At 38.8% G+C, this 72089-nt stretch overlaps 1 protein-coding gene across 1 annotated transcript; it reads left to right on the plus strand.

Annotated features, from left to right (window-relative positions):
* The first annotated feature begins 20546 nt into the window (after positions 1-20546).
* Adgre3 (adhesion G protein-coupled receptor E3) lies at positions 20547-58844 on the plus strand. The gene is made up of 16 exons (XM_059251635.1): positions 20547-20577; positions 24093-24143; positions 24883-25005; positions 30327-30479; positions 33714-33754; positions 34253-34388; positions 35320-35426; positions 36073-36252; positions 40061-40228; positions 42367-42570; positions 45397-45632; positions 47846-47912; positions 48943-49034; positions 50843-51023; positions 53473-53568; positions 58074-58844. The coding sequence occupies exons 1-16, from the start codon at positions 20547-20549 to the stop codon at positions 58098-58100; spliced, it is 1893 nt and encodes a 630-aa protein (XP_059107618.1). The 3' UTR covers positions 58101-58844.
* Positions 58845-72089: the final 13245 nt, after the last annotated feature.

Below are 72089 nucleotides of genomic sequence, written 5' to 3' on the forward strand. Positions count from 1 at the left end.
CTGTCAGAAGCTACACAATACCTGTAGGTGTTACAGCTCCAAATGGAAAGCTACCCTGGCCATCAGAAGCCAGGTGACACATTCAACTCAGAAGGGAAAGATACCTTGGCTGTCAGAAGCCAAGCAATACCTACTGTTCCAGTAGGGGATGGTTTCCCTGCAGGAAGGTAGCAGTTCTGCTCCTCTCCCAGTGAGCTGTTACAGCTCTGCTAATGGAGTTTCTCCAGAGAAATGTAGAAGTGCTGCTCCTGCTCTGAAAAAAGTTGTTACTTCTCTGCCCTGCTCCACCATGATAAAAGAAGGTCACCACCCAAACCTCATTTAAGAGATTCATTTTGAGGGAGGAATTCAGGAGAGTGGCTGCCTCTGCCAGGGTAGAAAAAGGCAGCTCCATACTGAAGAGTCACAGGGCTTATATGAGGTTTCTTAGGGACAGAATTTTTCTGAGGTGAAGATTTTAAGGGTGGGAATTTGTCAGATTTCAACCCCTGTGCTTGGATAAGCTCAGAGAATGGCTGCATTTCATTCTCAGGGATTGGTTGGTTTCAGGCTCAGATATTGATTGGTTTTCATGCTGAGTTGGCTAGGGGTAGAGTGTATATCTTTGGCTCTAATTTTAGGGCCACATGTGTTTCATTCATTGGCCCTTTTTAATCTTTTGACTCTGGTTTCAGGGCCAGAATTGGCTCTGGGTTCAGTGTCAGGGTGTGTTTCTTTGGCTGGCCCTTTTACCCTAGATCATAAACATGACCATCTTCACCATTATTGCCACAAATGCTGTAATCATCAGTAACATCGGTAACATCCCCACTGATACCACCATCATCATTATCACCACACTCATCATAATACATTATTGTCACATCCTTCATCATTACCACCATAGAATTATAACCATCACTGTCACTGTTGTCATTTTTATCATCTTATCATTACCCAACACTTTCACATACATGGTCATTTTCACTATAGGCTTCATCACATTAACTATTCTTTCCCTTCTGACCAAAACCAACCACCACCACAACCATCATCATGACAATCAACATCATCATCACTTCTACTACCTAGTGCTATCACAAAGAATACAATCACTACTATTATAACTGGGATTATAGCAACCACCAATATAATTATATCACCATCTCAATCACCATCATCATTTCTATCATATCTACCACAATTACTTACCTTGGACACTATTCTGTGTCTTATTCAGTTAACTTATTCAGTCCTTACTCTGTGCCAAGCAGAAATTGTGAGCTGTGGAAGGCTGTATCACTAAATCATCATGATCTTAGCTACATTCCATGCTCCAGTAGAATATTAAATGTCCAAAATACATGGGAAGCACAAATTGGACGTGATAGATTTAAATAAAAGGACACCAAAATTGAGTGTAAGTGGATTGGAGTCAGATCTGGAAGAATTTGAGGTGGAGTGTAAATATCATCAAAATATGTTATACAAAAGACAAAAATCCTCCAAGAATTAAGAAAGAGGCAACAAAGGAATGCTGAAGGCAGAAGAAATAGTATTCTGCAGGGAAAAATGGTCATATTTTTTCCAGCATCAAGTATTCAGGCTTGGAATAAAATATATATAAGTAACATAATACAGACTGAGCAGGTTGAATTTATATATTTTTTTTTTCTTGGTTTTTCGAGACAGGGTTTCTCTGTGTAGCTTTGCGCCTTTCCTGGAACTCACTTGGTAGCCCAGGCTGGCCTCGAACTCACAGAGATCCGCCTGCCTCTGCCTCCCGAGTGCTGGGATTAAAGGCATGCGCCACCACCGCCCGGCGAATTTATATACTTCTAAACATATCTCTTCATATACTTATGAGTGTGTATGTGTGACAACAACTAAAGAAATACACTATGAATTTGAGAGAGCAAGGGATTATTACATGGGAAGAATTGGAGGGAGAAAAATGAAGAGAAAGAATGATGTTGTTATATTTTAATTCTAAACATTAAACATACATCAAAATAATTTTTTTTTTTTTAAATTTTTATTTTGCAATACAATTCAGTTCTACATATCAGCCACAGATTCCCTTGTTCTCCCCCCTCCCGCCCCCCTCACCTTCCCCCCAGCCCGCCCCCCATTCCAATCTCCTCCAGGGCAAAGCCTTCCCCACAGACTGAGATCAACCTGATGGACTCAGTCCAGGTAGGTCCAGTCCCCTCCTCCCATGCTGAGCCAAGGGACCCTGCATAGGCCCCAGGTTTCAAACAGCCAACTCATGCAATGAGCACAGGACCCGGTCCCACTGCCTGGATGCCTCCCAAACAGATCAGGCCAATCAACTGTCTCACCCACTCAGAGGGCCTGATCCAGTTGGTGACCCCTCAGCCATTGGTTCATATTTCATGTGTTTCCGTTTGTTTGGTTATTTGTCTCTGTGCTTTATCCGACCTTGGTCTCAACAATTCTCTCTCATATAAACCCTCCTCATTCTCGCTAATTGGACTCCCAGAGATCCACCTGGGGCCTAGTCATGGATCTCTGCCTCCAGGTCCATCAGTAGTTGGATGAGGTTTCTAGCACGACAATTAGGGTGTTTGGCCATCCCATCACCAGAGTAGGTCAGTTCGGATTGTCGCTCGACCATTGCCAGCAGTCTGTTGTGGGGGTATCTTTGTGGATTTCTGTGGGCCTCTCTAGCACTTTGTTTCTTCCTATTCTCATGTGGTCTTCATTTACCATGGTCTCCTATTCCTTGTTCTCCCTCTCTGTTTTTGATCCAGCTGGGATCTCCCACTCACCCAAGCTCTCTTTCCCTCGACCCTCGCCCTTCACTACCCCCACTCCTGTCCAGGCTGTTCATGTAGATCTCATTCCATTTCTCTGTCGTTGGGCGATCCCTGTGTCTTTCTTGGGGTCCTGTTTTCCAGGTAGCCTGCCTGGTGATGTGAGTAGCAGTCCAGTCATCCTTGTTCCACATCTAGTATCCTGTTATGAGTGAGTACATACCATGTTTGTCTTTCTGAGTCTGGGATACCTCACTCAGGATGATTTTTTCTAGATCCATCCATTTGTCTGCAAACCTCATGATGTCATTGTTTTTCTCTGCTGAGTAGTATTCCATTGTGTATATGTACCACATTTTGTTTATCCATTCTTCAGTTGAAGGGCATCTAGGTTGTTTCCATGTTCTGGCTATTACAAACAACGCTGATATGAACATAGCTGAACAAGTGCTCTTGTGGTGTGGTTGAGCATTCCTTGGGTATATGCCCAAGAGTGGTATAGCTGGATCTTGGGGGAGATGGATTCCCAATTTTCTAAGAAATCGCCATATTGATTTCCAAAGTGGTTGTACAAGCTTGCATTCCCACCAGCAGTGGAGGAGAGTTCCCCTAGCTCCACATCCTCTCCAGCATAAGGTGTCTTCAGTGTTTTTGATCTTAGCCATTCTGACAGGCGTAAGGTGGTATCTCAGAGTTGTTTTGATTTGCATTTCCCTGATGATTAGGGATGTTGAGCAATTCCTTAAATGTCTTTCAGCCATTTGAGTTTCCTCTGTTGAGAATTCTCTGTTTAGTTCTATAGCCCATTTCTTAATTGGACTGTTGGGCATTTTGATGTCTAATTTCTTGAGTTCCTTATATATTCTGGATATCAGTCCTCTGTCAGATGTGGGATTGGTGAAGATCTTTTCCCATTCTGTAGGCTGTCGCTTTGCTTTGTTGACCGTTTCCTTTGCCCTACAAAAGCTTCTCAGTTTCAAGAGGTCCCACTGATTGATTGTTTCTCTCAGTGTCTGTGCTACTGGTGTTCTATTTAGAAAGTGGTCTCCTATGCCAATGTGTTCAAGACTACTTCCTACTTTCTCTTCTAGCAGGTTCAGAGTAGCTGGATTTATGTTGAGGTCCTTGATCCACTTGGACTTAAGTTTTGTGCACGGTGATAGATATGGATCTATTTGCAGCCTTCTACATGTTGATATCCAGTTTTGCCAGCACCATTTGTTGAAGATGCTTTCTTTTTTCCATTGTGCACTTTTGGCTTCTTTGTCAAAAATTATTTGTTCATAGGTGTGCGGATTAATATCAGGGTCTTCAATTCGATTCCATTGGTCCACATGTCGGTTTTTATGCCAGTACCAAGCTGTTTTTATTACTGTAGCTCTATAGTACAGCTTGAAGTCAGGGATTGTGATGCCTCCAGAGGTTGTTTTATTGTACAGGATTCTTTTGGCTATCCTGGGTTTTTTGTTTTTCCATATGAAGTTGAGTATTATTCTTTCCAGGTCTGTGAAGAATTGTGTTGGTATTTTGATGGGGATTGCATTGAATCTGTAGATTGCTTTTGGTAAGATTGCCATTTTTACTATGTTAGTTCTGCCTATCCATGAGCATGGGAGATCTTTCCATTTTCTGACATCTTCTTCAATTTCTTTTTTCAGGGACTTAAAGTTCTTGTCATATAGGTCCTTCACTTGCTTGGTTAGTATTACCCCAAGGTATTTTATGTCATTTGTGGCTATAGTAAAGGGTGATGTATCTCTGATTTCCTTCTCCGCTTTTTTGTCCATTGTATATAGGAGGGCTACTGATTTTTTGGAGTTGATCTTGTATCCTGCTATGTTGCTGAAGGTGTTTATAAGCTGTATCAGTTCCTTGGTGGAATCTTTGGGGTTGCTCAAGTATACTATCATGTCATCTGCAAATAGGGAAAGCTTGACTTCTTCCTTTCCAATTTGTATCCCCTTAATCTCCTTATGTTGTCTTATTGCTCTGGCTAGAACTTCAAGTACTATATTGAATAAGTATGGGGAGAGCGGACAGCCTTGCCTCGTTCCTGATTTTAGTGGAATTGCTTTGAGTTTCTCTCCATTTAATTTGATGTTGGCTGTTGGCTTGCTGTAAATTGCCTTTATTATGTTTAGGTATGTTCCCTGTATTCCTGATCGCTCCAAGACCTTTATCATGAAGGGGTGTTGGATTTTGTCAAATGCCTTTTCAGCATCTAGTGAGATGATCATGTGGTTTTTTTCTTTGAGTTTGTTTATATGGTGTATCACATTGACAGACTTTCGTATGTTGAACCATCCTTGCATCCCTGGAATGAATCCTACTTGATCATGGTGGATAATTGTTTTGATGTGGTCTTGGAGTCTGTTTGCCAGTATTTTATTGAGTATTTTTGCATCAATGTTCATGAGGGAGATCGGTCTGTAGTTCTCTTTCTTTGTTGTATCCTTGTTTGGTTTGGGAATCAGGGTAATTGTAGCCTCATAGAAGGAGTTTGGTAATGTTCCTTCTGTTTCTATTGTATGGAACAATTTAGAGAGTATTGGTATTAACTCTTCTTTGAAGATCTGGTAGAATTCTGCACTGAAACCATCTGGTCCTGGGCTTTTTTTGGTTGGGAGACTTTTAATGACTGTTTCTATTTCGTTAGGGGTTATTGGACTATTTAAATAGTTTATCTGGTCTTGATTTAATTTAGGTATGTGGTACCTATCCAGAAAATTATCCATTTCTTTTAGGTTTTCCAGTTTTGTGGAATAGAGGTTTTTGAAGTATGACCTGATGATTCTCTGGATTTCCTCAATGTCTGTTGTTATGTCCCCCTTTTCATTTCTGATTTTGTTGATTTGGATGCTCTCTCTCTGTCTTTTGGTTAGTTTGGATAAGGGCTTGTCTATCTTGTTGATTTTCTCAAAGAACCAACTCTTTGTTTCATTAATTTTTTGTATTGTTCTCTTTGTTTCTATTTTATTGATTTCAGCTCTCACTTTGATAATTTCCTGGCATCTATTTTTCCTGGGAGACTTTGCTTCTTCCTGTTCTAGAACTTTCAGGTGTGCTGTTAAGTCACTAGTGTGAGATTTCTCCAGCTTATTTATGTGGGCGTTTAGTGCTATGAATTTCCCTCTTAGTACTGCTTTCATAGTGTCCCATAGGTTTGGATATGTGGTGTCTTCATTTTCGTTGATCTCTAGGAAGTCTTTAATTTCTTTCTTTATTTCTTCCTTAACCCATTGGTGATTCAGGTGGGTATTGTTCAGTTTCCATTAGATTGTAGGTTTTCTGTAGTTTTTGTTGTTGTTGAAATCCAACTTTAGACCATGGTGGTCTGATAGAACACAGGAGGTTATTCTAATTGTTTTGTATCTGTTTAGATTTGCTTTGTGACCAAGTATGTGGTCAATTTTAGAGAAGGTTCCATGGGGTGCTGAGAAGAAGGTGTATTCTTTTTTGTTAGGATGGAATGTTCTGTAGATGTCGATTAAGTCCATTTGAGTCATGACATCAATTAAGTCCTTTATTTCTCTGTTAAGTTTCGATTTGGGGGATCTGTCCAGTGGTGAAAGTGGGGTGTTGAGGTCTCCCACTATTAATGTGTGGGGTTTTATATGTGATTTAAGCTTTAATAATGTTTCTTTTACATATGTGGGTGCCCTTGTGTTTGGGGCATAAATGTTCAGAATTGAGACTTCATCTTGGTGGATCTTTCCTGTGATGAGTATGTAATGCCCTTCTTGATCTCTTTTGATTGATTTTAGTTTGAAGTCTATTTTGCTGGATATCAGGATGGCTACACCCGCTTGTTTCTTAAGACCGTTTGATTGGAAAGTCTTTTCCCAGCCTTTTATTTTTAGGTAGTGTCTATCTTTGAATTTGAGATGTGTTTCTTGTATGCAGCAGAAAGATGGGTCCTGCTTTCGTATCCATTCTGTAAGCCTATGTCTTTTTATAGGTGAATTAAGTCCATTGATATTGAGGGATATTAATGTCCAGTGATTGTTCATTCCTGTTATTTTTTGGTGGTGATGTGTGTGTACTTTTCTTCGTTGGGGTCTACTGCTGTGGCTTTATCTATTGCCTGTGTTTTCGAGGTTGTATCTGACTTCCTTAGGTTGGAATTTTCCTTCTAGTGCTTTCTGTAGGGCTGGGTTTGTGGATAAATATTGTTTAAATCTGGCTTTGTCATGGAATGTCTTGTTCACTCCATCTATGACGATTGAAAGTTTTGCTGGGTATATTAGTCTAGGCTGACATCCATGGTCTCTTAATGTCTGCATTACATCTGTCCAGGACCTTCTGGCTTTCAAAGTCTCCATTGAGAAATCGGGTGTTATTCTGATAGGTTTGCCTTTATATGTCACTTGGCCTTTTTCCTTTGCTGCTCTTAATATTCTTTCTTTATTCTGTACGTTTAATTGTTTAATTATTATGTGGCGAGGGGACTTTTTCTGGGGGTCTAGTCTGTTTGGTGTTCTATAGGCTTCCTGTATCTTCATAGGCATTTCCTTCTTTAAGTTGGGAAAGTTTTCTTCTATGATCTTGTTGAATATATTTTCTGTGCCCTTGAGTTGGTATTCTTCTCCTTCTTCTACCCCTATTATTCGTAGGTTTGGTCTTTTCATGGTGTCCCAAATTTCTTGGACATTTTGGTTCATGACTTTGTTGACTTTAGTGTTTTCTTTGACTGATGAATCTATTTCTTCTATTGTATCTTCAACGCTAGAGATCCTCTCTTCCATCTCTTGCATTCTGTTGATTATACTTGCATCTGAAGTTCCCAATCGTTTTCTCAGATTTTCTATTTCCAGCATTCCCTCTGTTTGTGTCTTCTTCATTTTTTCTATTTCCTTTTTCAGGTCTTGGACTGTTTCCTTCATTTGTTTCATTGATTTTTCTTGATTTTCTTTCAGTATTTTATTGTTCTCTTCCAGGACTTTATTGATTTCTTCTAATTTGTTTGTCCTTTCCTCTAGTTGTTTACAGCGTTCTTCACATTTTTTTTGTCTTTTCCTCTACACGAGCCTCTAGCTTCTTCATGATGACATTCATAAGGCTATTTTCTTCTGCTTCTTCCAATTTCTGATGTTCAGGTCTAGGTGTTGGAGGAGGGCTAGGGCCTGGTGATGGTGTATTACTATTCATTTTGTTGTATGTGTTTCTGCCTTGACGTCTGCCCATCTCCTTGTGGTTCGTTCCTGGCCTTATCCGCACACTTGGTTCAGAGCTGACAGATTCAGGAAGTCTCTCTCTCTTGTCCAGATGGGAGCTCTCTTGTCCAAATTGGAAGTCCGGGGCAGGATGGAAGCTCTTGTTCAGAAGGGAAGTCCGGGGGAGGATGGGTGCTCTCCTCTCTCTCTCTCTCTCTCTCTCTCTCTCTCTCTCTCTCTCTCTCTCTCCTCCAGATGGGAAATCCACGGCAAGATGGGAGCTGGGGGCCAGCCTCTAAGTCTCAAGAAGAGGCTTGGGGCTCAGGCGGATGGGCGTGGGGGCAGGGCGTGGAGACTGCAGGGTCTGCCAGGGGTCTTGGAGAAGGAGATCCTTCCCGGTGGGGCTAGAAGGGCACCTGCCCGGGGAGCAGAACCTGGGGCCAAGTTGGGCAGGTCTTCCCCGGAGTGGCTGGTGCCCAGGGATGGGGTAGGGGGCAAGCTAGGGCACTCACCTGTGCTTCAGAAGGGAAGTCCTGGGCAAGATGGGAGCTGGGGGGCCTGGCCTCTAAGTCTCAGGCAGAGGCTTGGGGCTCAGGCGGATGGGCGTGGGGGCAGGGCGTGGAGACTGCAGGGTCTGCCAGGGGTCTTGGAGAGGGGGATCCTTCCCGGTTGGGGTAGAAGGGCACCTGCCCGGGGTCCAGAACCTGGGCCCAAGTTGGGCAGGTCTTCCCCGGAGTGGCTGGTGCCCAGGGATGGGGTCGGGGGCAAGCTAGGGCACTCACCTGTGCTTCAGAAGGGAAGTCCTGGGCAAGATGGGAGCTGGGGGCTGGCCTCTAAGTCTCAGGAAGAGGCTTGGGGCTCAGGCAGATGGGCGTGGGGGCAGGGCGTGGAGACTGCAGGGTCTGCCAGGGGTCTTGGAGAAGGGGATCCTTCCCGGTTGGGGTAGAAGGGCACCTGCCCGGGGTCCAGAACCTGGGCCCAAGTTGGGCAGGTCTTCCCCGGAGTGGCTGGTGCCCAGGGATGGGGTCGGGGGCAAGCTAGGGCACTCACCTGTGCTTCAGAAGGGAAGTCCTGGGCAAGATGGGAGCTGGGGGCCGGCCTCTAAGTCTCAGGAAGAGGCTTGGGGCTCAGGCAGATGGGCGTGGGGGCAGGGCGTGGAGACTGCAGGGTCTGCCAAGGGTCTTGGAGAAGGGGATCCTTCCCGGTTGGGGTAGAAGGGCACCTGCCCGGGGTCCAGAACCTGGGCCCAAGTTGGGCAGGTCTTCCCCGGAGTGGCTGGTGCCCAGGGATGGGGTCGGGGGCAAGCTAGGGCACTCACCTGTGCTTCAGAAGGGAAGTCCTGGGCAAGATGGGAGCTGGGGGCCGGCCTCTAAGTCTCAGGAAGAGGCTTGGGGCTCAGGCAGGTGGGCATGGGGGCAGGGCGTGGAGACTGCAGGGTCTGCCAGGGGTCTTGGAGAAGGGGATCCTTCCCGGTTGGGGTAGAAGGGCACCTGCCCGGGGTCCAGAACCTGGGCCCAAGTTGGGCAGGTCACATCAAAATAATTTTAAAAAGATGAGACACTAAAAGTAAAGAGATAAAGTCACAACCTCAAGATCACTGATCATTTTTATAGACTTAACCAGATTTAATATTTATTGCATAAATGGTTTGTTTTCTAAAGTGTTATATGAGCTGGATAATCTGTAAAGTAAAATGCACATATAAAATTCCATATATATGTACACATGCATATATATATTATAAACATAAACAGATATGCAAAATATATGTTACATTAACACACAATCAATAGGTAAAATACTTAAACTAGTATCTGATAATAGTTTTTCCTCAGTAAGAAATGCCATAGCTTTTTGGGGAGGAACAGTTTTTCTCAGTTAGAAAAGGATCACTCATCTTATATTAAATGCTCTCAGTCTAAATGCAGGTTAGCCTGTGCACTACCTTAGGATGTCATTTAAGTGCTTGCTTGCAATTAGCACGTAACTGTGGTTGATGCTCTGAGAAAATTCTTAGTAAATGCTGAGGCAGGCCTGAGAGATTCCAGACTCAGCTATCCACTCACAGTGCAAGCATGAAAGCAGGAATGTGGAGATGGAACAACATCAGAAACAACCTAGTTTTTAAGTTGTATTTTTTCACTAACTATTAAAATACTTTGTGGTTGTTGTTTTTCTTTTTGCCTTTTTCCCATTACTTTCATTACTTCCTCATTTCAAATTTTTTGCTGGGTGAGGTAATCCAGCGTGGGGAACAGGTTCTCAAAAGCCAGATAAGGGCCAGGGACAGGTCCTGATCTCACTGAGAGGAGCCTTACAAACAGACCAAGCTACACAATTGTCACACACATGAAGAGGTCCTAGGTTGGTCTGGTGTAGACTAAAATAAATAAAAAATTGTTAATTTAATAAAATATATTGTATATCCAGGGCTTTATTCACTCTAAGCAAGGGCTCTACAGTTTAGCTTTATCCCCAGCCCCATTATTATTTACTGTCAAAACAATGTTTTTTTAAAAATATGTTTAATTGAAAGAAAATTACATCACTTCCACCTCCCTTTTCCCCCATTAAGCCCTTCCAGCTTACCCTCCCTTCAATCCATCCATGTTCCCCTACAGTCAACTTGAAAAAAAATTTTTTATTATGATTTTTATACCCCCTACACATGCACACACACACACACACACACACACACACACACACACACACACATCCTGCGGAGCATATTTTGAATGTTTGCACATAAGTGGTTTCAAGGCTTACCATTCTGCATTGCTTAACTAATAAGGGGCTCATCTCTGGAACAGGGTTATTCTCCTTCTCCTGTTGTCGGTCAGTCATTCATTGCTTGTAGTTTTTTGCATAGTGGTGAGACTCCATGACATTTTCCTTTTCCACATTAATGTGTCCACTGATGTTTCTAATCTTTTTTTTTTTTTTTTTTTTGTTTTGTTTTGTTTTTCGAGACAGGGTTTCTCTGTGTAGCTTTGCGCCTTTCGTGGAACTCACTTGGTAGCCCAGGCTGGCCTCGAACTCACAGAGATTTGCCTGGCTCTGCCTCCCGAGTGCTGGGATTAAAGGTGTGCGCCACCACCGCCCAGCGATGTTTCTAATCTTCTTGTCTTGTTTATGTGGCCATTTCTAGGACAGACTGTTTCATGGCTAACTTTGTGGTATTCTGGTGGAGCTAGAGTTTTCCTGCCTGGCCCACGGTCAGGGCAAATCTCTCTCACCTGCCAGTCCCACAGCCTCAGACCCAACCAAGTAAACACAGAAACTTATATTGGTTACAAACTGTATGGCCGTGGCAGGCTTCTTGCTAACTGTTCTTACAGCTTAAATTAATCCATTTCCATTAATCTATACCTTGCCACATGGCTCGTGGCTTACCGGCATCTTCACATGCTGTTTGTCATCATGGCGGCTGGCAGTGTCTCTCTGATTCAGCCTTCCACTTCCCAGCTTTATTCTCCTCCTTGTCCTGCCTACACTTCCTGACTAGCCAATGGCCAATCAGTGTTTTATTTATTGACTAATTAGCAACACATTTGCCATACAGAACATCCCACAGCACTCTGGCTCTTGCATGGTATTCTTCCCCCTCCTCTGTGATGTTCCCTGAAATATGGTTCACAGGAATATTTTATTTTTAATTTTCAAATATTTTATAATAGAGTTTACTTAAAATGCAATATACAAAATTCAGAGTAACAGTTAAAATAAATATAACATCATTCATATTATTCTCCTACAATTATCTATAACTTTTGCATATATTATTCTATACTGCCCTATAATCTTATTTTTATTATGATGTTGTATCAAAAATATTACCTAGGCTATTTTAATATAGTTATGAAATATTGTTTTATTTATGATATTAAATTATGAACATTAGGAATATTACCATGCTGTCTTTTCACTTATACACCCAGTGAGTTACATCTCCATTCAGGCCCTAGCATTTTTTTGAGGTTTTATTATTTCACAGATTTACAAAGAACAGTGCTTTTTTTTTATTATTAAGACATTTTCTATTCATTTTACATACCAACCACAGATCCTCCCTCCTCCCTCTTCTCACCCCCAAGTCTCCCCCTCCAAACCTCCTCCCCATAACCATCTCCTCCAAGTCAAGGTCTCACATGCAGAGTCAGCAGAGCCTGGTACATTCAGTTGAGGCAGGTCCAAGCCCCTCCCCCTTCACCAAGGCTACACAAGGTATCACACCTTAGGCACTGGGCTCCAAAAAGCCTGTTCATGCACCAGGGATGGATCCCGATCCCCCTGCCTGTGGGCCCCCCAAACAGAAAGAGCAGTGTTTTTGATGATACTATGCACAGGACATTCTATTTTAGATATCCAGACACCCACTGTCATTTTCCTTCAAGCAATTCGCTTCTCAATTGTAAGGTGATTGTGTCAATAATGCAAACCATTGCTACAGTGACTCATTTACAATGACATTAAGCACTTCCTGTATTTTGTCCTTTAGAAATGGATTTTTCACATAAGGAACCTGTATTTGGTTCACAATGTAAAATAACTGGTGCCATGGGAGTTTCATTTACATCAGTTTCCCAGCCACATATTCAAAAGCAGTTGATACTGTAAGTTTTGAAAGTGATTTCCAGGAATATTTTATGAAAATACAGACTCACAGTGTGTTTCCTAACATTTGACCTAAGAGAGACTGTTCCATGGATGACTTTATGGTATTCTTCATGGTTTTCTAGAGTCTTGAGCTCTATTCACATAAAAGTTACAAGTAGACAAAGAGAAATTCTGCCTGTATTGTGGGAGTCTGCTGGAGTCCAGCTCCAATCTGTTGAAGGGCTCTTGGGGGGAGGAGAGAGGAGGAATGAGGAAATGATAGGTAGAAAGATAGGAAGAGACTATTAGAAAGACAGAGACACAGGATAGCTTCAGAAGGGCCCTGGGTCAATACATAGTTGCCTCAAGGTTTATTTCAAAGGGCTCTTTGTACAATGCCATTCGGAGAGACAAAAGACTTCCCCCATCAAGATCAAAGCACAACATAAAGCCAAGTGTAGACCCTTTCAAAACACCTGGTGTCCATGCCTGTGGTCAGATCATCCCATTATGCAGCCTTGCTGGGTAAAGCAAGCTCAAATTCTCTGACCTTGAGTAATTTGGGCCCCCATACTATGTTGGTAGTCTAGAGCTGTGGAACACTTTAGGCCTATATGCTGGAATGGGAGATATGAAGGTTTACAGCATCAGGCCCAGGCTATTATTACATTGCTCCCCAGGGTTAAGAAGTCAGTAGAGTATGGCCCTAGGCACTCAGATGGTGGATTACTGTTCTGAATTTTAACCACCACCAATGGCTTGAACACAACATCACTAATAGACAGCCCACTACTTCCAACACCCATGAACTATAGCAACAGATAAAAGTGGACTACATCTGTGAGTCACACAACACTTGCTGGTCTGTTAGTGTTATGGTGCAGACTTTCTGATAAGGTTAGTTATCTGAACAGGAGTTAGTGTTAAAGACCTCCAGTCTAGGGTCTCCAGACACCTAGAGTTTGGCAAGTCTCTGAAGCTCATCTAGTGGCTAGGAACTGCAGCCACTTATCTTTATCTCTTTACAGATTTCATCAACTTTGTAGCCTCCTCTTTCTGCCTCTAACTATCTTTAGTTGTCCTTTCATCAGTTGCTGCCTCCACCCTCTCTTCTGTTCATTGCCACCTCAACCCATTCTAACAATGATAAAGAACAAAAGCAGGCAACCATGGGAAACTAAGCTTAATTGCCAGCATTTTCCCCCACAGGAATGTGCATCAGAAATGCACAACATTCATGTACACAGAAAAGCACATGTGTAAGTAGGAAAAGACCAGTTAAGAGAAGCCTTTGATGGATTTAATTTTGCAATACTAGGAGATGATCCAGGAGGTATCACCAGTCCTAGTCAGAAAGTTAATTGAAGAGCTCAGTTCATGGCCAAGGGAAGAGTGTGACAATAGTGTCTGTGCAAATCATGACACAGACTTTGATGCAACTGAAGGGTTCCACTGACACCAATCACAGGCCTTCTGGAGGACTACTGGGGGATTTTCTTACTATATAGACTTGGTGAAATGTCTTCAGAGTTATCTATTCCTCATAAAGGCTTATGTGGCATTCCCTGTAATCAATATTATATTACTAAATTGTTCTGTGATCCCTAACAATGTGGCTATAAAAGTATCCTTGCCATACATAATCCTGACTTTACACTCAAGCATGTTTGACTTAGAGTGCCCTCCAAGACCTCCTTGTCCAAGAATGAACTGGACTCCCTATCCTGGGGAAGGGGGAAATTAGAATAAAAACAACTCATGATTAAAAGTACCTCCTCGAGAGAAGAAAACATATCTTGAGTATGGCTGAGAGGTGAAGGAGTCCCAGGCAACATCTAAGACAAAAGACTCAGCTACTGTTTACCTTGTTATGTAAAGATATCTGTGGTGAAATTGGCCAATCTCACCCAGGAGAAGATGTTCCCCATGGAGGCCTCTGTTGTACAAGCCTCTTTTGGCCATTTCTGCTGGCATGTGACCTCATCTCAAGTATGTTTCTGTTCATCATGTTATTATTTTAAGTCTGCTTTCTTTGTCCTTAATATTCTGAGAGCACAGCAATAGTAGGTTGTTCTCCAAATAGAACACTTCTCAATGGTGGCTCAAGCTGCTGAAATAGTCAGAACTGGAACATACCATCAACCCTGGTGTCATGGGTTTTTAATGCTGTAAAGAGACACCATGACCATGGCAACTCTTATAAAGTAAACATTTAATTGAGGTAGGTTGCTTGCAGTTTCAGAGTTTCAGTTCATGATCATCATGACAAGGAGCATGGCAGTGTGCATGCAGATATGCACATATGGTGCTGGAGCTGGGGATGCTACATCTTGCAGGCAACAGAAAGTCAACTGAGACACTGAGAAGTATTTTGAGCATAGGAAAACTCAAAACTCAATCCCTCAGTGACACACTTCTTCCAACAAGGCTGTACCCAATCCAACAAAGCCATACCTCCTAATATTGCTACTACCTATGAAATTGTAGAGGCCATTTACATTCAAACTGCCACAGCATGGGTCCAGTGAACTGATGGAATATCCTTGGAGTGATCGTAAAGTATCTAAGAATTGAGGACAACCTAACCATTTGCCAACAAATTTCTCTCACAAGGCTACCAGTTATGAAGTAAGACCCTGTCAATTGTCTATAATGTTTACTCACAGAAATGTAATTGTGCACATGATGACAACTCATTTGTGAAATTGGTATGACAAATTTTCTGTTACATAAATATGTTTTGAATAAATGTGTGAATATTTCTGTTATGTTACAGATCCTCTAGCTGCCTGATTTTTTCATAGAAACCAAGCCATTCCCCTCAGTAGCTCTTCCTGTACAGTTGCTAAACACCCCTGATCTTGTTCTTGTAGTCTCCTTATCAACCAACCCTTAAAACTCTAAAGCGAGCCCAACCCCAATAGCCAGACCCCAAACAATTTTGAATCAGAAATTAATTTTCATCTAGGGCCTACTTACTTGGTTATTGCTGGTACATTGACTGGCTCATATAGTATGTGATCCCTTTCGTTCCCTAGCCTCCAGCCCCAAATCATGTAAGAACAACAACAACAAAAAAAAATCACTCAGAATTGAGAAGGCTGATTCCCTTCAGGATCCAGGCCATGCTGTGCATTAGAGCTATAATTCTAATAAAGCACTCATCTGAAATACAATTTGTCTTAGCTTCCTGTATACCAAACCACTCATAATACCTCTGATCCTATCTAACAGTTTCTGATATTGATAATTCCTGATTATTCTCCCTGCTTCATATAGATATTAGCATGCAAACTTCTGCCCCTTGCTATTGATTTGATTATTATTTACTTACTTATCAGTATGAATTTGTCATCTCACCTATATCCTCCCACACCCTTTTTGATCCTGTAAAATTTCAAATATGCATGTGTATAAATATGGTAGTATAATGTCTCTCCCTGATCCATTGCCAAGCTAGCTTCAAAAGTGACCAAGTCCTATACAATTTTGGTTCTTCTTTATTTCTTATTGCTTCAGAAACCACCACCCTACCTATTTGAGGCAAATCTTAGTAATGTCACCTAAAAAAACTAGTATTTATCATCAAAAGTATGAGGCACTTTTTTTTAAAATCACAGATATATACTAATAAATTGTTTAGAATGGTCAAATAAATCACCATATAAGAAATATCAATGAATTACCCTATGAATGAAAAATGAATGTAAGTATTTCTAACTCATTTTTGAAGAGGGCATGTGTAGTCAGAAGTTTTCCTGTGTTTCATCCATCCTGTAGCCGCTTGGACAAGTAAATACACAGAGGCTCATATTACTTACAAACTCTATAGCCTAACGGCTCAGGCTTCTCGCTAGCTATAAATTGCCATGTGGCTGTGGCTTACCAGTACTTTTACATCTTGCTTCTCCTGGCAGCAGCTGGCATCTCTTCTGCTTTCTTCTTGTCTCTCCACCTGGACTTCCTGCCTGCCTCTAAGCTGCCTCGCCATAGACCACATGACTTTATTTATCAATAAATCAGAGCAACACACATTCACAGCGTACAGAAAGACATCCCACAGCACTTCCCCTTTTCTGTCTAATCAAAAAGGAAGGTTTAACTTGAACATAGTAAAATTACATATAATAGAACAGTCATCAAGCAAAAATTACAGTTACAATATCTAGTCTACTTATATTTGGCAAAATTAGTAAATATTTTACTATCTATCCTATTTTATGAGTCTATAGTTTTATATCTAATTTATCTTTTATCATAACCAAGGAAAATTATAACTATTTAGTCTTCAACTACATCAAAGACCCCAGAAGGATATAATATTACCTAAGTAAACAGGAAGTACATTGTAAGCAACTTTCAAAAATCTAGAATGACAGAGACAGCTGGCTGCCTGGACAGTCACTCATAGTTCCTCTGCAATGTCAAGGCAACCATCTTCAGTCTATAGGCCTAGAGTTTCTCAGTTGCTTTTAACTCTGTCCTGTAGAATGTCTGTCAGTCTCCTCTGTGAAGCAGGAACCTGAAGGACCATTTCACCTTGTTTTGGCAAACTCAGTAGTTATTTTCCTCTGAGTCCTGTATGTCCAGTTTATACAATATATTATCAACAGTCCAGGCAAGAGCAGCTTCTTGCCTAAATGGCTATTTTTGCCAAGAAGAAGATAACCTCTATATAGAGTATCTTCAGTGCCCATCTTCCTCTTTGAAGTAAATTGGTGCTGCCACGAGCAGACATGTCTCACTGTCCAGAAAATCTAAATTTTAAAAACATTTTAAATGCCATATTCTGTAGGTCTTTGAAGTGTTTGAAAACTACCTACCTAATTGAAATATACCTATATACCTAGAAAACTTAACTAACATGACTATAAGTTTATCATGGGTGACTAATTATTAATCTGTATTTCTTAATTATACATTGCAATTTCAAATGAACTGTACAAACATAATACCTTAAACAAGAGTAGACATATATATATATATATACATATATATAAACAAAAGTAACTTTAAATTTGTATGAATAAACTAAAATCCATAGCAATGTAAAACATTTCAAATAAGTTGTTACTCTTTAAATGTAGATTCAGTAATCTATCCTTTTATCCTATCATATCTATATCCTATCCTCCAATAACAATTTGTAACCAACAACCTAAACAAAGACAAATATACATAATCCAGTTTTTGCAAATGTGGGCATAGTTTTCTAGGCTACTTCCTGATGATTGTGTGTGCTGGTAGTCTTATGGGGATCCTGAGAAAATTTGAAATAATGGTCAAGTCCTGGGAAGATTGTCTATAACCTTTGTTGATAGGTACCACCTGTTAAGGTTCAAGAGGTCTGGCTTGATCAAATCTGATCCATTTTAACCAAGAACAAATCCATAGCCTCTTGCTTCCTGTGGAAACAAAAACAGAGCCTCCTTTCCAAAGCAACATATCCTTAGATCCAAATTTTGAAGTCAAGATACCATATATATATATATAAAACTTAGCAGCCTTTACAGTCAAATGTGTCTCTGCAGTTAAAAATCGCAAAGACAATATAATCCAGACTCTGTGTGTGATTTCCATCTTTATGTGGCTATTTTTTATATTATTTTTACTATCTCTTTAATTTAAATCTACTTCTTTATATAACTGCATATATTCCCTTTTATCTCTTTTTTAAGCCTACATACATTTTTACACACATTATAAACTATTTAGAGGTTTATTTCATCTGAATCTGATTTATTGTGAATCTATAATCTTCTCTGACAGGAGAGATGTTAAATTGTTAAACTGAGTCGCTAAGATTGAATCAGTAGCCCTGTTTGCTGACTCTGCTCATTTCAGTTTCCCAATATGGTGGAGGTAATTCACTGCCAGCTCTGGGAGCCATGCTCTCTGCTGACACTGGGAAGCAGTGGGTCCATGCCTCCATCCAGAATCATGTAGCCCAGAAACCTCTTTTTTATTTTTTTCTTATTTTTTTTCCATACTAGCAAAAGCTAAATCCGCCATGCAGTTTGCTGCATGGCTTGGAGACGCCTGTGTGTGCTGCAGTAGGAATCTGCCATGCTGTGTTCAAGATCGCATGCCATGAACCTGCCATACTGTAGTTCATGGCTTGCCTGAGACAAAACTAGGAAGCTGTTTTTAGCTCCATTTTAGAATCTCTTATCAATTTCTCTGAGGTTTTAGGTGGAAACTTGAGCCAACACATTGGGCACCCAAATGTAGTCAGAAGTTTTTCTGCACCCACCCTGCAGCTGCTCCAACAAGTAAACACACAGAGGTTTATATTACTTACAAACTGTATGGTCTAATGGCTCAAGCTTCTCTCTAGCTAGTTCCTATAACTTAACCCATTTCTACTAATCTATAAGTTGTCACGTGGCCATGGCTTACCAGTACTTTTACATCTTGCTTCTCCTGGCAGCGGCTGGTGTCTCCTCTGCTTTCTTTCTGTCCCTCCGCCGGGATTTCCTGTCTGCCTCTAAGCTGCCTTGCCATAGGCCAAATGGCTTTATTTATCAATGAATCAGAGCAACATATATTCACAGCATACAGAAAAAAATCCCACAGCAGGCATGCTTTTTAATTTTTGAATCTATTCTTTCAGAATTTATTCATGTACACACAATATATTTTGACCACATCCACCTTCCAATCACCCCTTCCAGACCTTCCCTCTCATGTACCCCTCCAACTTTATATCTTACTCTTCTGTTTTTAATAATCCAGAGTCCAAAATTAGTTATACATAATTGTCTATGGATATAAAGCCATCTATTGAAACATATACAATCTACCAGTGGCAACATTCCTGAAGAAAAATGACTCTTCTTCACCCAGCAGCCATGAACTGCAAAGAACTCCCCAAATATCAGAAAGAGTACAGTACTGTGGGAGCTTATGGGACCCTGTTGTCTATTATTTATTTTTATTCCTTCCTTTCACTTGTGTCTGTGTGCCAGTGTCTGCATGTGTGTGTGGGTGCACATGTGTGTTACATGCTTTTGAGTGCATAAATGTATACTTATGCATGTCCACAGAGAAACCAGGAGAGGGTGTCAGCTGACTTCTCTCACTCTCCACTTTATTCCTTTGTGACAAGATCACTAGCCAAATTGGAAACTTGCCATTTTGTCTAGGATGACTGGCCAGAAAGATCTAATTTTCTCTACTCTCCACTTCTGGGGTTACAGGCATATGTAGCTGTTCCCATATTTTATACACATGTTAGTAACTCCAACTGAGCTCCTCATGCTTGCACAGAACACACTCTTGCACAGAGTGCCATGTCCTCAGGTCCAGACTGTACAGCTTTTGGAATAAAGAAAATGTGAACTTCAAAAGAATTGAATGTTGACTATGAAGGCTGAGGTGGTGCAAATCCATAAATAAGATAGTATTCAAAAGTTCTGATTTCAGATATTAAAACTGAAGTTGTAAGCTTTTACAGCATGATATGGAAACTACAGGTAATTATAATACATAGTATATTCCCAGCTACAAAATTAGGCTTTAAGTGAAATCATAGAAAATGATGCAACTGTGAAGCAATTATGTGAAGCAATAAATGATCTTTGTTTTAACATTATTTCACTATGCAGTGTCATATATAAATGTAATATTGCGCTCCACAAAATGAATGTAATTGTTAGTGAAAACTTGAAAAGCAATAGTAACAGCGAGTGTAAGAACAACCTTACTGTGGAGTCATCAATGTGTGAACTGGGTTTTAAACCCCAGCAGAACTGAGCTACACTGAATGCTGATTCTTGGCTATTGATTAAGGAGTAAGCATGCTTGCTGTAGTCAATGCTACTCTGGTCATCTTTGTCATATATTTTCCTCAAGATGGGTTGTCAGATGAAGTTACTGATGGAAAGAGATAAAAGTCAATGGGTTTGATGTGCATTGTTTATCTGTCTTCTAAGTTTTCTGGCCACCAAGAGATCATTGTTCACAGGTTCATTCATTTGAGGAACTCTCACCCAGCCCTGTTAGATAGATTCTCAGATCTTTGATGCTGGCAACTGGAGAAATGAGAATCAGGTGCCTGCTGCGTGCCACAGGTAAGTGGAAAAGAGTACTCTCATCTTCCTGTAGCTTTGCTGTTGTAGCATTTCTTACCCATAATTGTTAGTTTTTCTAGCAACAGTGTCATGTGACTGTGCTATTAACTCTTTGTGCTGCATTTCTTGGTTTCAGATTCCTCATGCAGTGCCTATAAGTACCAAAGAAAATGAAAACCCATAGTGAACAAAACCAAACTAAACTTTCAGCAAAAGCTGACATTTTACACAGAAAAGCAATCTACCAGAGAAGCTCACAGATTTGAATGAAAATAAAAATCTGTAAAATTTTCGTCATCATTGTCATCATCATCATAATAGTAATAATAATAAATATTCAGTGTCTAAAATTGTGCAATGTGTTCTTGGAATAGACACATCACAGTTTAAGAAATAGTTTTGTATTTTGTTTGTATCTCTTTTGGTTGCTCAATTTGGCTCACTTCCTTCTCTGTCATTGCCCCACTTCGGAGTTTTCTGTCTTATATGAAGGGCCAGAAAAGACCAGGAAGGTGAGTATGAATATTAAAATCATCATTAAGTGCCCTGTGATGATGGAGGCAAACTTCACCTGGAGATGAATGTGTATATCCTACTTTCTATGCAGTGCAAATTAGCGATCAAAAAATGCCTCATATTCTTGTCCTCAGGTAAATGTAATAAAGGCAATTCTTCAACTAAGGCCCTCTTTACCCATTTGATAACCAAGATCAGCCATCATATCATCCATTGGGTTTTGCTTAATCAGCTAACTCTCAATCTTGGCATGGCTCTTCATCAATTAAACTGCCTTCTCTTGTTTTCACACTGTGTGATTGGCTTTAGTTTTAATGAACTATTGTCTTGACTGAACAGGGGTTGCTACTTTTCATCAGAGATATCAAGAGTAGTTGTGGGTTTTCTTGTTTACCCAAGGTTTAGCTCCTTCTTTGTGAGGTTGGCTAGAGTGGTCTTAGAGTAGCTGGAGACATTTTAGAAGCTGTCTTTATCCAGAATTTAGTGTGTTGCAATTAGATGCAAACATAGATTAGATTGCCACAGTGTCTTGTATATGTTCCCGAGAAAGGATGGTGAGGCAGTGGATTCCACCGGAGTCAACTGGAGACTGCAGGGCTGGTTCTCCCCCCCCTCCAGGACTCTACTTCCTCTTATCTGGTCAGCTTGCTTATCTCATATTTACCTGTAATCCCTATAATTTATCTTCAGAGTTTTCAGTGTCACAGTCTTTTTTTTTTTTTTTTTTGGTTTTTTCGAGACAGGGTTTCTCTGTGTAGCTTTGCGCCTTTCCTGGAACTCACTTGGTAGCCCAGGCCGGCCTCGAACTCACAGAGATCCGCCTCACTCTGCCTTCCGAGTGCTGGGATTAAAGGCGTGCGCCACCACCGCCCGGCCAGTGTCACAGTCTTAACCCTAACTTTCCTTTTAACTCTAACATTTGCTTTCTATGAGCAGTAAAAATGTCTGTTCAAAAACATGTCAGCAGAATCAGATATCTACAAAGCATGGCTATTCAATCTCAATGTGACACTGTCCTTGTATTTTTAGGGTCCTCCTTGGTAGGATTTGGGGAGGGAGGAGAAGTGGAAATTGAGAGAGTCGGAGAAAGATCAACCTTTAGGCAAAGGGGTTGTTAGGGATCCAGATGAGTGATAATGTGAAATGGGTTTCACCCACCTCAGAGAGCACAGAATTAATTATTTTATGGTATCCTATATGAGAGTAGGGAGAAGAAAACTATTATGCCCAAGTAAATAGCCCCAGGAGCAGGACACTTGAGCTAGACTTAGAGGATAGTTTTTGTCTCATATTTTTGTTTGTGCAGGTGAAGGAAAGGTTCTGAGGACACTCCTGCATCAAGGGTATATGGAATAGCTATGGGCTTATATAGTGCACAGTGGAATGTTTCTGGCTTCAGTCATTCTCCATTTGGGGGTCTGTTACCTGGGAATTTCTGGTCCCAGGATGGAGGAGACTTAGTTCTCATGACATCTGTGAAATGGTGTGTGAAGCTTTTTGCATGAGCTAGAGGATATGAGGTCCAATACATATGGTCTGTGCTTTTCTACTTTTCACTCATCTTCCTGAGAACATCAACATTACTGCAGGCTAAATGTCCCCTATAAACACTATCTCCATCAGCCATGTGCATCACTTGGGCACAAGGAATATGTTCAATGTGAGTGAAGATGTACCACATTTCTGAAACTTGTACTAGATCAGAGACTCAATACACACAAAATGTAGAGTATTTTAAATAACATGTATAGCAATATATATTTTTCTAATTACACATGAGTACATGGTAGAATGCTAATGTCTAAACCCTCATATAAAATATAGCATTGAAATCAATTTCACCTTCTTGTGGAACCCAGTACTCTTTTCATGGCACACATGCCTGGAACATTTGAATCAGATCATACTGATACTGATACTGAAAGGATACTTTCACAATATTAGATTCACTAACATTTCCTTATGGAGATGGGGTTTCATAGAGCATGTTTGTTGCCTGTTTCCCAAAAGGCAACTAAGCAGTAATGATTGCTGTGTTGGGAAAGAAACTCTTTGGTGGCATACCTGTACTTCAGTTGACCATATTCTTCTAAGTAAGACCTCACACATGCTCCTGGAAGTAACCTCAATTAAACTAATTGGATCACCAAGGTAGACTTAGGTAGAATAATTCCTTTGGATTGTTATTAGATTCTTGTCCCAGTTGGCTTTCTGATCCTATGGTAAAAATAAAGAATTTAGGGAGGAAAGGATTTATGTTAGCTTACAATTACAATTCTCATAAAGAGAATTCAAGGCAAGAACACAAAGAATGAAATGAAGCAGAGACCAAAGAGGAATCTTGCTTATTGGCTTGCTTCCCATGGCTTACTCAGCTAGCTTTCTTATACAACTACAGGCCACCTGCCCAGGGGTGGCACTACCTGTGGTGCCTTGGGCCCTCCCACATCAATTACTAATCAAGAAAACACCTGCAGTTTTGTCTACAGGCCAATCGGAGCAAATAATACTTCAATAAAGATTCCCTCTTCCAAGCTATGACAGGTTTTTGTTGTTGACAAAATCAACCAGGGCATTTCTATTTCTGAGAATAATAAAAACAGATTCAACTAGAAAAGTCACCCAACATATGCATCCTTTTTGCATTGTGATTTTCTTCATATGGTGATTGGATTTAGTTCATACATAATGTGGGCTTAGAAGCCTGCACTGATAAGAAGGAGTCATAAATATAGAACAGAGCTTGTGGGTGTGGAATCTATGCACCAGCCTTGGAGGTACACATGGGTTCACTGGTGGGTTCACAGCTACAATAAGATGTATTTTCTCTTTTTCAGTAATGCAATACTCATCACAACTTACCATGACCACTGTAGTGAACTAATGTGGATGAGGTTAAGAGTCTTCTCTATGAGGCAAACAAAGACTGTAACACTTGCAAGCAGAGCTAGAGCCCCAAAGGAACCCAATTAGAATATTTCCTCATATTTCTTTTTTAGCTCTTGGTGTCCTGCTTGTCTGGTCAGTATTACAACTGAAGAATACTTCAGGTGAGTCTATTCATGGATTAAACTGGGGGAAAAGATAGTGAGGTATGGAATTTTCTACCCTGGAAGTGAAGTGATCACTGTTAAGTGTTGAACTTTTTATGATCTTTATATTAAGTACCATTGCCCTATCTCTAACATCTTCATTGTCACCATCATTGTTTACATCACTTATCTGAACAACAACATATGAGATTGCATTTGATGCTCATGATATCACTATGATAAGATACCATAATTATGAAGAAGACAAAATCCACATATGATAATTGATTCCCCAGAAGAGAACTGAAAGATGCTAGCCTCTACTCTTGCCCTAAACTTGTGTCCTTGCTGGCATTGTGATACATATTTTGAACTCAGGTCATCATCATACTTACAGATCAATATTACTTTAGAGCATATTTAAATAGGCAAATGAGGCATCTCCACAGCTCTTGAAGCTGAGTCTTCTGTAGACCCATTCCTGTCAGTCATTGATATAAGGAGCCACTCCTGATGGGAAGGCATTACTAACTTGTCCTCTGGTGATGAATTAAGACTTGATGGCTAAAGAAAGTTCCTAGGGAAGGAAAAGTAAGGCCTCCTAATTGAAATTTTACAGTTTGGAAAATAGATATTTATATAAGAATATGGCTATGGAAAGTCATTGTCAGCATTTATATTAAACAGTGGGATGGATACAAAGAAATCCCTCAAAGGACATGAGACAATGCATAAATGTACTGTGTGTTCTCTGCAGCATCCTGCCCTCAATGCAATGAAAATGCCTCCTGCTACAACAGCACTCATTGTATTTGTAATGATGGATTCTGGACAGGACCTGATAACAGAAAAATTATTGAGCCCCATGTGAAATGTGAAGGTAAAGGAGTCTGTCTTTGTTTGCTTCTCATTGTTGTGATTAACACTGTAGGCAACCTGGGAAGGAAAGGGTTTCTTTCATCCTACACTTCGAGGTAACATTCTATTACAGACAGAAGCCAGGAACTCAAGGCAGGAAACTGGATATAGAAACTGAAACAGAAACCATGGAGGTATGCTGCTTACTTGATTGCTCTTAGAGGCTTACTTAATATAGTGATTTGAATGAGAATGTTCTCCATAGGCTCATACATTTAACTGCTTTGTTCCCAGTTGGTGGAACTATTTGGGAAAGATTAGGGGGTGTGGGCTTGTTGAAGAAGGTGTGGTACTGCAGGGGAGCTTTGAGGTTTTAAAGCTCATGACCCTCCCAGTTAGCTCTCTCTTTGCCTCCTGCCTATGGATCAACTGAGATGTAATCTCCCAATTACTGCTTTAGCACCATGTATGCTTGTCAACTGCCATGCTTCATGTCATGATAAGCCCCCATCAAATGCTTTCTTTCATAAGTTGCCTTTGTCATAATGTCTCTTCACAAAAAATACAACAATCTATGAAAGCATTTTTTTCAACTAAGGTCCCTTTTTCAAAAAGAGCCTTCATTGCGCCATGTTGACAAAAAAAACCAAAAAAACAAACAAACAAAAAACAACAACAAAAAACAAAGAGCATAAAGTTTTAGTTTAATTGTTATTGAAAATTCTTATGACCCTTGATCAAACATTGATAGGTCATGCAGATTTCAGAGATCTTTAGAAGAATCATTGACAATGTAAAGGTATTAACCAAGTATGTTTGTGTTATACTCTTTGGACAGACAAGGACCATGTGACTCTTTGGACCAAGAAATCTTTGATCTGTAGCCTTCTTTGTTTCATTTCCCTTGTGACAAAATACCCTGAAATAAGCAACTTTGAGAAGCAATAGTTTGTCTTAGCTCAATATACCAGATTATAGTCCATCACTATAGGAAAACCAAGGTGGAGTGAATGTTAAACAGCTATTCACAGTCATAATCATGAACAGAGGCAGAATGAATGATTTAAAGCCAGATACGAGGCAGCTATCTCCTTTTTCACTCAGTTTTGGGCCCAGCTCAAGAAATGGTTCTGTTCACATTCAGGGTGGAAGGTCATCCCACAGCAATTAACTCAATAAAATGAATCCCTCACAGGCATGCCCACAAGCTAACAGAATCCACAATATTCCTCATTGAGACTCCCTTCCCAGACCATTCTACCTTCTGTCATGTGGACAATTAAAACAAACACAGCTCTAGTCCTAAATTGCATCAATTTGACAATTAAAACTAATCATTAAACAGTCCCCTCTCTTGAACTTCAACTCTGGTCTGCCAGAAGTGAAAATGGATGTTCACAAAGACTGGTCATGTTATTATGGGAAGAAATCAGAATTTTGGGAGAACCTGCTGAGATTTCTAAGTTCTTATGCCCTAGAACCTCGAATTGGACCAGGGACATATATGCAGTGGGAACAAGAGAGTTATTTATAAAGAAAAAATCAGTAATACTCCTAAAGGTAGAAGTAGATTGGTAACCTTAGAAAAGACAGAAGTTCACACTTTTTTTTTTTTTATCAACATCAGTTCTGGTCCTTTGTAGATCATTTACATCACATCTACTTTCTCTGAGAATTTCTTAAGCTTTTCTTGGCCCTCACCCTATTTTATTAAATGTATCCCTGCTAGAAAGAGAATTGCAGTCTTTAAGCCAAATCTATTCCTTTATATATAAGTGTTGATGCCTCTCTCTCTTTCCACCTGTCTCTTGAGACAGTATGAGCATTGTGTCAGAAAAGCTTTAAGTAGTATTCTCTTTCAACCTTACCCTTATCCATTTCTAATAGTGAGCTCCTTTATCCTAACTTTATTCTTCTATTAGGTAAATTTTGTTAATGTGATAAACACCATGACCAAAAGTAACATATAGAAGAAACAGTTTGGTTTGGTTTATGGTTCCAGGAAAGGAGTCTACAATGATGGGGATAAGCATGGCATCAGGTATTTGTATAAACAGATGACATGAGTGCTTCATGGTATGGTTACAGGGGAAGGATTTTTTTTTTTTTTTGAGATATATGAGATAGAGAATAGCCAGAGACATCTGGAAGGGTCCAAAGTGGAGAGAGAAAGAAAATTTAACATGGCCAGAAGACTGGACATGGACATGGCTATCTGCAGGAGAGGGGAGATTAGCAGGGGATGGAGAATAGAGAAAACACAGTGAGAGGAGCAAAACAGAGAGAGAGGAGGGCAGGGTTGTAAGGAGAATGAGTAGCTGGGGGATATCCAATGAGCGGGAGGGAGATTAGAATAGGGGAGGAGGTGAGAAGGGCTAGGATGCTAACATGAACTTTGACATGTGTATCAAGTATTTGTGATACTGAGGGGACCTAGAGGACAGCATGAGTTTTGATATGGTAATAGGTACTACAAGTAGCCAGCCATATGTCCCTTTTATTTAAACTGTTATATTTGATATCTTGGCTGCCATAGGTTCATGGGCATCTCATGTGACAAAATGCATTTAGACCAACTTTAAATATTCCCTTAGTCTCTCATAGTTTATACAATGTTCAAAAGTCCAAAGTTAAAATTCTATTCTGAGACTCAATGGTCTCTTAACTGTGACCATTGTAAAACCAAAACACAAATTGTATGCTTGACACATGTGATGGCACAGAACATACATTACCTTTCCAAAGGGGAGTAATGGGGACATAGTGAAGAAAGATCACACCAAAGCAAATGAAACACAACAGGGTAAACCTCAAATGCTGAAGCTCCACGTCTGGTATCTGGGTCATTAGCTAGTAAGGACTTAGATGGCTCTGCTCCTCTGAGCTTGCTGCCTCAACATAGTTCCCTCTCTCTTTCTTGAGCTGGTTCTGCTCCTTGTGTTAAGCTCTTCTTGGCAGGTATCTCATAGCTCTGGCAATTCCAATATTTAAGATCTCCACTGCAATACAGGTTTCACTTTTACAAATCCACACAGTAGGCTCTCATGGCCTTCTCTCATGAATGCGTGCCCTGGCCCACTTTGCCTTCCCCCAGGAGGTCCCTGAAACCACAGAAAGAGTCCAAAACACCCTCATTCTTGCACTATTCATGCCTCCAAAGCTGATAACTTGGTGACAAAAGTGCCAAGTTCTGCTGCCTTTCAGGATGGGCCCTTGCCTCCTTGGATCAGATTTGCAACATAGTTGCTATGCATTCTCGCAACAAAAGCTCCTTAGGCCTTCTTTTTTTCTCATTTCAGTAGCTGATTGTAGTCTTGTCCTCAGGGCTCCTTTTCATTGTTCCAGTGCAGAGCAAGAGGTCTAACCTTGAGGTTCTAACCTCCAACAATCACAGCCTCTTTGGGGGCAATGATAAACTTTCTAGGGTTCTTTTCTCTCTACAGTGCATACTTTAAGTTTCTTTCTGCCCTGCTTTCTGATTTTCCTTATAGAAGTGAGTGAGATAATCAGTAATAACCAGACACAGACTCAGAACTGTGCTGCCTTGAAATGTCCTCTGATGAGTAAATTAGTCAATTATTTTTAAGTTTAGATGTGTACTAATTATCAGAAAAAGGGCAGAAAACATCTAGATTCTTTACTGAAGTATAACACAAGTAGCCTCTAATCCAGGGACTAACAGAGAACTTATTTCTTTCTGCGATCTCCTCTGCCTCAGACCTCTAATGTCCTCACTACTCCTTGCACTATTGTGTTTTGAGATCCTTCAATAACAGCTAATAAAGCTCTGCTTATAGAGTCAACCAGGTTTCTAGTCCAGACTTCCAAAGTCTTCCACTTTCCTCAAAAGGACAGCATGGTCAAGTCAATCACAGCAAGAACTCCACTTCATAGTATCAACTTCATTTTGTGTTTTATATTATGTATATGGGTGTTTATCTGCATGCATGTCTGTGTGCCATATTCATGTGGTGCCCATGGAGGCTGGAAGGAGGTAACAGGTCCACTCCACTGGAACTGAAGTTACAGATGGTTAAAAGTTGCCATTTGGATTCTGGGAATTGTACTTGGGTCCTCTTAAAGAGTAGCCAGTGCTCTTAAACACTGATCTATCTCTTCAGCCCCTCAACTTCTGTGTTAGTTATACTTTTGTTGCTGTTATAAATGACATAACCAAAAGCAATGCATGGAATAAAATGTTTGTTTTGGCTTATGGTTCCAGGGACAAAGTCCATAATGTCCCAAAGTCCAGGGAAAGCCATAGCATGAAGCAGTCAGAGATGATATATCACATCTCTAATACACACAGGAATCAGAAGAATCCAGGAGAAAGTGGGGCAACACCATAAATACTTGAAGACTGACCTTAGTGATATTCTTACTCCAATAGCCTTCTTAAACAGTGCTACCAACAGAGAGTAATTATTCAAATATTTGAGCCTGTAGGGAATATTTATTATTTAAACCACTACCATTCCCTTGTTGCTCGGTGTATGCTTTGAGTCAATTTGACAAACTACATGAATCAGCATTAAAGAAGCTATTCAATCCTTACTTTAGAGGTGTGACACAGTACTGGAGAAATTACTGCCACCATCACCTTGCCCCAAAGTCCATTTCTCAGCTTTTAATCTATTCCACTATTCATTTTTTTTCATTCATTTACTAGTACCTCATCACTATTCTTAGTATTATATAGGATACTTCAACGTCTGGAAGGTTGCTGTTGCCCACCTCATAGTTCTCTGGGTATCATTGCTTGGGCATGTTACTCTACAAAGCACATGTGTGTTTTTTATTGACATTTGTGATAATTAATCTTCACTGTCAACTTGACTGTATTTGGAATAACGCCTGTGGGCATATCTGTAAGGATTTTTCCAGTGAGTCTTCAATGAGGAAAGGTGATGTACCCTGAATGTGAATGACAGGACTCCATAGACTTGAATTCCAGACTAAATGAAAAGGCAACAAAGAGAAAAAAACAGCTTAGTACCAGTATTCATCTCTCTCTGAAGCCTGGTTGCTTATGCAATGTGACCAACTATATCTGTAGCTATGTCTTCCTTTTATCAATGACTGTTTCCCACACTTACATCACAAGTCAAAATAAGCCATTACTTCCTTAAATTGCTTTTGGTATGTGTTTGGAGACATAATAAAATTCTCTCTGAAGGAGAATTGCATTACATTTATAAATTAATTCAAGGAGAACTGTCATCTTTATCATATTGATCTATCCTAACAAAGAACAAACGTTATTGTTTGGTAAATTTACAAATGAAATATAGCAGTAGAAACTCTACAAGCAAGAGAAAGCAAGTGATTTTTCTTCATTTGCAGATATTGATGAGTGTCTATTGGAGGTGCTGGTGTGCAAGGATGTGTCATATTGTAAAAATAAAATTGGAACTTACACATGCAGCTGTATAATAAAATACCCTATCTTCAACTGGGTAGCTGGCATTATTGATATTGATAATCCTGATTGTTACGGTAAGTCTATACATACATTTTTTCCATTATGCAAAGGGAGGTGGGTGGATAGAGCTTATGACAGCTATGCTACCATTGGCTGGAATATTAGAGTTATTTTTATATCTTCATCTCTCATCCCTTTGCTGTATTTGATATTTTACAATGCAATGCCAACTAATCCATGGGATCAAATAAACATTTCCAAATAAAAACCTTCCAACTTTGTCTCCAATACAGGTATCTTCCCTTGTTCTACAAATGGACAGCTCTGATTTTCTTCACAACTTCACAGCTTCTTTATCTTGAAATAATACCAAATTCAGTTCACATGTCAATCTGTATTCACAATAAACCCCTTGAGTTCATGCTAATACTCCCAAGCCTTTCTTTGTGTGCAACTTCTTTCTACAGCAATGACAAATCAGCTTCTCAAGATTCACAATATATTTTACTGCTCAGGTCACATAGAATATCATGCTTTAAATAATGCTGCATGAAGAGGTAGTGCTTTCATTTACAAATTGATTTTAGTGAACAATTTAAAAAATTATATCAAGTTTTTTTCATGCAATAACTTTTGATGTTTCCCCTTCTCAAATTCCTCTTAGGTCCATGTCAGGTCCAAGTCACCTGATAGATCAACATCTTTGTGAAATCTGTGAACACTGTCCTATAAGAGCCAATTAGCTGGACATCAAATGACGTCTCTTTTTTTTGGGGGGGGGAGATTCTTTTTTTTTATTTATTTATTTTAATTTTATAATTTAATTTAATTTTACATATCTTTGAAGGCAAAGACTCCCCTGAGGATTGAGTTCAACCTGGTAGATTCAGTCCAAGCAGGTCCAGTCCCCTCCTCCCAGGCTGAGCCAAGTGTCCCTGTATAAGCCCCAGGTTCCGAACAGCCAGCTCACACACTGAGGACAGGTACCGGTCCCACTGTCTGGATGCCTCCCAAACAGATCAAGCTAATCAACTATCTCACTTATCCAGAGGGCCTGAACCTGTTGGGGGCTCCTCAGCTATTGGTAGAAGAAATAGATTTATCAGTCAAAGAAACAAATGACACCTCTTTAATGCCTATTTTCCTCAGCAATGACTGCCCTTCTAGTTTCAATCAATATTGCTAATGAGGCCTTACCTGCTGATGAACAGATGTCACCAACAGCTTCTCTATGACATCCCATTAACAGTTGTTTTGACTTTCAGATTATGAATTCTTTGTCTCATGGATAGGTATGAAATAATAATAATAATAATAATAATAATAATAATAAAAACTTTTTAGCTTTCATGGCACTCAGACTGATCATATCCACCAGTCTCTTCTATAGCCTCATTAGCAAGGTTATAAAATATCTTTTTTATTTTATTTGTTTATTTAAAAGACTTTCCTAATCCATGTCAGATGATTATCATTGTTTTTTATTCTCAGTTATTAATAAAAATATTGTCTGACTGTAATTATCATTGTTTTTCATTCTCAGCTATTAATACAAGTGTTGTCTAACTGTAAATTGTGTATTTCTCTTCCTTTCTATTTCAAGTCAAACCTGGTACTATCTTTTCTAATTTTTTCTTGCTATCTTCCACTTATTACTTTATTTTTGCTATGAGTCCAAAGTTTTGGATCACAGGTAGGGTTCTTTACCACAGATTTAATTTATAGTCTCTTACTTTTTAATCCAGCCAGGTCTAGGGAATAGCCAATACCTGCATCTTATATTCCCACTTTTCTGCTTTCCCTGCCAAATCAAGAGACTAATGCAATACTCTTTCTCAGTGTGATTCCTCTCTTATCTGCCAAGCTCTTTCTGGGAAGAAACCTGAACTTAGTTGCATGTCTTTATGCACACAACAAACGTCAAGCAATGGATGCCACAGATTGCTTATGACCTCCTCCCACATATGCTAATTTCAAGGATTGTAATATGTTTTCTACTCCATCAGCAGATTGGTGGGCATTCCTACAATGGCTTGATGGACTCCAATCATCAATGATGCCTGCCACTACATACCAAGTAGAAGATGGCCACTCTGTGATTCCTTCCACGGACACTCCACTCTCAGGCAGCTTACCCTCAGTCGCATATCCTACCTTCCATCACAGGGAGCATGCCACCACCACTACAGGAAGAAGGCACATCATGCCTTACTATTTGAGGAAAGGTAGCCATACTGGGATTGCTTCTGCAGACATCCATCATCACAAACACCAGACACTGTTACATGTCCTACAACCCAACACAGGGACCACACTGCTGTTGCTTTCAAAATCATCTCTGGTTTTGTTGATGCCATATGACTTTTCATGGATGATATGAATAAGTTATCTATTCACCAATGATTCTACCCACATCTAACTTACTGAGCCAGTGAGTTTACTAGAGTTACTTACAAGAGTGTCATTGAGTGGTTACTAATAGGAGCTATTTCAGAAAGCCCACACAGCAGGGATTACAACTCTCCACAGATATGGAGCTCCCTGAAAGCATTTTTTAAGGCAATTCATCTGATCTAACTAGAGAATCTTCTCTCCTCAGCAATTGCTACTACTTATATAACCAATGGAAGAGGGGCTTGAGAATATTCTAAGTTTCATAAACTTCTTTGAGGCTTTTGAATTTTGTTTACTTACTGAGTTTTAATGGGTCTTATCCAGAAGAGCAGATTTCAATTCAGAGGACATAGCTACACAACAAAGATACTATTTCCCTTCTAAAATCCTAACATAGTAAAAGCATGTCTAAGATCCAATGTAAAAATACATCATAATAGTAGCAAGGGCTTGGGAATGATAAAGGATTTGGTGAGAGGTAGGAAATGATACAAAAGGAAAACAGCATGGTATATGAACAAAGACCATTTACATATATATTATGATAGAAGAAAAACTTAAAATTCAGCTGTAGGGTACATTTTCAACTTCTTTTTTAATGTTTTTGTTTATTTTTGAGAATTTATTTTGAAAATACATTTTTAAGACTTATCTTGAGAATACATTTTTATCATGTTTTTCCCCCTCCTACAACTTCTCTTTGATCCTTTCCTCTCATTATACATGCGACTATATGTTCTTTCTCTCTTAAAAAAATGCCAAAGCCAACTAAATAAACAGCAACAAAAACAACAATAAGAACATGGATGAGCTGCAGAGCAACCAGGAAAATATCCAGCATGAGGGTGATTGGAAAACAATTGTGAAGATGTGGTGTTTTCCATATCTGATTTAAGTGTGATTTTTTTTTTCAGTGAACAATGGGAAGAAAATAGGAACACAAGCAGATATTTGGGTGAGTGGAGCAATATCTTGGTTTGGAAATCATCTAGTTTGTCTTGCTGTGTAATTCTCTTGCATAAGCACTATACTCAATCTTATTATAGAGTACTTCTCATTCACAGTCTGTTTTGTCCTCTGCCCCAGGTAAACCTGGAAATATATGCATAGTAATTTTTGTTGTCATGATCTGGGGAGGTGTTATACCTACAACTAACTCATAAAATATCTGTGACTGTGACATATCTCACCCTTCTAACATGTCCAAGACAACCTTCTACCACTGAGAATTAACTACAATAAGATGTCCATGGAAATTGAGAAACTTGGGGTGGATTTATAGTATTTCATCTTTCAGTAAAAGTCTTGTGTAAAATGTCAATAACGTGTCACTCATCCCATAGCACAATGGCTAATGTTGTTAGCTTCTGGCACCAGGCAGCAAAACTTAGTCACATTCCTTGTTCTTTAAGTTTTGATAAGAATCTATATAATTGGCTATATTTTTGGAAAGGGAGTGTGGAGTCAACGTGAATCCAAAAAGAACTTTGCGAAAAGAGCTACCACAGTACTTCACCAAGTGGAACGCCACATATTGAATGAATACTCAGGTGTACCAACGAAGGGTGAAAATTCTACACTGGGTATAGGTAAGAAATATCAAGTTGATTTATTATAGCATCATAAAAATGATTGGGTCCTGGTATACTCATGGCCTATGAGGAATAGAATTTGTTATTTCCCAGAACTGAAGACTTGATATATGAAACAACCACATGAGTAGCACTCTCCCCACACATGGAAGAGTTAAGGATGAGTTAGTCACATTTCATCACTATGACAGAATATCTGAGTAAATCCACTTCAAGCATGGAAGGCTTACCTGACAGTGGGTGAGCATGGTTGGGTCACAGCTTTTCATTTGGCTCTTTTGAGAAAGCCAACATGATGTGGGTCCATGTGCAGTGAGACAGAATATCATGGTTCTACCAAATGCTGAGCAGAAGGCAGAAAGAACAAACAAGGGCCAAGATGTACTTTTCAAAAGCAAACCCACAGTGGCTTATCTCCTCCAACTTACCCACTAGTTTCTAGAATCTTACAAAAATACCATTAATCTGTGAATCCAGTTATAAATAAATAAACTGATGATGTTAGAGGCCTTAAATAGAATCCCCAAAGACCTGGGTAATGAGGCCCATAACATATTGTAGGATATTTACACAATTCCTACTTGTCACAAGTGTGTATAGTGCATGCTTTTTTTTTTTTTGGAAAATGCCCAGAAGGGGAAGGGTGTCCAATCCTCTTTGCAATCTGGCTTCTTACATATGATAATATTGATGTAGCTCTCTCTAGCCCATATTCTTCTGTCACATAAAACAACCGATTAACTTAACTCTCAAGATCCAATCAATCACCTGTCAATAGCCACCAACTGAGGACAAAGCCTTCAGCATGTGGGCTTTATCAGGAGACATTTCACAACCAAATTATTAACAACTAGTAATAGTATTTACTATTATTATTGTTGTTGTTTTGTTATAATTGTGGAAGAACTCAATTTCTCATTATATTCAGTGTATGAAACGAAGAGGTGCAACAGTATGATTCTTCTGGAAGCTGGAAATAACACGATGAAGATTGACTGCACTAGTGCTCTCAAAGAAAACAAGAGTAGAGGTAATGTGTTTAAGATGAGCATATTCTCCTTCTTAGTGACTGGGCCGAGGGCCATTCACTCACAATTTCCCAGGGAGAGGAATTCTAACAGCAGGTAGAAAAGATCTTCCTTGACTGCTCATTAGGCATACCCAGAGCCAAAGTTTAGGGGCTCTTATAAGGGCAGCATATTTTGCAGCATATACTGAAGTAAGAGCAGAATTGTACTGCTGTCTTTTCTGACAAAGTACAGGCTTGTCAAATTTTAGTATGATAGTCTATCATCTTAAAATTCAACAGTGCCAGGAAATCATTGCCTTGCCCACTATTGCTTTTGAGATTTGCTTTATAAACACTTTATTTTTATTAAAGCAGTTACTCAGTTGCCCTCTATCTTGGCAAACTCATTATTTTAAAAGACAATATGGCAAATACTGTAGGACTGGGGCTCTCTCTTTCTCTCTCTCTCTCTCTCTCTGTGTGTGTGTGTGTATGTTTGTGTGTATCTGTGTGTAAAATTCCATGCCTAACAGTACTTATAGTATGTTATACATGCAATTTAAGGGATACCCATTAGTAATTGTACTAAACACATTATGCTTACTTCATGGTCCACATGTAAGACATTTGTGTATCAATCTTTTGTATTATATCTTTTTTCCCTCAGATGAGACTGCAGTTGCTCTTATTGCATATCAGTCCCTTGGGAACTTTCTAAACGGATCCTTTTTTAGTAACAGTGAAGGAATGCAGAAAGTAAAATTGAGCTCTCTTATTGTGAGTGGTGCCATTCGTTCAGAAGTCAAACCTGTCCTGTCTGAACCTGTACTCCTGACTTTACAAAACACTCAGGTGAGCTTACTCTCAAAAGCCCTTTAAAAACAACTTTAAAGTTTATTTTTATTTCATGTGCATGAGTGTTTTGCCTTCACAGACATCTGTGCACAAGAGCATATAGTGCCCACAGAAGACAGAGTGTAAGATCTCCTATAACTAGACTTCCTGACAGTGACGGGACACAATGTGGTTGTTGGGTATAGAAAATGAGCAGTTAATTCTCTTAAGTACTGAGATAATGTCCCTTTTGTGAAGTGTTTAAAGGGGCAGGTGGTCTAATCAAATTTCTAAAAAGAGACAAGATCTAACTGTGAGCATTGTAAAATAAGAGAAATTACAAAACGTTGAGAAACTTCAATCCTGTGTAACTTCATTACTCTTATTATTTGTATTTTCATATCAACAGTCAATCAACCATAGTTAAGAAAGGAGTCCACAGGCCCTAGTCTTCCACTGTGGAAGTATTCGATCAAAGAAGATGTTTTCACATGCCTCTAGATTCAAATGGGTACTTCAAAGCCTTTGGTCACACAGATAGTCCTATTTAAATTCATTGGCAGTTGAAACAAAACAAGAGACATTAATATTGAAAAAGGAATTATGGATAGCTAGGGTCACCAGGGCTGTGAGTGAGATTAAAGAGTGTGAGGGGACACACTAATAAGAGTACACTTTACATACATATGGAATTGTGAAGAGGACATTCAATATAAGTTACACAATTTTTAAAATTTCAAGTGTGTGTATTGATGGGAATGTAGAAAATAGAGAGTCATTGCAAAACGTAGTTGGGAATATATAGCCAGTAAGGAAAACAATATGGAACCTATCAAAAAATGAGAGAGGAAACAATGGAATCCATCAATCCCCCTGTTACATACACCCAAAGGATAGAAACTAAGGTTTTTGAAAGAGACTGTACTTTCAATAATTCCAGTAACATTAGTCACAGTAACCAAGACTTGGAGGGAAAATACTTAATCCATCCAGGGCAGGATATGTAAATAACATATAATAAATATTATAAAATATGATGTTGCTTTGGGTTATATAATTTCAAATGGTCAGATCTGGAAATAATCATAGGAGTAGTGACATTATATAGACTGAGCAGGTTGTGTTTAGGAAAATATATATACATATACATGTGACATAACATCGATTAATGGAAAAAAGAAGCCAAGAATTTGAAAGAGTGCAAGGAAGGGTAAGTGGGAGTATTTGGAGGGAGGAAAGAGAAAGGAGACATATTAGTCAGAGTTCTTTAAAAGAACTTAAATAATAGAATGACAGAAAGACTAAGGATCCATTAGTTGTTCCATTAGTTGTTCAGCCCATGCGACCAGATGTCTCAGCATTCCCAGTTTGGTGATTGAGTCCCAGCGATGTCCTAGAGAGCTGCTGGTCTTCAGTCTACTTTGGAATCCTGAAGAAGTAATATTCTAACACCAGTGAAAGAATGCTTCAGCATCAGGATAGATGAACTTGCCAGAGAGAGTGAGGGTAAACAGGCAAAAAAAGCAGTACCTCTTTCTTCCATGCCCTTTTATGTGGGTTGCAGCAAGAAAGAGTAGACGAGATTTAGGAGGGTGTCTTCTGACCTCAAATGAACTAGATTTAGGGTGGATCCTCAGACTTTAAATAATACAATGAAGAAAAAACCCTGATATATATGCCCAAATGCTTGGGTTTTAGTCAAATACAGGTTGTAGTCAACACAGGGGAAATGATGTAATTATAATTCCAAAAACAAAACTAGTAATAAAAACAAAAAAAAAATAACATTGCCTTTCAGTGTCTCAACTGCAGGTCAAGTCCGACAAACCTTTTATGATCTCACTCAAACTGAAAAGCTAAACAGTAGAATTCATAGTTTCTGTATAATAGAGCCTACTAGGGGATAGATTTTGTGGAAAATCGGGAAACATAGGCTATAAAATCAAACTTTAAGTTATAACATTTTGGAGACTTAATGTGACTTAGCAATAATAGGAGTGAGTCTTGAGATGATTAAATACATTTATTAATAGAAATTAATTATAAATGATTTGGGATAGATAATGACATTTCATACATTTATATAATGTATTAAAATTACATTCTCCCCTTCATGTTAATGTATTTTGGTCCTTTGTTGTATGACACATTTCCTAAAGAAATGAGCATAAATGTCTATTTACTCCAGATATGGAACCCTCAAGACAGCAAAGAAACCATACCACAAAATTCCAATTTAGTGAAGAAATGAAATTGTTAGGGTAACAGTGAGTGGCTACTCATCGGAGCACAGATGTCTAGAAGACAGGTTCTTCACTAAAGGACCAACCCAGCGTGGGTGAGGTCCTTTTCATGAAACCTGGAAGCCCTGAGATCTCTACATGTCTTGTAGGCAGCTCTAAAGCTCAAGAAGTCTTCTTTCCTCAGCAATCCTCAAAGTTTTTATAACCTTGAGGAAGGATGGGGCCTTGTGAGTCAGGAATTTCCTGAGACTTCTGAGATATACACTTCCTGAATCTCAAGGATGGAATGCTTCAGCTCAGAAGAAATTAGTGTAACACATACTCACTGTATATCATTTTTTTTCAATTAAAATACAGTTGCCTCATTTCCCTTCTCTTTCCTCCCTTCAACATACTCTCACACACCCCACCTTTGCTCTTTCTCATATTCCTGGTCTCTTTTTTTTTAATTGTTACTATTGCATACATATACTTAAAATAGTGTATTTTTCCAAGATAATCACTAAAATTATATGCTGTTTAGCTTAGTTCTATCTTAGTTAGGGTTTCGATTATTGGATACTTCCATAGCATTGTTCATCACTGAAGGAAATCAGGACAGGAACTCAAACAGGACAGGATCCTGGAGGCAGGAGCTGATTCACAGGCTATGGATGAGTGTTGCTTACTGGCTTGCTTCCATATGGCTTGGTCAGCCTGCATTCTTATAGAACTCAGGACTACTAGTCCAGGGATAGCACTACCTACCCACTATGAACTGAGCTCTCTCCCATTGATGACTAATTGAGAAAATGCATTACAGCTCAATCTCATGGAGGCATTTCCTCAACTGAAGCTCCTTCCTCTCTGATGACTAGCTGTGTCAAGTTGACACACAAAACCAGCCAGTACAGCTCTGGTATTCCATTCATAAATCTGTGAATACACCCTGTACTTTAAATATATACATTTTAATTTGTGAATTATTTGGCACATCAAAAAAGCTGAGAATGAAGAACTAAGTCACATATGTATTTCTATAAAGGGAAACTATTATTATGCTGAAACCTATTTAGGCAATGGGGCCATGGGAATTGTTGAGCATGCTGAGAGTCAGAGGTAGGAAAGAGGGACTAGCCTTTTCCAGGGGGAGCCTGGAGGAGAAATGGAGACTCAAAAAAGGCACTTGACATCTCTCTTCAAGTAGTGATCTCTCACTACAGCCCCTCATTTGTTTTGTCAGTGACAAGAAACTGGTAAGTCCATTCTAAGTCAATGCACAGGGCACTGAGATATGCATAAAGACAGAGAACAAATTATGAAACAAAAATCTATGTGAGATGAGAGGATGTGAAATGTCCCCACATATGTTTTCTCAATCCAGTGTGTGTCAGATTAATCTAAGTGGAAAAGTTAAAACATAGAGGTGCAGCAAAGATAGAAGGATCAGGAAAGGTGAGGGATGAGAAAGATTAGAGAGAAAGATTAGAAGGGAAATCATTAAATCACATATGCAACCCAATGTCACATATCCTAATTAAAGATAAAGAAAAGTTGGAATTATGAAACAAAAATAATATTCCTTAATACTGTTTTCTTTGCAGCCCATTGACCCAAAAGCAGAACATCTCTGTGTCCATTGGGAAGGATCAGAGGAAGGAGGCAGTTGGTCCACTAAGGGCTGTTCTCACATGCACACCAATGACTCCTACACCATTTGCAAGTGTTTCCACCTGTCCAGCTTTGCTGTGCTCATGGCTCTATCCCTCGAGGTATCAAATCTCACAGGTCTCAGCAGTAAAAGTCATATTACTTTAATATATGTCTATAAAAGATATCCAGAAAGAATAAGTTAATTGTAGGTTTAATGAGAGATGATTCCAAGAAACACCCTTAATAACAGTTGAGTGTGAACTTGTTGCCACCTCTGTTGTCTCACTGAAGCTGCATTGAAAGATTGATTGCCAAGGTTTAATCAACTGAACTGACTGACTAGGAATGTGTACTCCTCCCTCTTCCTCACTGACTCTTCCATGTACATCCCCCTGAAGATACATGCTTGGTCAAAGATGCTGACTATCCAAGAAAGAGGAGAGCCATGCTTTTGTCAAATGTTTTGTTAGTTACTTTGCTGTTATTGTGATAAAATTTTGTGACTGAAAGCAATCTAAAGAGGGTTCATTTGGCCATCTGGTTCCAAAGGGATGGTATGCATCATGGCACTGAAAGTGTGGCATCACATCAGAAGCAGGAAGCAGAGAGGTCACATTTTGTCCACAGATAGGAAGTAGAGAAAGCAAAAGAGAAGGGGAAATGGTGCACAGTTATAAACCTTCAACACCTCCCCAGAGTGACATATACCCTTTGAAAAGAGAGTATCTTTTGTACTTCTCCAATGTACACCACCAACTGGGGAATCAATTTTGAAGTACACAAGCTGATGGGGACATTTCACTTCTGAACCCCTACAAAGTTACATGAGTAGCTTCTCTTCCCTGATAGAATTTCCAAACAAATGCCCAAAAAATACCAGTAGTGGATTGTGGAGATGAAATGGGAACAGTATGCATGCCAACGCATACAGTATTTACAAATTAATTGCTACTTTGGGTATATGTGTCTTATAGTACCCTTGGAAAATGCTTGGAATCAATGTAGAACATTCAGTTCAGAGTTATCATAACTGAAGGATGGTGGATCTTGAGTATGACACACGACCTTTCTTCAGTAATTTTATTTCAGCTGTGTCCAGTGGTAGCATTTCATGAAAATTTCACAGTAACTAAAAAATAAAGTCATGACTCAAGTCATTTTAAGAAATATAGTTGTGGAAACATCAGGTGGGTGGGTTAAGCAAAGCTGGGGAAATTCTGACTCTTCCATAAGTGTGTCTGGAGTAAGCACAACCCAGCAAGGAAAACTCTCATATGTTGGGAAGTAAGGTCAGCAGACCCCAAAGTAGTAGGTTCCAAGAGGATCTGGAATGGAAGGCATTACTTCACGTGCAAGACAGTTATATCTAAACTTTCCTGGCTGAACCAAACTAAGGCAACCAGCTATCATCAAAGACTCAGCATGGCCCCCTAGAATTTTTAGATGTCAAATGAGTCTGAGATAACTTAAGTTGAAGGAAAGTCACCTAATGGCTTCCTATTAACATGAAATAACAAAATTATCAAAGCTCCTACTTCATAGGAAATAAAAATACTTATTCTAGGGCCAAATATCAGTGACAATGACCCAGAAAAACAAATTCAGATTACTCTAAATACCTACCAGGTTTTTATAGTAAGAGAACAAAGAAAATAGTGGATGAAGTCAATTCGAACACAATTGTGGAACATCAGATAGGTGGGTCTCAGTAAGCTTGGAAATCTGGTACAGCCTCAGAGGCTGAAGACATTTTGAGCCTTTCGGTTAGTAAAGGTTAGGAGTTTGCTTGTGTGTTTCAAAAGGATTTACAGAATATACATAAGGATGCTAGGTGGCACACTGGTGGTAACAGATGCTATCACAAGGCTAAAAACAACCATCATATTACCGCTATTCTGCAATGTTCCAGTTCTCCACAGTCACAGGTTTCAGTCAGTAAGTCAGCCTTGTAGAAATGTTTAACACTTGTGGCTATTAGTATCTAATTTAAATTTGCACTCCCCTGTTTCACTTTAGCCCCTAGCCCCTGTTTATTAACTATTTTACTATTCAATGTCCATCATGCTGTGTACTTCCACATCCGTGTTTCATTTAGTTAATATTTATTAAGTGAATAATATGTGCTAAGCACTAATCTCAACTGTAATGGTACAACAGATAACGTGACATGACAAGGCCCCAGACTTCCTAATGCTGATGTTCATGATGACTGTAGTGTATACGTGGAGACTCTGACGTATTCTTCTGTGGCTTGTAGGAGGACTCTGTGCTTTCTGCACTCTCTGTGATCACCTACGTGGGACTGAGTCTTTCTCTATTGTGCCTATTCCTGGCGGTTGTCACCTTTCTCCTGTGCCAGCCCATACAGAATACAAGCACTACACTCCACCTACAGCTCTCCATCTGCCTCTTCCTGGCTGATCTCCTCTTCCTCACAGGCATCAACAGAACTGAGCCTAAGGTTAGGTACTTCATTGTCCTGATAAGTCATAGCCATCTTGTCTGGAGCAAGCATGAAGAGAGGGATTCATCAGTAGAGATGTCTGGAGGAAATGCAAGATGAAAATGTCAGCTCTCTTTATGTGTAGAATTGAAGAAATTTGTATATTTGATCATTTTAAAACTGAAAGCATTCCTAACAGCAGTGTTACCTGACAGTGTTTTTGGTGTATGTAGTATCTGTGTGTCTGTGTGTAGTGCATGGACATGAGTGTACAGGTATGAGCAGTTATGTGTATGAATGTAGCTGCCAGAGCAGGGTGTCAGGTATCTATCGCTATTGTGTCCTCTTTATTGCCTTGAGACACAGTTTCTAACTGAATCAGGAGCTTGCTACTTTGGCTAGGGTGGCTGACCAGAGAGCTTTTGGGATGTATCTACCTCCCCCACCCCATAGTGTTGGAGTTGTAGGCACCTACAGCCATGCAAAACTTTTATGTGGTTGTTGGGGATTTGAACTCATGTTCACATGTTTGCAAAGCAAGTGCTTTTACTCACTGAGTCATCCCCCAAGCCATAGCTAAGTTTCATAACATTTGTCAATAGAAGTAAACAAATACATTTGAAGTATGCCAATTCTTCACCTATATGGTAAAGACACCTCTGTTATCATCTATACACAGCTTCAAAGTCACCCTGACTTGATCATCCCATGCTGTGTACACATGTTGAAATGCTATAACATACCACAGGACCATGTTAAATTAATAGGCATCCATTAAAATAATAATGCACGGTCTTGTTTCTGTAGTCAGCTACTTGGGAAGCTACAGGAGGATTGTGAGTCAGAGGTCAGCCCTGGCAATGTGGTAAGACTCTAGCTCAAAATAAACAATTAAAAACACAGAAAATTGGTGGGCTCATTAAGAAGAGATTGCTACACAGGGCTCACCACTCATCAATAGTTCATTGTTGATAATGTTAGTGGTTTCTGTATAGAAGGACAAGGGTTTCCTTCTCACTGTCTCTGCTCCTCTGTCACAGGCTGATGTATAAAAGGAAGTATTCCCAGAAGTGGCCCTTTGAGCTTTGAATTTCTAGTTGCTAGAGGAAGCTAGGAACATCTGTCTATTAGGAAATCTATGGTCTTCAGTAAGGTGCTTTGCATCACTGAATGAACAGAGGCCAGATCAAGCTAATTAGCATATGCATTCTCTCTAAAGATTATCATCTTGTGTGGTGAGAATACTTGAAATCTACCCTTGGCAGTTTCTGAATGCTGGGTATGATGCAAACTGATAGAGAAGTTACCTCACATGTTAAAGATTCTGCAAGAACAACCAAACCCCAAAGTAAATACATAAACAACAAGAAAACCCAGAAAGTGAAAAAAGATAAAACATTTACATGTTTTATCTGTCTCCACTTACATGGTAATGATAAAATCTCCTTGTTAAAGAAATGTTTTGTTTCTTATATGTTACTCATTTTTTATTTATTATCCTTATATATTTTGTTAATATTTTCCCATAAAGAAGAGGATATTTTCATGTTTCCTTTTGTAAATGATATTTGGCAGTTTTTGATATTAGAATCTGACTTCATAGAGTGATCAGGGAAGTAATTTTACAGTACAAGCTGCAAAGTATTTGTGATACTTACGGATCACTGTGGTGGTATTGTGTTCCCCAAAATATTGTGCACCCTAATAAACTTATCTGGGGTCAGAGACAGAACAGCCACTAGATACAAAGGCTAGAAAATGGTGGCACTAATGCCTTTAATCCTAGCATTCCAGAGGCAGAAATCCATGTGTTCAAGGATACAGCCAAGCATGATGACTCACGCCTTTAATCCCAGAAAGCAAGCCTTTAATCCCAGGGAGTGATGGTAGAAAGCAGAAAGGTATAAAGGCGTGAGGACCAGAAACTAGCAGCATTTGACTGGTTAAGCTTTTAGGCTTTGAGTAGCAGTTCAGGTGAGATTCATTGGGATGAGACACAGAGGCTTCCAGCCTGAGGAAACAGGATCAGCTGAGGAACTGACAAGGTGAGGTGGCTGTGACTTGTTCTGTCTCTCTGATCTTCCAGCATTCACCCCAATACCTGGCTTCAGATTTGTTTTTATTAATAAGACCTTCTAAGATTCCTGCTACAGATCACAAGCAGGCGTGTATTTTAAAGCTCAATTTCCTAATATTTATTTCTATTATTATCTTATTTATGATGTGTAAACTTGGGTGTCCATCTACTGAAAGTGATGAAATCTTATCCTGAGAGAACATTTATTGTATTTTGCAGCACTAATAAACAGTAAATGTTGTTCTCGGAGGGCTCATTTTTATTTTCTTTAAACACAGATCTTGCAACAAAGAGTTGATGATGAACTTTTTTTTTTTTTTTTGCCTTTTATCTAAGACACATTCAGCTAGGAAGGAAAATAAAACCAATATGGAAAGAGTGTCAATGAATGGTTGCTTTCAAGAAAGTACCCAGCACAAACAATTGCAGGTAGATTCCACTGAAGACCTCCAGGAGGCAGTCTAGAGTAATGATATAGAGTTCTGTTTAAAGTTCCAGGACAATGGAGTACGGGTCTATAAACCCTTGTGAATTACCAATCTGAGGCATGCTCTGACAATATCTTGGCATATTCTTACCTAATTATTGATTCATGTGGAAAGTAAATTTCAATGACCAAAAGGGGCTCCCTCAATGTGCATTGTCTCCAGGAAAAGTGCTAGAGAATCCTGTTGAGATCTCAGGCCAACACACAGTGAAAAAAAAGATACTGGGAATTGGACAAGTACAGCCTGCATCTGCCCCACACTCTCTTTTCTCTCTCCTAGGTGCTGTGCTCCCTCATTGCAGGAATGTTGCACTACCTCTACTTGGCTTCATTCATGTGGATGTTTCTCGAAGGGCTGCACCTTTTTCTCACTGTGAGGAATCTTAAAGTGGCCAACTACAGCAGCTCAGGAAGATTCAAGAAGAGGTTCATGTACCCTGTAGGCTATGGAATCCCTGCCTTTATTGTCACTGTGTCTGCGATAGCTGGCCATGAAAATTATGGAACACACACCCAGTAAGCATAAAGTGTGCAAGGTAGAAATGTATAAATGTAACTTCAACACCAAACTTCTCATTGGACAACTAACCTATTTTTAATATTGTTCTTCAAACCACCCTGTTTGCATATTACTGTCTTACAAATCCCAAAAGTGTTGGTTCTCAGTGTCTTGTTTTGCTGTTGTTGGTTAACATTTATTCTAGCTATGACATGAAAAGTTGTCCATTCATAGATGCCATTTGTTGCCCATAATTATGTATATATTTGTTGGACAAATAGATCCTGTTTTATTTACTGAATTTTGCTTTGTTTGAAACATGGTCTCATGCATCCCAGATTGGCCTGAAACTCACTGTGTAGTCTAGGATGTCCTTGAGCTCCCCATCCTCCTGGCTCCACCTCCTAGGTGATTAAATGACAGGCCTTCATCCCCACATCCAGTTTGTGCAATGGTGAGGGTAGAACCCAGGTATTTGTGCATGCAAGGTGAGAAGTCTCACAACTGGTCCATATCCTTTGTCTCAGATTTTCTAATTTTTAAACCCATAGTCTAATGGAAATCCTCAGCAGATTTGGTGTTTGATCACATTGAGAATTTTTGTAAAATGAGAAATCCATTCACAAACAAGTCTACAGACATAAAAAAAATGAACCCAACTTCATGAAATTAAGAAATGGCTAAAGCGCCGGGCGGTGGTGGCGCACGCCTTTAATCCCAGCACTCGGGAGGCAGAGCCAGGCGGATCTCTGTGAGTTCGAGGCCAGCCTGGACTACCAAGTGAGTCCCAGGGAAGGCGCAAAGCTACACAGAGAAACCCTGTCTCGAAAAAAAAAAAAAAAAAAAAAAAGAAATGGCTAAAGCAATCCCACTAAATCCCCATTGACTGTGTTTTCTAGGAACCACAAACAGTAGATAGATATTAAGACCAATTCCCTGCATGACAGTACACAATGAGAAGAAAAATACCAAGTACCAAAGACTGGTTTCCTGCTTGTGTGTCTGTCAATATAACTCCATGATGATGGAAGTTCTTTATTTCATTGATAAACCTGTGACAAAATGCCACATTAATTCTTTTCAACTGAGAGATATGCCTGATGTTCATTGAACCCCACCCTTTTCTCACTGTGAGGAATCTTAAACCCCACCACTCATCAGAATGATCTTGGAGACTGAATGGTAGACAAGATTGGGAGCAGGCACATTGTTTTAATAAAGGGCCAAACACTAAATATCTTAGGTTTATAGACCAACTAGTCTCTGTAGCAATAACTTTATATTACATTTCTATGGTAAAAGCAGCCACTGATGCTTTTATACAAAGGAAGGAGTGCAACTGAGTCCTAGTAAATTTCTACATACAAAATCTAAGTAGTTGATGACTGTATTTGCTACATGCTTGTAGTTTTTAATGCAAGAAGACAGCTTAAGAGTGGAAGTTTACTGTATGGTAAATATTGACCATGGCACATTATAGTTATCAGATTCATAGTTCCTGCCAGGACCCAATTTAGAAAAAAAATTCCACAGATTTATTGACATTTTCCATGACAAAATGTGAGTCTTCAATAAATAGAGTATTTTGTACATGAAATATGTTTAATTTTGGCTGGTTGAGTTAGCCTAGAGTTAACTATTGGTTTGACGGTCTTATTATCTCTACCAGTGCCATTATAACAGCTACATCCGAGGAGTCCTGACTTTTGCCCCCAAATTTACATGTTTCATCCCACTTAGCCTTAATTACAGCTTGAAGATGAGATACTTCATGAATGACCAATAAAAAAAAGTTTAGAACAAATAGAGAACTGTCCATGTTTACAGAGAGAGTCAATCTTCCTAAGATGTTTTGCAAAAAATTGTTTTAAATATTTGAAACATTCAAAAATCCCAAAAAATTATCTTGTGTATATTGGAGAAATTATCAAAAGTCTAGTGGAGAAGGAATAAGATCCAGAATTAATAACCCAAAACTTCAGAGAAATGCAACCTACTAAGTTTTAAATACCCCATTGCTTCTCCAGTCATTTAATCTTTACCATATTTGACCACTTCCTACTTCAAACTTGGGAAAGCTGATGCTTAGTGCACCCAGCTTGTGTCAGACAAGAACTTCATCTGAAATCTAGCTTGGAAATAACTGTTCTGCACAGTGTTAGATCATATTTTGGGTCCTTTGCTCAACTCCTATAGTGAATAAGAGCTAACTCTTATCTCCTGTCCACAGCTGCTGGCTCAGCATTCATAGAGCATTCATCTGGAGCTTCTTGGGTCCAGTAGCAGCCATTATCTTGGTAGGTGAATGTTGTGAGTGGATGTGCCTACACTCACTTGGCCAAAAATAGAATGCACTTGTTATCTGTTAAATGGAATTGAAATGAAGATGTGCAACCAGAGCTCAGTCTGAAAGGACCTTGTTCCTGAATATATTGTCATCATTCATCTACCCCTCATTTGCTTATCTCCCTTTAGCTGATTTTTTTCAACTTTATTGTTGAGAATTTTATGTAAGTATCCAAGGAACTATGGTTCTATTTACCACCTATTTCTTCCCTTTAATTCTCCTCCACAACTTGACATCCTCTTCTTCCTTTTTTTTAACATATTCAACTAAGTCAAATTAATACAGCCTATATGTGCATGGGTGTGGGGCCTAGCCTATCAGTGGCTATATACAAAAGGGGAATGTTAACTCTCTTTCCTATTCTACCAAGGCCACTCATTCCTTAGTTGGGGTGAAACCTCAAGAGTTCCTTCCTCATCCATGCTGGAGTTTTTACTGGCTTGATCTTACGTGGGTGTTGTGTGAATAACCACAATGGCTGTGAGTTCATGAGCACAATAAGCATGTCATACACAGAAGACAGCATTCCATAGCACCTTCCCCCATCCTTCATCTCTTCTATTCTTTCTGGTTCCTCTATTGCAATTTAAAATATATAATATAGCAGTCCACCATGGATTGTTTTTAAAGTTCTAGATTCATTAGTTTATTTGTACTATCAGAAAATATTGAGTGAACATCCACCTACTGTTTCTACAAGATGGTTTCCTATTTTCTAGAAACTTCTTAATTAATACCTTTTGCCTAGGTCAGGAATGAATATTAGCTTTCTACTTTTAAAATGTCCTGTTTTGAATAAAATATATACAGAAAACTAAACAAGAAATGAAGGCAACTGTTTGCTGTACATAATACATCAGAGAATCCTTATGGAGCATGAATTGTTTGGAGAATGAGTCTCAGATCCAACCAATTTGTATTATATGAATAAGGGAGCCTAAAAGAAAATCCCATTGCATTTTCTCATGCCATTCCCACAGATAAACCTGGTATTCTACTTTCAAACTATATGGATTTTGAGAAGCAAACTTTCTTCCCTCAATAAAGAAGTTTCTACTCTTCAGGACACCAAGTAAGAATGTACCAGAATCAGCTCTTCCCATTGCAACATTTTATAGGGGAGAAAACCTTGATGGAAAATATGGTGATGGGTGTAGCTGTGGTTCATAGATTAAGAAGCTCTGGCTCCCATACTCAGACCAACAAGCAAAAACACAAAAACATACAAATGTTGACAACATACCCACCCCCTGGTCATAATTAGGGACAATGAACAGAAGTAAGAAAATTCTGTGTTTCAAATAAACCAGTGTATTTCTTCAGCTATGTACTAAAGAAATTTTTATTATTTAATTTTTGACCAATACATGTTAAGGGAGAAAGGACCTATTTTACTGCACAGGTCTTGAACTGTGTATAGTCCACAGTCATAGGGAGGTCAAGGAAAGTAGATCTTGAAGTACCTGGCCTTACTTCATCTACAAATGAAAAGAATATAGTGATGAGTGTGTGCACATATACAGATCCCTTTCTACATTTTATACAGGACAGCATCTCAGCTCAGCAGATGATGCTGCCCACATTGGGCAGGGCTTCTTTCCTCAATTACTGTAATCAAGACAATCCATCACAGACATTCCCAGATGTCAACCTTAATTTTAATACTCCCTCACAGGTGTTCTCAGAAGCAGACCATTTAGGTGATTTTAGTTCCTACTATGTAGACAATTGATATATCACATTTCCAATCCTTATTAACTTGATACCCAAACACTTCATTTTCAAACCATTACATTCTACTCCTTGTTCTCACAGGCTCACAGCCTTCTCATAATGGTAAATTCATGCAGTCTAAATAAAAAACTCTCATAGACATTAACTGTTTCAACATCTTTTAAAAAACACCAAAATTCCTCAAGTGTGAGCTGCTATAATTTTTTCTTTTATTCTTCTTTCATACATTATATCCTAACTAAAGTTTCCCCCCTGCTTCTCCTCCCAGTCCCTCCTCCCCGTCTCCTTTCCCCCAGATCCATTACCCTTCCAAAAAAAAGATTAGCCTCTCAGGGTTTTCCACTGAATATGGCTGTAAAAGCTACAATAAGACTAGGCACAAACCCCCATATCAAAGCTGGGTGAGGCAACCCACTAGGAGGAAAAGGATCCCAAGAGCAAGTGAAGGAGTAAGACACAGTCCACTCCAACTATTGGGACCCTTGCAAGAACACCAAGCTACACAACAATAAGGTATAGGCAGAGGACCTAGCTTAGACCTGTACAGAGTCTGAATTTATTGCTTCAGTCTCTGGGAGCCCCTGTGAGCTCCACATCTGTGGGCCATGTTCTCATGGTATCCTCTACCCCTCTGGCTCCTACAATTTTTCCTCCCCTATTTCTGCAGTTTTTCCCTGGCTCCACCTAATGTTTGTTTGTGGGCCTCTGTATCTATTCCCATTAGTTGCTGCATGATGCCCCTCTGATGACAATTTGGCTAGACACCAATCTATACATATAACAGAATATTATTAGGAAACATTTCATTGACTATTTTGTTTGCCAATCATATTTGTTTCTATCAGGGGTCTCTGGCCCATCCTGCCTCTGGTTCCTGGCCATCCAGGCAATGACATGTATGGAATCACTCTTGTGGTGTGAGCTTCAAGTTGGACTAGTCATTGGTTGGTCACTCACACAAGTTCTGCATGACCATTATCCCAGCACATTTTGCAGACAGGACAGATATACATTTTTTAATAAGCAAAATATTTCCAAAATACTGTAACACAACACATAAAAATATGGTTTCTACCAATGTTAACTAAACATATAGTGAAAGTCTGATGAACAGTATATAACTTTATTGTCATTGTTTTCTTCCAGGATGATGACATTTAAAGCCATTGTTCATCTATTTGTATTGGGATGTTCTTGGGGCATTGGCTTATTTATGGTCATTGAATTCGGGAAGACAGTGAGAATAATCATTGCCTATCTATTCACCATCATCAATGTCCTACAGGGGGTTTTGATATTTGTGATACACTGTCTGCTTAATCGCCAGGTAAGGCTGTCTCATTTCTTAACAACCTAGCACCAAAATTATCTTAAACCACTTGTTCACATTCTTGGAGTTTCTCATTTTTATTTTGAAATCTTGATTTATTTAAAGTAGTTTCAGGTTTTGTCTATATATTTCACACATTGTGTTTTGTATCTTGTCAGCATCTAAGCATACCTCTTAAGGGCATGTCAAAATGAGGTGGGCTATGGTGCATTAATAAATGGTACTTTCTTACCAATTTTTCAACCACAGTGGCTTAAAAATTTAGGATTTCTTTCTTATCCATTGTATATAATTGTCATTTGGTTGAATTAATCTTTGTGAAATTAAAAAGTTTTTACTTGACAGTGATTTAGCCTGGCATTATGGACACAATGTGGGATAATATTTGTCTCATATAAATGGGAAGGAGAATGTATGTAAACCACACCTTAGATCTTAAAGGTTATACATAGCAGTTACAGATATCATCATTTCTACACACCTTTGATTATTCAAAACAAACTTCATGATCAAATTTCAGTTCACCAGGGAGGTGATGGGTAGTTCCCCTGTTGTGAGTTGTATTGTATAGGGTAATACTAGGATATTTGGCACAATGCACCTCACCCTCAGTTCTTCTGTTTAGTAGTTTGTTTTGTGACCTCAAGGAGGATGTCTATTCTCTCTGAGTCTACCTTATCATCTGGAAGTATTGTAATGTCCTATTTTGAAGGGTGAGGATTCTCTAACACAGTACAATATAATTCAGGAGCACATGTCATTTTTTGTGACTGTCACTTTGATTATAATTTTATCTCTATTAACAACAATCTTTGGTGAACTTTTTGTTTGTTTGCTGTTGAATGTAAATAGCAACAGTTAAAGTGATAATACGAATGTACCATCAATACAGTATTTCATTAATTCCTTTTCAATATTTTGTGCCCCCTCTATGTTTGGTACTCCTCCCTCACAGTGAAATGACTTAGGAAAAGTTAGATTACCTTGACTATATACCTCCTCCCCTCTGGAGGCTTGTTATTAAATAGTTTCTCCCTTCTGATAAAAGATGCTTACAAGGTGTTTTACAGATCAAATGGTTCCTTCTTCCCTGCTAGGAGATGATCATATGCAAATAAAAGTTTTCTCTGAAGATATGAGTCTTGTGTGATGTTTTACAGATTAAAGGCCCCCTATTTCCTTTTGGTTGTAAAACAGTCCCTTGGCCTGCAACTTATGTGATATAATTACAGCCTTTTAATTTTAAAAACCCTTACCCTACCTTGATTCACTTCCAAGAGGTTTTGGGGTTTTTTTGTTTGTTTGTTTGTTTGTTTATGAAGGCTAGTCTGCTCTTGGTAAGCTTTCTAATAATGAAGGACTCACTATATTCTTAATGGATCTAGTGTGCATGGCAATCTATAACTTTTTTAAGTTAATTATTTCAACAGAAGTAAAATGCAATGTGGGTGTCTTTGTGAAATAATATTGAGGAGCAAAAAGTTCAAGTTATATTTTTAATAGGACAATTATTTTAGAAAGGCATATCATGGAATTGTATGGTGTACTTTTATGTACACTGTTAAATGTTACTTTCATAGGACTTAGATTATATCAACTTAATTAGAGATTAAAGATGGATTTTTTTCTATTGAATTCATGTGAAAGTTAAAAGTTATGCTGCTTAAGTGCCTCACATATATCTATTGTTCAGTAAATTTTTCCCACCATTATCACACTCTTATCATGTGTTGCCTCTTCATCTCCATCACTATCACCATCATCATTCTATCATTGTCTTGCTCACTATCACATCCATCATCATAGTCATCTTATTACCACTATAATTATTATAACCACCTTCATCTTCATTATTGTCATCATTCTCATCACTGTTGCCACCAATCATCATATTTTTCAGTATTAACACTATCATAATTATGATGATCACCATCATCTTTACTACCATCATCAATATTACTATCATCATCATCATCATAATTATCACTTTGGTCGCTGTCACCATATTACATAATCATCATCATTATCAACCCCAGCTGTGACTACTATGATCATTAGCATTATTTTTATTATCACTAACATTCTCATGATTATCATTATGACCATTGTGACAATCCTTATCTTCATTATCACCATCACTACCATCATATTCAGCAGTATCACAATCATACAATTATACTAATCACTACCATTTTCATTATCATCATCAGTGTCATTATCACCACTAGCAACATCATCAAATCCTTTGGGTATTTAACATAGATTCCTTTTTGTAATGGAAGAAATTGAATTTAAATAAAATTAACAAGCTCAAATATATGCAGAAAAACAATAAGAGTAGGATTTGGCATTCATGTCTTTTGTATCCCATGTTATGCAGATTCCCTTTCCTTGAACCAGGTTCAAGGTGTGAGCCATGCTTCTAATTATTCATTCAAACTTCCAGGTCCGAACGGAATATAAGAAGTGGTTTTATAAGATGCAGAAAGGGGTTGAAAATGAAAGCACTGAGATGTCTTACTCTACTACTCACACCAAAATGGTAAGCTCAACTCCTCAGCAAGGCTTCATGTGACCTGATCTGGTTTCTCATGCAAACAAGTTTCCTCTCTGTTCCTTGAAAAAAGAAATTAAAAATATGGCCTAAAATATACAGCCAACAGTTTATAGATCTGGCACTCAAATTCCTGCCTTCATTCCCTAATTTTTTTCTCGCCTTCCTCCCTTCATTGCTTCTTTTCTTGATCCTGTCTTCTCTCTCTACTCCACTCACATGTCTTTACTCTTCAATATTCCTTCCTCTATTCCTTCTTCCTCTTTCAGTCTCTTCTATCTTTTTTCTGTTCACTATCATGAGTATGTATATATTCACCTCAGAAGACTCAAGTCAGTACTCATTAGACATAAACAGTGAAAAATCTGTAAAGCAGTACAGGATGGTTCAGCCTCTGGTAAGATCAGAGTTTTGTAGTGGAGTTGTGAACTTAGAGTTTCCCTACCCTTTGCCTTGGCACTTTCCAACCTGTTTCCTTTGGGAAAAGACACATAACTAATCTTCCTTCTCCTTACTGAGGCCCTGACCAACCTCTGCTATGCGCTTCACTCCACATCAGAACATGGACTTTCTATGCTCACATCCCTCCCTCTATACGACTATCTCAGTCCCTGCAGCTATGGGAGTTTGTCCATAGACTCTGTGAATCAAGATTTTTTTTCCAAGTATTGTGTTCTTCTGAGAAATCTGGCCAATAAAAAAATAAGACCCTTCTCAAGAAGGTTCCTGCTTCTGGTTCACTGGCTCCTATGAGCCATAGAACTGAGTTCTTATATTATGCTAACTTTCTGAGCAGGAAGAGTCACACTCATACCCACTACTCTCCCATACCCAAAGGCACTAAGATATGTGCAGTTGTGGGTTTGAGAGATAGTACATTCACTATAGTGTTTGCCTGAAAACATGAGGCCTAATTTCTATCCCTAGCACCTACAGAAAAAAAAAACAGGCATGTTGTTGCGTGGCTGTAATCTCAGCACTGAACAGATAGAGTCAAAGCTCTATGAGCTCCCTGGACAGCTGGTCTACAGGAGTAGGTGAGCCCTTGACCAGTTACAGATGCTGTTAAAAATGAATGGATTTTGAAAAATAACACTGGTGGCTGTCCTCTGACCTCCATTTGTGTGTATATCCATGTACACATGCACCTATACAAACACTTGAGTGCATACACTTTATGTGAAGTTTAATCACTTTAGCTATTGCTATGTAGTTATTTCTAGGTAGCCTTATGCTTGTACCATCTAGATCCCATACAGTTTACTTTCAAAGTACAACAATGAACCTTCATGAGAGTTATACATATATAAAGACTTCAAGGTGGTGCATGATAAAATTACCCATTGGCCTTTTGTATGTTCAGAAAATTGATTAGACTGAGCAGTTTATTGGGAAGCCACAGACTCTTGAGTGCTGAGAGTTTTGCTCCTGAGCTCATTTTCCTTTGTGGCCATGGTGGTATGCTGTGTCCATGGATCTGTTAATATGGATAATAGTCCTTTTGAGAGGGGAGGACAAGACCTGTTAGTACAGATAATAATCTATTTAAGGATAAAGGACTGGGGAGATGGCTTAGTGAGTAAATAAAGCATTTGTTATACACAAGTGGGAGCTTGGGTTCACATCCCATGTGCCCATGTAAAGCTGATGTATTAACGCCATTTTTAATCCCAGTGCTAATGCATCAAGATGGGAGAGAGACACAGGAGAATGTCCAGACATTCAAAAGCACTATCTGATAAACACAACACCCTGTCTCAAACAAGGTTGGAGGCTACAAATGACAACTGAGGCTGTCCACTGACCTCCATGTGGAAGACAGGCATGTGTTCACTTGCACTCACATACATGAACACACACACACACACACACACACACACACACACACACACACACACACAATTCATACAGAGTGCACAAAAGACAAATGAGTATAATGGTTCTCTTGAAGGGAAGGAAAATATGCAGCGTTAACAAATGACAATAAAAATCAATGGGCGTGGTTTCACGCCTCTATTAAAGAAGGTCTGTACAAGGTGTCAAATTTCATTTAAAAGACTAGAGAGATCCATCAGGACAGTCAAGTCAGAGAAACATGCACTGTTCTGCAAGGAGACTGTACGTTCCTTGTCCTCCTCTTTCCTATTCTTCCTTTCCCTCCACTCCTCTCCCCTCCTTTTGCTTGCCTTCCCTACTTTTCCTTTATTTTCTCCCCTCTCCATGCTTTTCTTTACTTTCCCATTTTCTGGTTAATATTCATTGTCAACTTACCTGGATTTAAAATCACCTAAAAGATTTACATCTGGATTTTCTGTGTGTGAGTGTTTCCAAAGAGATATAATTAGGGAAGATGCACTGAACATAGGTGGCACCTTCTGCTGGCATGGGGTATTATATTGAATCAAAATGGAAAAAGAGAAATATATAATAGTGAACAACCTTCTTTCTATGGTTCCTGATCTTCCCAGATGTGAGAGTCAGCTTCACATTGCTATACATGGGAACTGGTCCCGCCACCCTTCCTTTCATCCCATAATTCACTACAGCCTGAACCATGAGTGAAAACAAACCCTTCATCTCTCTAGTTATTTCTCAGTCACTTCCCAAATTCACTTTGTTTTCTTCTTGATGAACAGATCAATTGATAATAAAGATAAGATTCACTGTGATATTTCTAACATACAGGTAACATTTTAAAATCAAATACTACATCTAGTTAATGTGTCTCTTGGCCTAGCTGTTTTTATTCTGTATTAAACATTAGCTGGCATTCAACATTAAAATACAGATTTTTTCTTTATCTTAATATCTGTGTCTATAGTACGTTTCATGAAAATTAATGTCCTCTATCTCCATCCATGTTTTCTTTAATTTAAAAAATCATATATAACTGGGTGGAGGTCATTTATGCCTTTAATCCTAGGATTCAGGCAGGCAGATCTTTGTGAGTTTGAGGCTAGTCTGTTCTACAGAGTTGGTTCCAGGACAGCCAGGACTCACACAGAGAAACTCTGTCAAAACAAAAAAAAAAAGAAAAAAGAAAAAAATCATTAATTTGTTTTATGTAATTTAGTGTTTTTGTCTATGTACCTGGTGTCCACAGAGGTCAGAAGAGGGCATCAGAAACCTTGGAACTGGAGTTACAGACAGTTATGAAATACCATGTTGTGCAAGAAATTACACTCAGATTCTCTGAAGAGCTTCTGTTGCTCTTAACTGTCAAACCATCTCTCCAGCCTCTCCATCTTTTTTTTTAAATATAAGAAAACTTTTTGTGGCTCTATAATGCTCAATATGTATGCAAACCATATTTTCATTATTTATCTGACAGTAAGTATTTCTGTAGATTCTGTATCTTAGTTATATTGAATAGTGAAACACTGAGCATGCTCAGACAGGTATCTCAGTGATGTGTCAATGATGAATCTGCTGAGATAACATTTGTGCTCCTTTGGTTACTAGGCATCTTAGTTAGTTTCCTATCGCTATAATAAGACATCATGACCAAGACGACTTATAGAAGAGTTTAATGGAAGCTTGTAGTTTCAGAGGGGGAGTCCATGCTCATCATGAAATTGAGCATGGCTACAGGCAGGTAGGCAGACAGGCATAGCACTGGAGAAGTAGCTGAGAAAATACATCCTGATCCACAAGCACACGGTGGTGGGAGTAAGACACTGGGAATGGTATGGCCTTTTGAAATCTCACAGCCCTCCCTTCTGAGACAAACCTCCTTCAACAAGGCCACATCTCTTAAACTTTCCCAAATACTTCTATCAACTTGGGCCCAAGAATTCAAATATTTGAACCTGTGGGGGCCACTCTTATTTAAACCACCATACTGGTTAGTCTGTCTGAACCTTGATCTATTCATCACAAAAATGTAATTGAATGAGAATCAGAATGATATCCATGAGACTATTCTTCTTTATTGTAATTCTACTATCATAGTTACATTTAATTAATGTCAAATTTCAAGAACCAACTACATAAAAATGATCCAAACACTAGTCAGAAACTCATATGTTTAGATGTCACGTTTCAGTATAAATGATCCATATTAATCCTTATAAGACAGTAGATTTTCTGCAGCATCTGAATGGCCTGTCATTGTTATATTTAAATGGAGTCAAAACACATAAGTTCAAATATCCACTTCTAGGATATGTGGCCTGGACAAGGCATTTAATGTCTCTTTGTTTCAGAGTTCTTCTCTGTAAAACAAAGATAATATCAATCTCATCACAAAGATTAAATGATGACATATTTGATAATACCTAGGAAAATGTGAGAGACCACAATAAACCTACTGTCATGTAAAAAGATAAAGTTTGATAAATACTGCAGATGTGGGAGTGGTGTGGGATTCTTAAGTCAGATACTAGATTGTGTTTTCTAAGCTTTAGACCTTAACAAAGTACTGTTATCCCAACATGATCTAGAATGTTAGTTTCTGAGGAGTGAATTTCTCTCTAAATGTCTATTTTTTACAGGAGGAAGCTGGAAGTCAGCAGAACTGACTCACTGAGAATGCTTACAACCTGAGCTCCTGCTTCTTAACCAAGGACAATCATCACACCAATGTGGCCGCACATGGACTAGGTTCATGTCACCATTCTTCTATGTGAATTCATCTTTTGAAAGTAATTTTGCTATGATTTTTAATGCATAATAATTATACCTGCACTTCACTGGGAAATTTTCATACATACATACAGCTTTGACCGTGTCCACCTCCCTTCACTTATCCTCACTTGATCCCCTTTACTTAATCACTTTTCCTGTACACAATTATTCCTCTTCCTTTTAATTTTCTATACAATGGAGAATCCTAATATTTCTCTTGCTACATCTCAGTTAATTACCATAATATGTTTTCTTTGAATTCCATCTACGTTCTGACAAATAATAGGCTTTTATTCTATTTCAAAATAGAAAAATATTCCATGGGTGATATCAACCACATTTTCTTTATCCATTGAAGCACACATGAGGCTGATTCTACAACTTGGCTATTGTGAATAGCACCATAGTAAATATGACTATTCTGTTGAGGGACACAGTCCTCTGAGAAAAACAGCTCTCATCTTCATCTGATCAGCCATGACTGCTTGCAAGCTTGTTGATTCTCACAGAGGATGAATGGAGAGTGTCAATGGACTCTCACCTGAGAAACAAGCCATAATCCCCAAGAATTTGTTTGCAATTCTTACCTAATACTGTGGCTTTGGTGTCTCCAGATGTGAGAGTATATAGTCTGTATGAAAGTTGAGAGAAACTCATTGATGGAAGTATGGGGAAGCAACCATCCATCCTTTGTAAAGTCTCTTCAGTGCTGCTATTCTGAGGTCACCTACATGTTTGTAAGCAACCTTCACCCAATAAACTCTTTGGTTCCCATGGTGAACTTGAGTGAAGTCTTACTTTGGTTTGTTATTGCTACCTTGTGAGGAGGGAGTAGACTTTTCTATCTCTCAAGAGAAGGAAATCACTTGCAGTATGATAAGGTAACCACACTCTCACCTTGTGGAGATTATATGCACCTCTGAGTAACTGAATGAATTCATATCCCCGCTAAAACTGATAATTGTGTGTTCCCTCCATATCATTGCCAGAATTTTGTGTTAGCAGTCCTTACTGAGCCATCTCTGATGAGGGCTGAAAGCCACACTAATTTTTGGGTATAAAGATAACAGTTTAACAAGAACATTATTACTGTGACCATTTAACAAAATGTTGTTATTGCATTCTCCCCTAGGACCTAGAACTTAGCCAGCTACATGTTTTGGGACATTTAATGACACCAGACATAATTTACCTCTTGGACTATGGGCTTCAAATACAATCAGAAGTGGTTAGTTACTCCTATAGCATTTGGATTCCAGAGAGCATATCTTCCCAGGCTAGTCATTATTTTAACTCAAAGGGTTCAAAGATAGGTAAATGTTATGTGACACTGTTCCCAAGGAGACATGAACAAATGTCTACTCACTCCAGATAGGTAACTCACAGCAGACCAAAATAAAACCACCAAAAATGTAAGTTGTTGAAGCAATGAGTTTTACTGAAGTCACTGACAGGAATGGTTAATTACAGGAGAAGATAGGACTTATGGTGGTTTGAATGAGAATGGCTGTGGTGGTATTGTGTTCCCTGATATATTGTGCACCCTAATAAACTTATCTGGGGTCAGAGACAGAACAGCTACTAGATACCAAGGCTGGAAAATGGTGGCACTCACACCTTTAATCCTAGCATTCCAGAGGCAGAAATCCATCTGTTTAAGGTTATAGCCAGGCATGGTGACACACGCCTTTAATCCTAAAAGTGAGCCTTTAATCCTAGGGAGTGATGATAGAAGGCAGAAAAATATATAAGGCGTGAAGACCAGAAACTAGAAGCATTTGCCTGGTTAAGCATTTGGCTGCTTAAGCATTTGGCAGGTTAAGCTTTAGGCTTTGAGCAGCAGTTCAGCTGAGAACCATTTGGATATGAGGACACAGTCTAAGGAAACACCAAGGCTGACTCTACAACTTGGCTATTGTGTTTCCAGTCTGAGGAAACAAGATGAGCTGAGAAGTTGGCCAGGTGAGGTTAGCTGTGGCTTGTTCTGTCTTTCTGATCTTCCAGTGTTCACCCCAATACCTGGCTCAGGTTTGATTTTATTAATAAGACCTTAAGATTCTGCTACAAATGGCCTCCATAGACTCATATGTCTGAATGCTCCTTCTGCAATTGGTGAAATTATTTGGGTTTAAGAACTGACACACTAGTGGAGACTTGTTACTAGGGGTGGTTTTTGCATTTTCAAAAGACCACACCATTCACATAATCTCTCTGTCTCTCTGTCTCAATCTTTCTGTCTCCTTCACCTGTAGATCAGATCAAAGGTCACAGCTATGGCTCCAGTACTGCGCCAGCCGTAGTGCTGCAATGCTCCCTGCCATGAAGTTCACTGACTCTACTACCCTCTGGAACCATATGCTCAAATTTAAATTCATTAATTTATAACTTCCCTTGGAAATGGTCTTTTGTCACAGCACTAAAAAAGTGACTAAGACATGATTTAAAAAGCTCCATAATTATAAGCCTGTGTCAAATAGGGGTGGTGACTCATACAACCTGGAAACTTGAAGCACAACTTGCAGGCAAGCTCCCAGGTTGCGTAATGTCTCTGGAATCTTGGCTTATCTCTTCTTAAAGGCAACTTTCTCTTCTTTTACAGTATCTCTCAGTTGTCCTTCTTGCTTGTATGTACTTGGATATGGAGGGTTCTAGTGTATATGTTTCAGGGATTTCCTGTAGCATTTGAGTACTTTACTTCTGGAACTTAAGATATTTCTTGTGGGATGGAATGTTTCACCTCTTTTAGAACAACCTGTGCCTTAAGGAGCTTCCCTCTATGTTAAAAGTTTTCATTTTGGAAGAATCTACCACACAACAGTAAGACAGCTGAAAATGTTTCTTCCTAGTATTTTGTGTAGAAAACAACAATCTATGTTAACTAGTCAGTAGGGAGGAAGTTTCCTAGTTAGTATCTATTTTTTTCTCCATGTCTTATGATTCAAGTGTATGGTGTCCTCAACATTAGGGTCTTGCTATCAAGTTCTGGAAAGTGACCAAGAGCATATGGCATAATCTGTAATGGCTTGGATGATCTATGAAACCACACAGATCAACATCTTCAAATAATATAACCCATTCCTGTCATTGGGCTTTTTAGATAGCCTGTAGTGAATTTGTGAGGTGTTGCCCCTCTATACAGGTTTCATGTGATCATTCTCCTGAAGCTCCCCAAATCTGTAAACTACAGTTTATGAAACTTCTACAGGAGTAAGTTTCCTTATGAATTGTCAAAAGAATTTAGTATTAGTTATCTCTCTCAATTCTCTCTCTTTTACTCTGCCTACCAGTTCATCACCCCATTCAGTCCTTCTTGTTCCATTAGTTCCTCTTCCACCTTCACAACATCTGTATTCTATCAACTATTTGTTGAAACTCCCCTACATGTGGACTTGTCCTAGTTTCTTCACTTCTATGGGTACTCCATTTAAAAAAACATATCTAAAGTTTCAAAGGTAGTATCTATATATATAAGAGAAAATCTGTACCTTTTGTCTTTTTGGATCTGCATTACCTCATTCAAAATGATTATGTCCAGTTCCATCCATTTACCTGAGAATGTCATAATTACATTCTTGACAGCAGAATATTGCTCTATTTTTGTATATGTATAAAGTTTTCATTATCCACTCATTGATGAATGAATATAAAGGCTAATTCCTCTGCCTGAATATTGTAAGTAAAACAGCAATGAATATGGATTAGCATACATACTTGTAGGATATAGATTCCAATGGATTGGTTTGTTCTTGGTGGGATAGCAGTTCTGTTTGTTTTGTTTTCAATTTGACACAAACCTACATTTTTCTGGGAAGAAGAAATCTTAATTAAGAACATGAGTCCACAAGATTGCACAGTATATAAGCCTGTGGTGCATATTCTTGATTAATGATTGATATTGTAGGAAATAGTTAACTGTTTAGAGTGGTGCCACATCTTGGCAGGCAGTCCTAGGCTGTATAAGAAAACATGCTGGGCAAACCATGTGGAGCAAGCCTGTAAGCAACATCAGCATTCCTTCATAGCTTCTTTATCAGGTCTTGCCTCTATGTTCCTGCTTTTGATTCCTGCCCAGAATTCCCTCAGTGACTGAATGCAACCTCAGAGCTACAACCTGAAATGAACCCTTTCCTCTATTAGTTGCTGTTTTGATGTATTATCACCATCATTAAAAACTCCAACCAATGCAATCACCATTTTCACAAAGAGTGAGAGAGGTCTTCCCATCTGATATGTTTTTCAATTTCTTTCTTCAGTATCCTTAAGCTTTCAGTGTAGAATTGTTTCTCCCTTATTGTTCAATTTATTCTAAGATTTTAAAAAGTTACTGTGAATAGTTATGTTACCCAGTTTCTTTCTTTGTATCTGTATTGTTGATGTATAAAAATATTTTTGTGTTAATTTGTGCTGTGTTAGTTTTCTGGATGCATTTATCATTTGTGGAAGTTTTCCCATGGGCTTGTTAGGGTTTTTTCCATGCATATTATGATATCATCTGTAAGTAAAGATATTTTGACTTCTTCCTGCCCTGCCACTATCCCCTTTATCTACTTCTGTTGCATTATTTCTCTAGATAAAACTTCAAGCAATGTGGAACAGAAATAAGGAGAGTGGATATATTAGTCTTGTTCCAGACTTAAGAGGAAATACTATGAGTCTATTTACTGTGGGATGTTAGCCATGGGCTTGCACATTTCCTTTTTTATGTTGAGATATTTCTCCTATTTGTATAGCTTCTCCAAGAGTTTTATCACAAATAAGTATTGGATTTTGTCCAAGACCTTTTCTTTTTTTAATTAAGAAACTTTATTATTCATTTTACATACCAATCACAGATCCCCCTCTTCCCTTCCCCCACCCCTCCAGGTTTCCCTCACCAACCACAGCTTCTTCAAGAGTTTTTATCATGAATAAGTATCGGATTTTATCCAAGAACTTTTCTTTTTATATTAATAAATTTTAGTATTCATTTTACCTACCAATCACAGATCCCCCTCTTCCCTCCTTCCACCCCTCCAGCCTTCCCCCATCCACCCATCCTTCATTCCCTTCAACAAAAAGATAAGGCCTCCCATGGGGAGTCAGCAGAGTCTGGTACATTCAGTATAGGCAGGTCCAAGCTCCTGCCCCTGCACCAAGGCTGTGCAAGTTGTCTTACCGTAGGTAGTGGGTTCCAAAAAAACCAGCTCATGCACCAGGGATCAAGGTCTTTTCTTTATCTAATTAGATGATGTGGTTTTCTTATTCCATGGTGGATTATAATTATTGACTTAAGTATGCTGAAGTATTTCTAAGACAAAGCCAAATTTACCATGATAGATAATGCTTTTTATTGATTATTTTTTAATATATTTTTTTATTTTTTATTTTTATTTTGCAATACAATTCAGTTCTACATATCAGCCATGGATTCCCTTGTTCTCCCCCCTCCGGCCCCCCTCACCTTCCCCCCAGCCCACCCCCCATTCCCACCTCCTCCATGGCAAAGCCTCCCCCACGGACTGAGATCAACCTGGTAGACTCAGTCCAGGCAGGTCTAGTCCCCTCCTCCCAGGCCAAGCCAAGCAACCCTGCATAGGCCCCAGGTTACAAACATCCAACTCATGCAATGAGCACAGGACCCGGTCCCACTGCCTGGATGCCTCCCAAACAGACCAAGCCAATCAACTGTCTCACCCATTCAGAGGGCCTGATCCATTTGGGGACCCCTCAGCCATTGGTTCATAGTTCATGTGTTTCCATTTGTTTGGCTATTTGTCCCTGTGCTTTATCCAACCTTGCTCTCAACAATTCTCGTTCATATAAACCCTCCTCATTCTCACTAGTTGGACTCCCAGAGATCCACCCAGGGCCTAGCCATGGATCTCTGCATCCAGATCCCTCAGTAGTTGGATGAGGTTTCTAGCACGACAATTAGGATGTTTGGCCATCCCATCACCAGAGTAGGTCAGTTCAGGCTGTCTCTCGACCATTGCCAGCAGTCTGTTGTGGGGTATCTTTATGGATTTCTGTGGGCCTCTCTAGCACTTTCCTTCTTCCTATTCTCATGTGGTCTTCATTTACCATGGTCTCCTATTATTGAATTTGTTTTATTGAGAATTATTGCACATATTTTCATTAGGCAGATGAACCTATTCTTTTTGAGAGAGATACAATTATCTGATTTGATCAAATATTACATGATGTGGTAGTTTCCCATATTCAGCCATTTTTAACAGCATAAACAACCATTTACCCTGTCCTTTTGTCATCTTATGTTCTGGTACAACCTCATTTAAATGTCCATGATTTCATCTCAAAATATACATAGCATCACTTACTTCATTCTGCAGGACTTTATGCACACAATTATTCAGCTTTTTGGTATAACCCTAAATGTACATCTCTACAGACTTACCTGCTCATTTGTGAGCTACCAAGAGAGAGCATTCTATGCCACACATTGTTTTATATGATACATATGAATTTTTTACTTTTTGTGTGTTTGAGTATTTTACCAACATGTATGTCTGTGGACTACATGTGTGCAATGTCCACAAAGGCCATTATATAGTGTCAGATCCCCCAGTAACTTTGGATAACTGAGGTATAAAGACCCACCCCATGTTTAAGCAGGAAAATCTCATGAGCTGGGCCTGGACTGAATATATTGGAGTGATCCAGTTGACCAATAGCATTCATGCATTAACTCATTGTTCTCTGCTCTTGACTGTGAATGTTGATGTGACAACCTGTTTCAAATCCCTGCCACCTTGAGTTTCTGGTGATGGTGGGCAATAAAGTGGAATTGTGAGTCTAATAATCCCTTTTGTTGTGGGATGTCATTCTGTATGCTGTGAATATGTGTAACTCTGATTGGTTGATAAATAAAACACTGATTGACCAGTAGCCAGGCAGGAAGTATAGGCAGGGTAAGCAGGTGAGGAAAATTCTGGGAAGAGGAAGGCTGAATGAGGAGTCACCAGCCAGATACAGAGGAAGTAAGATGTCAAGGCAGAACTGTGAAAAGGTACTAAGCCATGTGATTAAACATAGATAAGAATTATGGGTTAATTTAACATGTAAGAGTTAGCTAGCAAGAAGCCTGAGTCATTAGGCCACATAGTTTGAAAATAACCTAAGTCTCTGAGTGATTGTTATAAAGGTGGCTATGGGACAGCAGGGACTTGGGAGCTGGGTGGGACCAGAGAAAACTTAAAACTACATTTGGCACACCAACGTGGGGCTCTTAAATCTCCATAAGACCTAAAAGAGTTTAAAAAGGGCTTCTAAACACACAATAAGGGGGCCAAAACAGCTTTCTACTTCATGTCTCATGTGGGCAGAGATATAGAGATACCAAGGTATAGAGACATCATGGTATGCAGACATGAGCTACAGTATAGCAGGATCATAGTATTCAGGCTTGAGCTACAGCATGGTGGATTCCCACCAAGTTACACAAAGGTTTCTCCAAGCCATGCAGTACACAGTGTGGCAGATTTAGCTTTTGTTAGTACAGACCAAAAAAAAAATGGTTTCTGTCCTAAATGCTTCTTTGATGGAAGCATTGACCCACTGCTTCCAAGAGCTCTTTGTATGTGTGGCTCCCAGAGCTGGCTTTAAATGTACCACCACTATATTTGAAAGCCGAGGGAGGTGGAGTCAGCAGCCAGCAGTTTAGCATTTTAAAATCTCTCCTGGTCAGAGAAGGATTATAGATTCACAATAAAACAGATTCAGATGAAATAAACCTCTAAATGGTTTTCAATGTGTGTAAAAATATACATAGGCTTGAAAGAGAGAAGAAAAAGAATATAGACAGTTGTATAAAGAAATAGAAAGTTTTAAAATATAAAATCTTTGAAGAGACAGTAAAAGTAATATAAAAAATAAGCCACATAAAGATGGATATTACACAGAGAATCTGGATTATATTGTCTGGGAATTTTAACTGCAGAAAGACATTTGATTGTAAAGGCTGCTAAGTTAAACCACTATATATATATTGATTAAATATATATATATATATTTTAATATATATATTAAAAGATATCTTGATTTCAAAATTGGTGTCTAAGGATACATTGCTTTGGAAAAGAGGTTCTGCTTTTGCTTCCACAGAAGATGAGAACCTATGGATTGCTTCCAGGCTAATATGCTTTAATCAAGGAAGACCCCCTGAGAGGTCTCCAGATGATCCAACATCCAGATCAGCTTCAAGGCACCTGGCTCAGACAATGCAGCCTCACAGACTGTTTCAGTCATGACTTGACTATAATTCTTAATTTTCTCAGGATCCCCATTAGATGGCCAGTACCCTACACCAGCAGGAAGTAGTATGAGAAGCTACTCCCAAATTTCCAAAATATGATTTAAAGATGTTCATTTTTTATTAAAAGAGGTTGTTTATAAATGCAATCTTTTTCTAAAAAGGAAATAGAATATTATAGGTATGGTAGGATAAAGAGTAACAACTTGTTTAAAATGTTTTACATTGCTATAGATTTTAGTTTATTGATACAAATTTAAAGTTAATTTTGTTATACTGTATGTATATTTCTACTCCTGTTTAAGGTATTATGTTCATGTTGCTCATTTAAATTGCACTGGATAATTAAGAAATACAGATTAATAATTAGTCTTCTATGATAGTCAAACTTATATATACCTAGTTAAGTTTTCTAGGTATATATAGATACAATTCAATTAGGCAATCTTCAAACACTTCAAAGACCTACAGAATATGCCATTTAAAATGTTTTAAAAACTTAGACTTTCTGGATGGTGAGACAAGTCTGCTCCTGGCAGCACCAATTTACTTCAAAGAGAAAGATGGGCATTGAAGACACCCCATATAAAGTTTATCTTCTTCTTTAAAAATATAGCCATTTGGGCAAGAAACTTTTCTTGCCTGGACTGCTTGACAAAATGTTGTATCAACTGCACATGCAGGACCCATATGAAGGTGACCACTGAACTTTGCAAGGCAAGATGGTCCTTCAGGTTCCTGCTTTGCAGAGGAAACTGCCAGACATTCTACAGAACACAGAAAGAAATGACTGAGAGATTTCAGGCCTGTAGGCTGAAGAAGGATGCTCCAACACTACAGAGGAAATTTGGGTGACTATCCAGGCAGCCAGCTATCTCTGTCATTCTAGATTTCTGGAAGTTTCTTACAACAATCTTGCTGTTCACTTAGATAATTATTATATCCTTCTGGAGTCTTTGATGTAGTTGAAGACTAGATAGTTATAATTGTAATTTTCCTTGGTTATGATAAAAGATAAATTAGTTATGAAATTTTAGGCTCACAAATATAGGATCGATGATAGAATATTTTCTTTAATTTTGAAAAATACAAATAAATTAAATATTATAACTGTAATTATTGCTTTATAACTGTTTTGTTATATGTAATTTTACTATGTTAAAGTTAAAACCTTCCTTTTGATTAGACAGAAAAGGGGAAGTGCTGCTGGATGTTGTTCTGTATGCTATGAATATGTGTAGCTCTAATTGGTTGATAAATAAAGCTGTTTGACCAATGGTGAGGCAGAATAAGGTTAGGTGGTACATTCCAACTGGAGAGAGAGGACAGAAAAAGGAGAGCAGAGCAAATGCTGCTAGCCCCGCCATGAGAAGCAAGATGTAATGTACCAGTAATCTACAAGTCATGTGGCAAAGTATAGATTTATAGAAATAGGTTAATTTAAGATGCAAAAGCTAATTATCAAGAAGCCTGAGCCATTAGGCCATATAGTTTGAAAATAATATAAGTCTCTGAGTGATTATTTCAAAAGCCACTGTGGGACCACTTGGCTGCAGGAGCTGGGAGGGACCAGAGAAACTTACAACTACATCCTTTCTTGCTTATGTGGCTTTTCTTCATGTATTTTATCATGGCAAAAGGAAAGAAATCTAAGACAGTGTCTGCAGCAGATACAGTTTCATGAGATTACTTTATATGGTGATACTTTATATGATCTTGAAATATCAGTTCACTTCTCATTTAAGAACTTCATGGGAAGAGATAAGCATTTACCTGTTGAGAATCTAAGAAGGCAGGGTGCTGATGGCCTCATTAACCTAAACTGTTTGCTTCAGTATATAAGTGTTTCATCCCATGATATTGGCATATTGACTCTGATTTCTACTCAGGTCTAGAGTTCCCTTTTAGGCAGTAGAAATATCTGTAATATTTTATCTTTGGTAAAAAGAATGTAAAGGCACTTGTTTAGAGCACCGATGGGGCATTGTTACTTTGGTTACACTGTATACCATCCAAAGAAAAAATCATTACCATTCAGGTGGGACTTACTAGTCTTCAACCATTTTTCCTTGGTTGTATATTTATTTGTTGCATAAGCATCTTGTGGAGGTGTGGGTCTCAGCATACACATCATTGTACACATGGTAACCACCATAATTAATAAACATTTCATAGTGGTACCAAGTCAACCATTCCAAGAAATCCCTTGATGAATGATTTTTAAATAATTTATAGGAAGCTTTAGATAGCGAGCAGTTAAAATAAATGTCCAACAATCCTTCAGGGAATATATCTGCTAGGTACTTGGAAGGATTGACTGTCTTTACAAAATCTTTGAAAGCAGAAATTTTGCCTTGATGCTGAGAAAACCTGAGAGTTCTATGGAATAAGTCAAGAATGAAGTTCCTCATAGCAATAATAACTTCCCATAGTGAGGTGGTGAGCCAGATTCCCCATGGGAGCATATACTGAAATCTTCTAAATAGTTAACATAAATAATAAAAACTTTTGCTGAATTCTTCACAATCAGGCTATGGTAGACATCATTGTTACTCATGTACAATTTATGAGTGACTGGGAACATTTCTATGAATGCTACACAGACTCTGTTTCTTTCCATCTGTGGTATCAAGTTTGAGACAAAGTCAAGACATTTCTTATAATCTAAGATGAAAAACCTTACCCATTTCCATCTGAAATTGGCAAACAATGATACCATGCCTAAGGCTAGAGAAGAGTCCTTGACAGCCATTTGTTAAAGAGAGGGAAACTGCACAGGGTCATTCATATTGGGTTCAAAAGGCCCAAATGTAAGCTAAAAAAAAAAGAGAGAGAACAGGGAGAGAAATAATGGAGGACATTCCAGAAATTATAGATTTATTGTGTATGAAAATGTAGATTATATTTATAGAACATTAAATTAGTAGTCTTCTCTAACATCCTGACTTCATTCTAGAAAATGAGATGAAATACTCACTTCTGCCATACTCACTTGTGCATTTGTCATTCCTTTCATGTATATCCAACAAAAGAAATGAGGATATAACAAACAAACCTCAGAGTATATCCCGTTAGAGACCATTTTTTTTGAGACAGGGTTTTTCTTGTAGCTCTGTATGTCTTGGAACTTGCTCTTTCAACCAGGCTGTCCTTGAATTCACAGAGATCTGCCTGCCTCTGCCTCCTGAGTGCTAAAAGTGTTCACCACACTGACTGGTTAAGGCTATGTATTTTAAAAGAATTTATTTTAAAGTTTACTTGTTTGGTGTGTGTGTGTGTGTGTGTGTGTGTGTGTGTGTGTGTGTGTCCCCGTGTTTGTAGAGGTGAATGCACATATGTGAATATGATTGTCAGAATGGGGCATTATGATATTATTCTTGAGGCAGGGTCCTTCTAGGAAACTGGAAGTCTGGTTTCTTGCCTAGGCTAGAAGAAAGAATGCCCCAGGGATCATGTTGTCTCTACTCTATGATCATGAGGACATGGGTGTTGCTGGTCTCCAAACATCTATCCTCATGATTACACAGAAGACATTAATGAATTGTGGTGATATGTTGTTTGTGCTCTAACAAATAAAGCTGCCTGAAGATCAGAGGATGGAGCCATTAGTTAACCATAGAGGTCTAGAGATCTGAACAGACAGACAGGAAATAATGTGCCTGAGCAGAAAAAAGAATATAAGGTGGGCAGAGACAGGAGCTCAGCCCCCTTTTCAGTCTGAGAACTCTTAGGTTAAGAGGTTACTTTGGCTGCTCCTTTACTCCTCTCATCTTTCAGCATTTACCCTGATATCTGACTCTGGGTTTTTTTTAAGATCAGTTAGAATTAATGTTATATCCATTGTCTGATACATATTCATGATTTCAATGGGCAACTGCTTTGAGTTCTGAAAAGGCTGATTCTATAATCATACCTTTGTTAGAAGTTATGGCCATCATGTGTATACCTGTACAAATTAATACTGACAATGCTCTAGCATATCTCTCTAGCAAAATGAAACAGTTTTTTGCTTATTATAATAAAAAGCATATTGCAGGTATACAACACACTCATACAGGGCAAGCAGTTATAGAAAGATCAAATTGAACTCTAAAAGATATGTGAAATAAACAGAAAGATGTAACAAAGACTCCCAGAAATAGATTGCATAATGCTTTATTAACTTTAAATTTTCTAAATTCTAATGAGAAAGGAATGACAGCTGTGAAGAGACATTGGAAAATAGAAAAAATTGTGAAATTACATAGCATGTATACTTTAAAGATGTGCTGACCTCAGAATGGAAACCAGGATATGTATTAAATTGGGGAAGAGGTTTTGCTTTTGTTCCCTCAGGAGAAGAAAAGCTACGGATACCATCAAAATTGATAGAGGTTCTATTTGAAGAAGATAGATTTCTTAATTAAAAGAGGTAATAGTTCATCAACCAGCATGACCACTCAATCTAAACTAACATTGATCAGATATAACTTGCCAAAAGGGAACCTCCAAAAAATTAGGGATGGGGAAGATGTATGCCCTAACATTACATAGGAAACCTGGATAACTGTTTAGGAAGCCAGCTATTTCTGTCATTTCTCACATTTTTTGGAAATTTCCTCCTTGCTTGAACTTCTAGTTACTCAGATAACATTATTTATTTCTTGTGTCTCTCATGGAGTTGAAGACTTTATAGTTATAGTGTTTCTTGTTACCAGATTCAGAATAGAAATTCAGTAAAGAGGAGTAAAGAATATAGGGTTGAGAGACATTAAAAGATAGTTTGGGGTTGCAAATGCAAATTAGGATAGAAGGTGAATTAGTTACAACCTTTTGGACTCACTATGACAGGACAGATAATGGAGTATTTTCTCTGAATTTGTGCAATGTTATGGACTAGACACTGTTGCTGCATTCATTGCCTGACTATATTGTATAAAGTTATTGTACTTATTGTTTATAGTTTTTCTTTATTATATATATCCCTTTTATTTTAGACAAAAGGGGGAAATATGTTGATATTTTGTTTGTACTCTAACAAATAAAGCTTGCCTGAAAATCAGCTTCACCCTGATTTTCAGGCAAGTTTACTTGACCATAGAGGTCTGGAGGTCTGTACAGACAGACAGGAAGTGATATGACTGGATGGAAAGAGCAATATAAGGTAGGCAGAGACAGGAGTTTGGCCCACTTTTCAGTCTGAAGTGTTAGAGTTATGGAGTTTAAGAGGTGACTTTGGCTGCTCCTTTACTTCTCTGATATTTCAGCATTTACCCCAATATCTGACTCTGGGTTTTCATTATTAAGACCAATTAGAATTCATGTTGCATGATTCGTGGGCCACCATCCAATCTAAGACTATGCACTTTGAATCATATGCAAATCCAGTCTCCTTTTTGTTCATATGCAAATGGTGAATATAAGGAAAATGCTTTTATTTGTTTCTATCCATCTAATCTCACCTGAATATTTATAAAGTCCCAGAAATATGCCAATTAGGGAAGAAACTTCCCATGTTCTTCCTGTGATTGTTGTTACATATTTTCTTCTCTTCTGCAGGTTTGATTCTCCCCAGGAGCCAAATGAGGAAACTCTATACTGTCTCTTCTTGATTTAGCCCAGAACTATAAATACCATATCCTACAACCATATTAGG

Source organism: Peromyscus eremicus, unplaced genomic scaffold (assembly GCF_949786415.1).
Source record: "Peromyscus eremicus unplaced genomic scaffold, PerEre_H2_v1 PerEre#2#chr22_unloc_1, whole genome shotgun sequence".
NCBI lineage: Eukaryota > Metazoa > Chordata > Mammalia > Rodentia > Cricetidae > Peromyscus > Peromyscus eremicus.

Excerpts from the sequence above, each read along its gene's own strand:
- Adgre3 (XM_059251635.1), top strand. The coding sequence starts at position 20,547 with ATGAGAATCAGGTGCCTGCTGCGTGCCACAG. Across the intron at positions 49,035-50,842 it reads TCTACTCTTCAGGACACCAA|GATGATGACATTTAAAGCCA; the intron begins GTAAGAATGTAC and ends GTTTTCTTCCAG. Across the intron at positions 53,569-58,073 it reads CTACTACTCACACCAAAATG|GAGGAAGCTGGAAGTCAGCA; the intron begins GTAAGCTCAACT and ends TATTTTTTACAG.